At 41.1% G+C, this 71,546-nt stretch overlaps 2 protein-coding genes across 6 annotated transcripts; both read left to right on the top strand.

Annotated features, from left to right (window-relative positions):
• The first annotated feature begins 11,072 nt into the window (after window positions 1-11,072).
• NAP1L1 (nucleosome assembly protein 1 like 1) lies at window positions 11,073-43,545 on the top strand. 5 transcript variants are annotated; one of them, XM_030445587.1, is made up of 15 exons: window positions 11,073-11,269; window positions 24,650-24,684; window positions 25,408-25,496; window positions 28,782-28,884; window positions 30,908-31,049; window positions 31,515-31,595; window positions 31,858-31,986; window positions 32,449-32,520; window positions 33,170-33,309; window positions 36,012-36,157; window positions 36,253-36,272; window positions 37,434-37,556; window positions 38,546-38,578; window positions 38,993-39,043; window positions 40,797-43,545. In XM_030445587.1, exons 2-15 carry the CDS (start codon window positions 24,668-24,670, stop codon window positions 40,830-40,832), a joined length of 1,182 nt encoding a protein of 393 aa, XP_030301447.1. In that variant the 5' UTR covers window positions 11,073-11,269; window positions 24,650-24,667; the 3' UTR covers window positions 40,833-43,545. The 5 variants fall into 5 exon arrangements, with proteins under 5 accessions (XP_030301447.1, XP_030301459.1, XP_030301465.1 ...); XM_030445599.1 differs by lacking the exon at window positions 11,073-11,269 and adding an exon at window positions 11,367-11,465; XM_030445605.1 differs by lacking the exon at window positions 11,073-11,269 and adding an exon at window positions 11,503-11,628 and having other exon boundaries at window positions 31,861-31,986.
• Window positions 43,546-49,046: 5,501 nt separating this feature from the next.
• On the top strand, window positions 49,047-53,609 carry PHLDA1 (pleckstrin homology like domain family A member 1). The gene is made up of 2 exons (XM_030469416.1): window positions 49,047-49,696; window positions 49,905-53,609. Exon 1 carries the CDS (start codon window positions 49,224-49,226, stop codon window positions 49,689-49,691), a length of 468 nt encoding a protein of 155 aa, XP_030325276.1. The 5' UTR covers window positions 49,047-49,223; the 3' UTR covers window positions 49,692-49,696; window positions 49,905-53,609.
• The last annotated feature ends 17,937 nt before the right edge of the window (window positions 53,610-71,546 follow it).

The raw sequence follows: 71,546 nt of genomic DNA, 5'->3' as shown, positions 1-71,546 counted from the left end.
CTTTATGTAGGACATTTCACTTTTACAGAACAAATTTCATTATGCCTATCCCTTCCTAAATTGAAGGTAGGAATCATTTTTTAGTAGATCTGTATTACCAATGACAGCTAGTGCTTATAAATGGTTTGATTTTAAATCATATTATTTTCCATCATGCACTAGCAGTGAATTCATGACTGGCTGATCAGCTATTAAGAAGTAATCAGAGAATTAGTACTCAGATCTTTGTCACAAAGGGAAAGTTTCTTTCAGAATCCCTTCAATGATTTTGCAGAAAGCTGCTTTTTACCACTTCTGAGTTCCTTGCTATTTCATCCACTATTAGTTATTCCTTTGAAGCTGAAAAAAAAGCTATTCCAAAGTGATGCTTTTTCAAGAAGTTTTTATGTAACACATGCACATTTGGATTAACAAGTCTGTTTTCTGTCTTTTGTCTCTGCATAGCTTCACTGTTGGATCAGGTTGCCTCTTCACCTGTACAGCATCTTGACTGGATGCATTCCCCATGCATAAATGCTTCTTTATAATCAGATATTTTCAGGTCGCTGCAGATTTGTTCACCCATGGGACACACACTCACTATAGAGCTCTACCTTAGCATCTAGAACTTTCAGAAATCTTGCCAATATTTCCTGTCCTTCCAGCATTTGAAATAATACTGAAGATTGTCCCTTCCAGAGAGGGAACATTCATGAGAAAAGGTATCCTGAGGACACGGACCATTCCTGCTCCAAAACTGTGCTAATAGAAAAGAGGAACATATCTGCTAAGATTAATGCATCTGCCCACAACTACAGTTTTACAGCTACCATCAAATCCTAGCAAGTAATCACAGAGCATCTGAGGAAGAAAGGGCACAGGGGCAGCCAGGTGACCTTGGGAGGAGACCTTGAGACTTACAGTCCCAAACCCAAGCCAAAACCCAGACTGTATGTATACTCTCTGCATTTCAGTCCCTGACACCACTGTGGAAAACAGAAAAAAAAAACAAAACAGCACTAAACATGCAAAATTAATATGATGGACTATTTGTGTTCCAGGTGCTCTGGGGCACCAGCAGCTTTGGAAGGTACAAGCTGCCCAGACTAATTCTGCTGTTTAGCTTCCCTTTCTTCACTCTAGGTGTTCAAAATAGTGCTGAGGAATTTAGGTTGATTCAGTAAATGCATATACATACAGCTGAGTCCATCCTCCAAGCCTTGCACTGTCAGTAGACAGAAAGACACATTTCCAGGGCACAAGTAATCCCACCTCCAAGCCAACAATTAAAACAGACCAGGTGAATTACACTGTACAAGAACTTATCTTTCTCCACTATTAAGGAAACTCAGGAAATGAGAGATACTGAAACTGAGGACATCTGAAGTTAGGTGGAACTAATTCCACCCCTTATTTTTAAAGGCTTTGGTTTGTTACTGTAGCAAATCCCGCAGAACTCGTCCTCTCCTTTGCTCTTCTCTTCTCCCTTCCCTTTCAACTTCCTTTTATTTTTCTGCCAGGTTCTGCCTTTCATCCTTTTTCAGCTAATGTAGCAATACCACACAGTTCTTAAGAATGGCAGATCTGCTTAGTGCAGTCTGAGACAGAAAGATGAAAAGTAAAGACATCAAAATAAAGCAACAAAACAAAATGACAAGCAAAAGCTCCAAAGCAGTTTTATCACTACTATCAGCTTTTAAATACTGTTATATTTCATAAGAAAGCTGCCTAAATAAGGCTACAGGTATGGCATAAAACACACAGAGAATGTAATATGAAATGATACAGAAGCAGCCCGGTCTTCTGCAGAAACCTAAAATGCTGTATTTATAATAAGGACACAGAATGGCTTTATTATAAACACCAAAGATCATAGGCAACTTTCAGTTCCCCAAATATGAAGGCTTGATTTCCCCATGCAAATTTGTCATGCAAATCATGCAGAACAGTTTTGATCTGCCTTCTCCATGAACATTTTGGAATTAATCATATAGACCATATGAGTGTTGTGTATGCTAGACTTTCTGTGCTACTGTTTGGGAAGTTTTAAATTCATAGCTTTACATGGCATTTTTCATTATGAAGAATTTAGCTGAGATTTTTTCCACAGCTTTTCAATCTCACATCCCCAAGCATCAGATGTCAACCAAGCTTTTAAGTAAGTATCACAGAATAACATAATAGTTGAGGCTGGAAGGGACCTCTGGAGATCATCTAGTCAAAACGCTGCAGTAGGAATAACAGCAGTTGGTTGCTCAGTGCCATATCCAGCTGGAGTTTAAGTATCTCCAAGGATGGAGACTCCACAGTCCCTCTGGGCAACCTGTGCCAGTGTTTCAGCAAGCTCAGAATGAGGAATTTTTTTCATATGTTTCAAAAGAATTTACCATATTTCAATTTGCACCCATCACCCCTTGTCTTTTGCTGGGCACCACAGAAAAATGTATGGCTCTGTCTTCCTTGGTACTCCCCAGCCTGTGCTCATAAATATTGATGAGATGCCCCTAAGCCTTATCTTCCCAAGACTAAACAGTTCTGGCTCTCTCAGCCACTCATATGAGAGATTCATCAGTGCTTAATTATCTTGATGACTCTTTTCCAGACCCAATACATGTGTCCTTATCTCTTACTGGGAAGCACAGGTCTAGACCCAGGACTCCAGATATATCTCCCTAGGATGGAGCAGAGGGGAAGGATCTCCTCCCTCAACATGATGTAACTCAGGAGGCTGTTTGCCTTCCTTGAAGCAAAGCACATTGGCTTATGTTGGCTTATGTTCCACTTGTTGTTCACCAGGACCCCCAGGTCCCCTTCTGCAAAGCTGCTTTCCAGCATATTGTTCCCCAGATTGTCCTGGTGTCTGAGGATGTTCTTCCTCAGAGGCAGGACTTTACATCTCCCTTTGCTGAATTTCATGTGGTTCCTGTCAGTCCATTCCTCCACCCTCAGAAGGTCTTTCTGAACGGCAGTACAACCACCTGGTATATCAGCCAGTACTCCCACTTTTGTACCCACTTTTTGCAAACTTTCTGAAGCTGCATGCTGTCATAACATCCAGGTTATTAATATAGATGTTAAATAGTGCTGGCTCCTGTGTTGTTCCCAGAGGTATACCAGCAGTGACTGGCCTCCAGTGACTGGACTTTTTGCTGCCAATCACAATCCTTTGGCCCCTGCTACATGGCCCATTTTTAGTCCACCTCACTGCCTATTTGTTTAGTCATCAGTTTATCTACGAGGGTGTTATGGGAGACAGTATTGGAAGTGGACTTTCAGCAGATGTAAAAAAACGATATGCTGCCATCCCTTTGTCCTCCACACTACTTGTTTCATTGTAGGAGACTACTGGGAGGCTGTGGCACGATCTTCACTTTTAGTACTTCAGATCACCTTCTTGTCTTGCATGTATTTGGAAATGGTTCCCAGAAGGATTTGCTCCATCATCATCTTCCTGGGGATCAAGGTTAGGCTGGCCACCCTATAGTTCCCTGCATATTCCTTCTTGCCCTTCCTGAAGATAAGTGACATTTGCTTTCTTCCAGTCCATCTTCCAGCAGAACCTTCCTCCTGCGCTGTCCCTCCAGCAGAAACTAAGGTGTTTGAAGTTCCCTATGAGGATCAGGGCCTGTGACCATGAGGTTTCTTCCAGTTGTCTGAAGAAGGTACCTCATCTACTTCTTCCTACCCAGGTGGTCTACAGTAAACACCTACATTACCCTTGCTGGTCTGCCTTCAAATCCTCATGGGTAAACTCCCCACTGGTTTATCACCTCTTTCTAGGGAGAGCCCCACACATTCCTTTTGCACTCATGTAAAAGGAAACTCCCTTGCCTCTCTCTCCTTGAAGAAATCACAGTCACAGAATTACTGAGGCTGCAAAAGACCTCTGTCTGCATCAAGTCCAGCCTACACCACAACATGTGCATCCACATCCAGCCTTTCCTTAAACACCTCCAGAGACAGTGACTCCACCACTTCCCTGAGCAGTCCATTCCAATGCCTGATCACCCTCTCCGTGAGGAAGTGCTTCCTGATATCCAACCTAAACCTCCCCTGGCGCAGCTTCAGGCCATGCCCTCTCATCCTGTCACTAGTTGCATGGGAGAAGAGCCCAACTCCCACTTGATTACAACCTCCCTTCAGGTAGTTGTAGGGAGTGATAAGGTCTCTTTTCCAGGCAACAACCCCAGCTCCCTCAGCCCCTCCTTATAAGACTTTCCTCCTGCATTGGACACCCAATGCACCTGGGATCCCTCAGTAGCAGCACTCCAGCCAGGTGGGCTCTCTCCCTATGACTCTGAGATCCCAGTCTCAGGGCACACAGAGCTCAGATACCTCCTCTTTGCTTGCTGTGCTGCATGACAGCATACAGGCATTCCAGAGGTTGTGCCAATATCCTAGGAAAAGTGTGTGAGCTGCCCTCATAATGTTGTAATCCTGGCATTTCCTTATGGAGTGTATATGCTTGAGGTGCCCCTCAGTCCTGTACTGCGGCTTTCAAGGTCTCTCATGTCAACCCTGCATTTTTTGCTCACCAACCTGGTGTTCCACTTCTTCACTTGACTGTGGGTTGTCATTTCCCTCCCCATCACTCCCTGTTTCAGTCTCTATTTACCAGGTTGTCCAGCCTGCTGGCAAAGATGCTTTTGCCCTGCTTAGTCAGGTGGGATCCCATCTCTTCTCAATGGCCTTTGATCTTCAGAAATGACCCATGGTCATAAAAAAAAAAAAAATCCCATTCTCTGACACCAACTGTGCAACCAGATGTTTATCTGAAGGTTTCATCTAGTCCTTGGTCAAGCCCTTCCCCCTCACCAACAGGACCAAGGACAAAACCATTTGGGTCACCATGCTCCCTCCTCGCAGAGTCATGTAGTCATGGTCAGTATACTCCAGGTTCACAGCCTTCTGAAAAATCAGGCTGCAAGGAGCAACAGAACTAGCTCTCCTGGGCCAGGTCAGACTCTTTAACTAGAGCTGCTGAGGAAGTTTTTTTAAAGGGCAAGGTCAGAGAGTAAGTTAGCAACTGACAATTCATTGAAAATTAAATTGCTTACTCAAAAGGAGTAGCCTTAACAAATGTTTAAACTAAAAAAGAATGTGCGATAAAAAGTTCTAAGAATTTCAGGGTTTCATAATAAAATGCAAGATTTTAGATTTATCATTTTTAATTGGATTATTATAATTAATTCTTGTAAAGACACAGTGAAGTGGTAACGATAAAAAAACCCAACAACTGCAGATGATCTAAATTAATGTTTGGATTTGTTACAGCTGTGATTTTTTGGGGGGTAAAAGAGAGGGAAGGCTTACAGTCTGTGAGGATTGGTTATGGTTTTTTCATCCCCATTTGGGATGCTATTTTTAAATCTGGCTCAGAAACGTTCCCTACCCTGTTCTGGGACTGCATATATATCCTGCCCCTGCCAGAGCTGCTACTGTGGGCATTTTTAACATTTCTAGCAGTGGCTAGTACACCCTGCTACAGACAAAAAAAACCCAAACCAAATCAAATCAAATCAAACTCCATTAAAGAAACAGATTAGTTTAAGGAAGTGAGCATCCCCCTCACATGTATAAGGTAACTATGAGAAAACTGGGCAGCCTTTAGGCAATGCACTATGTACATCCTTATCAGACCACAGCAAAAAGCCTGACTATATCAAATTTCATGGAATTTTATTTATCATGTGAAGTGACAAATAATACTAGAAACAAGGGCCCCTTTGTATATAGTTTTATTGTCATGTAAGTTAGATACATTAGGACCAAGCAAAGGTACTACAAGTGATACATCTTCTTCTTCTATTTAATATCTTTTTTTTTCTTATAGCTTAACTAATTTATATGCATTATAAAAAGATTTCTTCTAATGTAATAATTTAATAATTTATCAGTTTCCACATGCAGCTTTTATAAAAAGTCTGTTCTACAGTGATATTTCAGTTAGCACAGTTGCTTCTTTCTGCTAGAATTACTTCACAGTAAGTAAAATATTTTAAAAAACCAAAACCAACTGCAGTGAGCTCTAGCCCCCAGCGATGACCCTAAAAACCACCAAGGGCACAATACTTGGTATTTTAACTTCTGAACTACCTCTGAAGGACATAACTTTCTTCACTGGTTTCAATACATCTCTATAATTTACTTTTTTCCCCAGTTTGTCACTGCTTGATGCATCCTTATTTTCTTTATCTCTCCCCTAGGCTGCTATTTTTTACATTTTTTTCCCCCTATTACTTTTGGTTTATACATTCTGTATCTATAAGCCACCCCTGTAAGACCAGTCACATTTTTGTCCCTGTGAAGTTAAAAACATTGAGAAATTAAATATGTCAATAAAGTATAGTATGCCAAAAAGTATATAATCACATTTCAGTATTTTCTTTGTCTTTTATTACAGAATCTCAGTTTACACATTCTGTATTTCTTTAGTTTTGCTGCTGCTCCAAACTGCAAATGTGTTCCCTGAGGGAACATTTGCTCTCATTTCACACAAGCAGAAGCAAATGCAAAACAAATCTGTGAGAGGTGTTCATTCAGCTCTGCATGGAGATTTGCATGATTTGCCATGTTATAGTTCAACAGAACTTTCTCTGCTGTTTGTGGTACTGTTTATAAACAATGACTTTCTTTCTGGGATGATGTGTTTTTCTTTAGAAAGCAAGAAGTTCCTCAAAAAGAAAACAATACATGGAAGTTCTAACAACAGCTCTGTGCTATATCGTTCATTGGCTAGCAACGTAATTTGGAATATCATTCAGAAGGAGTTGAAAGAATTGCTTTTGCCACAAGAAAGCAACTCAGCAATTTAAAAGGAATACTCTGGATTCACTGTTTTCTTTGTGCACTGGTAAGCCTAGTATTTCTGCACAGTATTTCATTGCAGTTTGAAACTGTACTGAGGAAAAGGCATCTCTTTGTGGCACTTGGGGAACCTTGGGCTTTTTACTCTGTAAATAGCTCAGTGAGAGTGTTCTCATTTTCAGTGACTGATGATAACTTCCATGGTGATTGTAACTCAGCCAGCTACCACAGACAGAAGCAGACAGGGAGCACTCATATAATTCCTTGTTGTAACTCAGTGCTCACATTAGGAGTGCTGCCAACAATTTCAGGAGACGGTAACCTTGGGCAATCAGTACTTTGGAAAACAGTCAGGGGTGAGCTGACTTGAAATCAGCTATGATCAGAGGCTTGTATTGCTGAGCAGTACCCCAGTCCTGTAAAACTAAGCCTTTGGAAGGTGACAAGCATGCATAGTATTCTGAAGAGGGGTCTAACTGTGCCTGCATTTAGATCCAGGTCAATACTAAGAACTTTCTGCATTTTTCCATTAGTACACATGGACTCAAACCAGTTTAAGTGTTCAATGGATCACCTGGCACAGAGCACTTGATCTAAAGTAAGCATACCAAGCTCCATGATATTTTCATACACTAAGACACTGTTGATGTAGTTTAGAATCATAGAATCATCATGGTTGGAAAAGACCTTCCATATCATCAAGTCAAACTGTCAGTCCTACACCATTTTAAGCATTAAATCATCTCCTGAACACCATATCCATTTTTTTTAGATACCCCCAGGGATGTCAACTCCACCACTTCCCTGGGCAACTGATTCCAATGCTTCACCACTCTTTCAGTGAAGAATTTTTTCCTAATATCTAATGTGAACCTTCTCTGGCACAACTTGAACCCATTTCCTCTTGTCCTGCCACTAGTCACTAGGGAGAAGAGGCCAACAGCTGTCTCACTGCAACCTCCTTTCAGATAGTTGTAGAGAGCAGTAACGTCTCCCCTCAACCTTCTCTTATCCAGGCTGAGCAGCCCTAGCCATGTTGGCTCTTAGCAAAGGAAAAATCAGAAAAGCACCCCACAGCAAACTTCAGAATGGCATGGTCTGGCTATGACCTCTTTGTTTTACCTAGGGTGGCATTTTTATCAGAAAACTAAATTCATCCCTCTAGTTTATCACAGAATCATAGAATGGTTTGGGTTGGAAGGGACCTTGAAGATCATCTATTTCCAGTCCCCCTGCATGGCCAGGGGCATCTCTCACTAGACCATCCAACTGGAACACTTCCAGGGAGGGGGCAGCCACAATTTCCTTGGCCAACCTGTTCCAGTGTCTCACCACCCTAACAGGAAAGAATTTCTTCTAATGCCTAACCTAAATCTTCCCTCTTCAAGTCTGAAACCATTTCCCCTTGTCCTCTCACTACACACCCATGTAAAAAGCTCTTCCCCAGCTTTCTTGTAGGCAGCTTATCTGTAGCCTGAATGCAGCTCAGGAACACAGGATCCATGCTGTGCTTACAGAGATTGAGCCTGCATGTAAATGCCAAACTCATTTGTTGCAGCAGACTGTCATAGAGTTGTTTAGCCTTCTGCAACAGCTTCAGTGCTTGACCTTCTTCAGCCTCTTCCAAGCACAAACTTTGGTCTGTGCTCTGGCACTAAGCATCCTCATGGCCTCTGCCTCCATACAGTCCCTGCCTGAGCCTCTCACTACAGACAACAAGTCAGTGATGCAGGCTGGGGGGGAAAGGACTCATTTTGAGTGTAGCTGATAAAGCCTGTGCACTCAAGGGAGAGGTCATATTCCCCGATATTTAATAGCTCCATGAATAAGACACTTAACTAGTATGTGAAAGATCCAGTTCAAACTGAGCTTCCTCTGATAGGGAGCAGCTGTTTGTCCCCAGGAGACCTGCCCCAGCTTCTATGCCATAGGGAAGTTCTCCTGGTATCTCTTACCAAGGCTCTTCCAGCTTAGAGAAAACACTCTATCTCTGGGCATTCAGCAACCACACCTGCATGTTTCTTTCACACACATCTTAAGGCTTTCAAAAAGCTTCCTTTCAAGATGCAGTATTTGGAAAATTAACACACTTTTATGCAGAAAATATACCTGTGCCAGTATCTAATACATTCTCAGAAGATTGGGTTCCCATTATTCACAGAGTGGTGCTTGCTTGACTTTCTATGCAACACCAAGGCAGTACTCCAACTATCCAACCAGATAGAAACTACGAGATGCAGAGCATGATCTAAACCGTAGGAAACATACAGGAAGGTGAAATTCAAAGCAGATAAAAATAAATGGACCATTAAAACTCAAGTAAAGTTATAATTTCAAAACAAGTCTAATGTTAGAGTTTCTTATTGTCACAACTGCACAAATGCTGGAACCCTTTGGACTGCAAAATAACCCAAACTAGACAGCTTTTTTTGTACATGGGTCATGGCAGGTGCCGTGTGGAAGCAGCAGTGGAGCCCCTATGTCCTTCCTCTTGTCCCTTCCTACTTAGTTGTTCACAGAAATTGCTTCTTATTGGAAAATGTTTCTGTGACTCTTGACCTTCAAAAACTGCTAAAAAGCTCTAGTACAAGGACTCTGGTTTTATTTTATCTCATAAGAAGGGATTGACCTATCTAATGCAAAAGCCCTAAGAGACATCTATGAAATTTGGATCAAATCGCCTTTCCTTCCATTACAGAAGTAAGTTTCCACTTTAGACCTGCTCAGATCTGTCTCCACTCCTTGGCCTCTGCTGAATGGCTTACTCTTGATTCCACACTGCTGGCTTCTGTGTCTCTTCTGTACATCACTCCTCTCTTGCTGTCACTGGGTCTCAGCTCAGGGTTCTGCATGTCACGAGGTGTCGGGCTGCAGAAGGACAAGCAAGGCCTGCTGCTGCCTTGTGAATCACTTGTTTACAGACCATTGCCATTTTAGCATTAAACACATTAAATAAAGTGAATGTCTGCAATGGCAGACAATTAGTGTTGCAATAAATACCAATCAGTTTCTCATTTTTATCAAATGCCTTCTGTACATATCTGCTCTTTTCATATTCCTAAGCATCAGACACCCCAGAGAAATTAAAAAATTAGCATCTAGTACAAGTTTAAAATCCAAGGATTGCAAGGAGATTACAGGTACTTTCATTTTAGAATTATGTAAGATTGCCATCCCTGTTTCTTCCCAATTCTTATAACTTGGACTATGCAGTGAAATCTTTGCCTGGATCTTTTTTTGCCTCCATAGACTTCCACAGTTTCTAACTATTTTAAATTACAAACTGTAAACAATCCTGCCTCCAGGAAAATCAATGTGCTGGGGAATAAGGCATCCTGAAGATGCCAGGTGTCTTGCAGGTGGGATTTATCACAGACATCTGCTTTTGGGGACTGAGGTTTTACTGGCATATACTGGAAAAAACACTGGTGTGGTAGTGTACAGTGAAGATGAAGATCCTTTATCTTTCACTTATTCTTAACTTAGTTTGCGTTGCAGATACTAGGCATATCCACTGCTGGTTTTATTTCATCTTTTGCTTTCTGCTGTCGTTTTCATTATTTAAATAGTTACATTTAGACTGCAGGCTGACTTGACAAATAGATGCAGGAATTTAGTAAAATGTAGAAAATACACATTAAATATCTGGTGCTTCCTCCTCACTAAACAGCTCTTACACCATCACACCATGTATCTGTCCACCCCACCACCTTCCTCTATTATGTTTGAACTCATTGGCATACTCCAGCCACTAGGACCTAAAGGTCTCAAAGATAATTTGTACACATTTCTGTAAGTTTAGTGTAGATAGCCAACCCCTTCACCAAATATTCTCCATGTTATTACTCAAGACCAAGTGCGTGGAAGAGAAGCCCTAGGAAGGAATCAAGCTTTAGGAAAGATTTCACCTGGAGTTTGCAGTCAGGCATGAGTGTCATTTATAGGAAACATGGCTGCTTAGGTCTCTGGAAGGAAAATACTGCAAGTTAAAATGGGAAGGTTGAAGCTGTTGCTGCTTCTGGCTGTCCATCCTGGCCAAGGCAGAAACGATGTAAACTGATGAAACAGCACTGGGACCACCACGGTTTTCAGCCTGGTCTCTTAAGGTGAGCTGGTGCTGGCTGTCATTCTGTGGTGCCCGTAGCCTTTGAGAACAGGGATTACCTGTTTGAGTAAGTCTACCTGCTCGACAGATTGCTGCTGTTTTGACTCCAGCGCTTTCAAAACTCCTCCCAGTTCAGGTTTAGAGCAGCACTGAAGCAGTCGGGGTGTAACGCTACACGTCCCGCCGGGAAGGAGGTGTTCCCAGCGCCACGCTGTGCCACAGCAACCGGGGCTCGCCAACACCTCTGGGTGCCACAGCTGAGTCCAAGCCGGGCGGCGGCAGCGCCCAGTAGGTTTGCGGGCAAGGTGCTACCCAAGCGGGGGGCACGGGCAGGCTGTTCCCCTCAGGCCCGCGGCGGGGACGAGGAACCAGCTGGAGGTACGTGAGGGGACACACGTCCCGGGGGATGACACGCCCGGGCCTTCCCTGTCCTGGGGGGGGAGCGGTGCGAGTGTCCCCGCCGGGCAGGCCCTGGAGCGCCTCGGCCAACGGCTAGCGCGCGACCGAGCCGGGCGGCGCGAAGGGCCGAGAGCGCGCGCGTTGCCAGGAGACCCAGGGCGCACGGGGCGTGTGTGTGAGTGTGGCGGGGGGGGGTGTGAGGGGGGGCGGTGTGTGTGTGTTACGTGGTGACGTTAATTCTATATGAGCGCGAGCGGCGGGAGCTCCGGTCCTTTTACCGCCAGCCGCGCGGCGCCTCCTCTCCGCTCCTGAGTCACCGCCGGTTCCGGCCCGCGCAGGTACCGGGCGGGGCCCCTGCGGCGAGCCGCCGCCACCACCGGGGCTACAGGGGAGAGGGGAGGAAGGGTGGGGGGGGGAGCGCGGCGGGCAGAGGGCGCGCCGGGCCCCGGCTCCCGCGCGAGGAAGTGGCGGGGGCCAGGTCCCTCGGGCCGCTGGGGCGCGGGGGCCGGCGGTGCCCGCTCTTGGCGGGGCGGCGGCTCAGGCTGCTTCCTGGCTCCTTGAGGGGAAGCGCTGCCCGCTCCCGCGCCCCTCTCCGCCGTGTTCCGCGGAGGTGCCGGGCAAGGCCGTGCCGCGCCGTTAGGGCCGGAGCTGAGAGGAGGGGAGGTGGGCCTGCCGAGCAGCACGTGGGGAGGGAGAGGGGCCAGCGGGGAACGCCTGACCCTGCCGGGGAGGGGGAGGAGGAGGAGGAGGCCGGCGAGGCCGGAAAGCCACGCGGGAAGGAGCGGGTGTGCGTGTGCGGGGAGGCGGCCGCGGTGAGGGAGGCGGAGGCCTGGGTGCCGGCTGGCGCGGGCAGTGGATGCGCACATGGCGGCGGGGGAGCAGCGGGGGCCGGCCTTGTTCTGTCTCCCGCGCCTTGTTCTGGCTGTGGTGTGGGAGCTGTGGCCGGGGCGTGCTATGCTGCTGGCTGCTGGCAGGGGGATCAAGAGATTCATCCGGAGGACTGCCAACTCTTGTATCCTGCTTCAGGAAAGGGGGTTTTTCGGTGTTCTGGAGTTCAACATGTCGTGTCTCTGGGTGCTCGCTAGCTGGTGTTGCCTTAAATGAGGCGCTTGCTTCTAGGCTGAGGGTAGATGTGTCTGCTGTCCATAGCAGGCACAGTTGTTGTGCCATGTCTGTGACCAAGGAAGGCTAAGAAACTACCAGAAAGTTTTAATAGCTACAAGTGGAGGTATTGACTTCTGTTTAACATTCGTACAGACTCATCTACATAAAAAATATATCCCATCTGCTCCATGTTGCATGTCCAGAGTGTCTTGTGTTCTTGAGTAAAAACTTCCCTCATTTGATTGCAGGGGAGAACACAAAGCTTTTCTCAGGTGACTGTGGTATAGCAATAATATATCAGCATCTTCCACAGTTTCTCTCTAAGGACGTTGCAGTTTTATGCATGTCCATTCGTGTTTGAAGCCCTATGGAGAAACACTTGCATTTCATGTTCTAATTCCTTTGAGTGTAAGAGCAATGGATACTGGATGTGCCAGGTATGACATGCCCACTCTTTCTGTTGGGTTTTTAAACTCTGCTGGTGGATGTTACCTTAATGAGACATGATTGTTTTAATTTAAGTCATGAAATAAAAATTGAGATAAGACCTAAGGCTGTGGGTAGGGTACTTTCTGACAAAAATATTAGTACCTTCTTAGTACCTTGCTAATACCTTTCCTACTGTGCCCAGTATACAGTGGTTCATGCTTTAAGGAATGAGAAAGCACTGTACTTGGGTTGAAACAAGAGAAATTATTTCTAGTATCTTGTAAATCTGAAATTGTCATCATTCTTAGAGCAAAATGCAATTTGAAATCTACATACATTGAAGTTTGAGTGACTTGAGTGCCTCGGTACAAGAGAAAAATTGAGTCTTCAGGTACCTGAAATGTTTTTGTAAGTGCTTAGAATAGGTCCCTGATGCCTGAAATAGTTTGTGTCTTCCGGTCACTCCTGTGGGAGTGCTAGGTAATGGCAGTCTCCTTTCCCTCTACTTTCTCTATATTTTGTGGCAGGTCTTGTGTATCCTGGTTTCTGAGAACAGGGGATTGTAAAATGAGGTTCTTGTGTACAGGTGGTAGGCCTGGTGTTTTCTGGAGACCCTAGTCCTTCTCTGTTGCTTAGAGGACTAGCAAATGAATGTTAGGACTTCTGGAAAGATGCTGAAGTGCTGTGTTGCATCTGTGTAGTCAGCCCAGTGGTATGGGAAGTGTCAAAAGCCCTGGCTCCACTGAAGCCCTGTTTGTGAACTGCACAGTAATATCTTGCCATCCTTGTGCTTCATCTTACTCCTGCCTCCCTCAACATCTGTTCCTCTGAGCACACAGGGGACTTGTTACAGTGATATGCTTCCTAAGCACACTGGAAATAGATGTTCTGTTTTTTTCTTACCTTCTTGCATAACTGACAATGGACATACATGTACAAGTGAAACTGAAAGCAAGGCATCGTGGGTATGTGTGTTATGAAACTTTGTTAACAGTTCTGGTAAATCTGACAGACATGTCTTCCAGGCTGAGAGAGTTCTGGGATACAGAAGGCCAAGGAAAACTTTGGCTTCCTGTGCTGTTAGTCGCATTGGTATAAATCTTTTTATTCACTTTAGCTCCTGAAAGTTGAAGTAATTGTAACATGGACAACTTACTGTGGCAGAGATTGTATTTCTTGGAGGAATGAAATAGCTTGAAGATTTGAATTTTAGTAGTGAAAAATCTTGAAGACAAGCATCTTAGTTTTGATTGAATTCTTCAGTGAAGCCAGCTAGTTCCAGTAGTAGATCAGTGGGTGTAACAAACATGTCCCATATCTATACCTGTTTGCTAATATGATTGTAACCAAATTTATCTTCAGGTTTTTGTGTTACAGCTGCAAGCATGCAGTATCTTGACCTTGAGGTCTGATTCTGATTCCTTTGGGAAACCTCGGGAATTGGACAGAGTGCAGAAAATGGAGATGCGTGTGTTTTTAAAATGCCTGTTCATTTTTCTGCATTTACATACACATTCAGTGGAACTTTAGCTTTGAATTTTTCCATGAACTAATAGTACCTTGGTATTTGCGTGGTACTAGTAGGCACTTCTACAGAAGACAATGCTTTGCAGATAGAAAAAAGATTTTAAAAAATATTAGTAGTGTTTTACCAGAGCTGAGGAGTCCTTTGAGTTACCTTTTGGTCAGGGCAACAGCATTGCGTCTGACTTCTCATTAGGAATACAGCTAGTAAATAATAGGGCAGAGCAGCATTGACCAAATGTGTTTAATCAAAAGAATGGTTGTGGTGGTGAATTTCATGCTTATGGGTCAGTTTTCACTCAAATTACTCTGCAAAAGTGATCAGAATTAAAGTTAATTCAGTATATCTGATCCTCACTCAGCTCTCAGAGGTTAGTGGTAGTTCCTCGTCACTTAAGGTGTTAATCTGGAGGGTAGGTCTGGCGTCATCATGTATTTGTCTAGAAAACTAGACATGCCTAGAAGGTGTTACAGAAGTTTCTAGGGGATTAATTTCAAGACCTGAAAAATGTAGCTACTTAGAAACAACACATGGGTTTTTGAGGGCTGCCTACATGCAGGCATTATTATCTTAGTTATAGATATGGCATATGTTTAGCAATAATTCTGAGCTTAATTTTTCAGGAAGATTACATATATTGTGGACTAAAACTTTAGTTACATTCAAAAATAGGAAACAAGACTGCCAATTTATTTTTAGTACTTTATATTTTGTTTTTAAATATAAATAATTTAATATTTGAATAAATTTAGATTCACCCTAAAGAGTAATCTTTGAGATTAATTTACATATTATGAAAACAATCTGCAGTTTAACTACTGTCAAGGGTTAAACTGAAGATCTTTCCTAGGTTAAAAGCTGCTTACATGTTAGCATTGGAAAATACAAATGCACTTTAGGGCTGAATGTGTGCTTAAGTGTACATCTGCAGACATAATTTGCAATGATGCTGTCTCAATTGAAATCTTAACTTGCAGTAGTGAGTAGACAATTGTTTTATCTGGTCTTTGTAGATTTTAGAGCAAAATACTACCAGTTTATCCTTAGAAGGTGAAAGCAGCTTTTCAGATATGAAAGCTTCAGTTTCTGGATGTACCTATAGCCTTGAAGTGTTAAGTTGCTGATTTGACATTTATTCTTAAAAAAACACCACCACCACCACCCCAGTTACAGCCAAACCAAATAACAAAGGAGCCCCAAAACTTGACAGATACTACAATTCTTATTTTTTAGTGTGGACATTCTGGTTAATAGATTTCAGTAAGCAGGTGCCTGAAATCTGGAATGTAACAAGCTTCCATCCAGGCTTCTAAGACTTTGGTTAGCATCATAAATACTTGTTGTCTTTTTTTATAATCTGTAGCTTTATTAGTTTAGTCCACTACTTTACCTAGATGTTTTTTAACATGTGATACTTCAAAGGAAGGAGGGATACTTCTGTCTTGTTTCCTATGGGATGACTTGCCTGTAAGGCAAAGTTTCCTTTTAGTTCTGTCTCTAGTTAAAAACCTGGTTTGAGCATTCAAAGGTTAAGTTGGGTGACACAGGAGTGGTCATAAACCAAAATAAGTAATTGTTTAAATCCAGACTAATTTTTAATCAATTCTTCTTGAACTTCCTCTAGGTATTTTTGTGTCACCTCTCATTGTTCAACTCTCAAATGCTATTAATCTTAGATTTGGACTGCTTCTGTTTCTTGCATACTCATCTTGCTAGGCCCTGAGCTGATCTACTTACTCTCCCCATCAATGTTCAGAAGTCAATACAGTATTTTTATTAAGGATACATTACTGAAGTGTGTAATGATCATATTTTGCATTGTGATTTTTGATCATCATACCTTCATTTCAGATGGTGAGAAGTCTTCAGTGGAATGCATGTGATTTTATTTGTGTTTTTGCACAGTAATTTTTTTATCTTTTGAATTCTAAATTGGCTTGAATTGTTTCTATTAATATATGCTACTTCAGGTTCTTGTACCCTTTATTCTGCCTTGCCTGGATCACCTTTTTAAGCATTTTCTAATTCTGTGATACTCCAGTTTTGGCAATTACTAATTTTGACTTTGGGTGGTGAAGTATGAGCTGATGTAATTACTTTATTTTCTTGTATGTGCAAGGTAACATCATCAGAAACGTGCTGTTATTTTTGAACTGGTGAGATATCCATAACACAGCCTCGATTCTTTCATCACCTGAATTGTCACACTTCTATCTGTGTGAAAAGCATGAATGAGCAAAATTAGCAAGAGAATGTTTATGAAAATCACTTTTGTAAATAAGGCTTATGTTCTTTTTTGGGGGTGTAATGTGTACAAATGCTTTTAAAACTCTGTACCTGTAGCCATTTGAAAGTGACTTTCTGAAGGTAGAATCGTGTGTATATTTCTATTGAGTCTTACTACCATCTGTATCATCTCATCCCCAACAGCCTCCAAAACATGTGAAAGTTAGATTGTTGTGTTCTTTTTCCAGTGAATGCTGGCTTATTGAAAAGTGGATGTTTTGAGGTTTGCAGTTGAGCAATGTCTTTATCTCCACATAAGAAATATTGAAGCTAAAAAAAAGTTGCTGAATATATTTTAGGAATCTCAGTGGCTTCTTGAGGAGAGATGAATCTGCAATGCTGTGTTCATCAGGTACTCTGGTAAAACCCCCCATGTACCTGTACACATTTCTCACGTTTTTTTTAACTTCTCTGATAAGGATGTTTGGATGCTTTTTAAGTCAAATTGGATAAAATCTATGTTACACTGCATGAGTGGAGCAGATAGCAGTGTAACTGTGAATGTGAATGTGGTTGTATTTGATTTTGTGGCAATCTCAGTAGTCAACTGATATTTTTCTTTGTTTGATGTTGTGGCATGTGCAAGTTGATCTTTCAGACTGTTAAAATGTGCCTGCTACATGAAGTGCTTTGTTAAAACAGAATTTTTGTATTACTTTGACACTTCCTAATAAACTGAAAACTTGTAACAACATGAACCTTATAGAGCAATGCTGATAGGAAATGTTTAATATCATTTTAGATATGGAGATTTTCATTTTAGCCCTTCAGGATGGCTGCTGTTATCCCCATTAACTGTGATGAAAAGAAAAAGTCTTTAACAAGTTGTACTAATTAGTTTGTTAAAAAAATGCTTGTTTAGGATTTTCAGATTTGAATTTAAATTCTGTATTAGTTTTCAAATAATGAAAGGTTGTTGTAAATAGAAATTGGTGGGTTTTGTGCTACTGAATCTGGCATCCACAGCAAAGGCCACATTGTGCGTTAATTATCCTATTTTTAGAATGTGATCAGGGAGCTCACATCAGTAGCAGAGACAAACATACAGTTATAATTCATTCCTGATTTTAAATTGCAATTCTGTTATCCATTTTCCTTACGTAGACTTTTTTACTGTAAGAGTAAAATGGCACTATCAAAAATACAATAAAATGCTATAAAAACAGGAGCTCAGGTTTCATTGGCTGAATCTTCATTTCATGATTTAAAAACTAGCTATGGGGAAAGGTCTGGAAAGCATTCCTGTATGAATGGAAGCAGGCCCTGTAGAAACTAGTAACTTAAATACATAAACATTCCATTTTGTTTTGGAAAATTTCTTTCCATCATGTACTTGGTTCTCTTGCAAGTTGTAGAGCACTTTAAAGTTAAAATGTGGAAAATCTGTGTGGTCATGTCATAATATGTAATAGTTGCATTGGCTAATGGCTGAAGTTTGATGTCATCAATTCAGGACTTACTAGGAAAAGCAAATTAATACTTCCTTGAATAGGAGTGAGCAGTTCAATTGTGTTGCATTACTTGATCCAGCATTATCATGACTTAGTGTTTTTATCCTCTACAGCCAGATTTTGAATTTTGCTATGGTATGGCAAGGCAAGGTCAACAACACCATGTAGCATATGGTTTGTGAGTAACTTCAAACTTGCCTAACTCTATTCATGAGCAAACACAAACAATAATAGTCTGTGGTGGCCTCTTGTCCCTGCTATTGCTCATGCAACTGCAGGTGTAGTTGACAAAGGAAAGAACTGTCACATCTTTTTAAAAAAATTACAGCTGCCCAGAGAGGGTATGCATAGGTCAGGAAGAACCATGATAAGCTTTTGCAGCAGCACTTGCCAATTGTATCTGCTTTAGTGGACTGCAAGATTGTTCAGGTGGGAAACTTGGTGTTCCCTTTTATGAAGGAGGCGTATCTGCCTTGTTGATATGAGTACATCCTATCTTGGTCAATTTAGCACATGGATGTAGCTAAAAGCTCTGAATATGCTTTGTGAAAAATCACTATTCATCTGAATTCTTTATCTTTCTTTACTTGGTCCAGAAGACCTCAGTCAGGCTTCTGCTGATGGTTTCCATATATTATCATGCCAGTTAGCATTTCTGCTCTTGGCTGCACATTGTATTTGTACCTGGTGGATGAGTTGGTGCTTGCACAATAAATTGCAATAAAACAGAGGAGTTTGAGTTACTTCAAGGGTCCAATGACATCTTGTTCCTGTATTAAGGAATCTGAATTCCTTGCTTCCACTGACCATTAGCTCCTTAGCCTCTTTATCAGGCCTTGATGCCTTTATATTAGTACTACCTTGTTTATCTTGTTTATTATCTCAGACTCTTGTTTTCTGTGCTTGTATCTTATTTATCTACTTGAGATCTGAAAAATTAATTTTGACTATTTTGATCTCCTACGTTAACAGAAATATTTTGTTAATAGAAGGAATTTGGGGCACTAATAAAAGGAAATTACCTCTTGAGAGTTCAGTATATGATTATCTTTCATCAATTAGATGTAGTATCTTGGTGTTCTATGATAGGACTACCCTGCACACTTGGGACTTTTTTTGACCTTAAGCTGTTCTAAGAGGGTGTATTTTTTTCCATAATATGAATGATATAATTTATTTGTAACGTGTTGCTTATCTGCTATGTTAATGATGGGTACAATATCCCCTTGTTTCATGACCAGTTTTCATGCTAATTATATGTTCATGAATTATAATAATTCATGTTTCATGAATTTGATCATACAAGGAAAAAGGAAACACTTGGTTTTCTGCTTGATACCTGTTTGAATGTCATTTTTAAATTGAGTACATTGTTCAGTTTCTTTTTGAAGGGGATGATCTTATCTGCTGGTTGGTACTGTAGCGTCTACTAACAGTTGTGAAACAGTTACATGTTTTTTGAGGTCTTGGCACCAAAATCTTTGAAGTGTGTAAATATACTATGTACTGTGCAGTTTTCAACAGTTTACATAGTTCTGATATGGATGAGAATGAAACTGCATTAGGCAGGGCATCTGAGATCTTTAAAGTTACAAACCTCTCAAGTGGTTTTGAGCAAACAACTCATTTTTTTAAAAATATGTACTGTCAAAGAACATGTTTTTACAGATTTCTACCCTACTATTTTAAGTGTGGTGTTTTGGTTTTTTTGTTTGTTTGGTTTGGGGTTTTTTTTGTGCTAATTATGTCAAGAAATGGTAGGCAGGAACATCAGTTGGAAGGAACTGTCAGTGAATGTATTACTCTGGAGTTCCCCAGTCTGTAGCGGAAGTTGAACTGGGGTAGAATGATGTAATTTGTCTGGCACCTTTGGTTTCTGCATGCATAGCAAATAGCTTACAGGATTTAATCCTTTTTTTTTTTTTTTTCCATAAATACAACTAGCTGTCCTCCAGGTGGACCTCTCTTTTTACTGACATCTGACTTAGTACACTTAGTTTATTGTTATGTTTCAGCTACTTAATACTGTGTAGGGCTCAATTGTTTCAGGTATTTTCTCTTAATCTATTCCTTTCAGTTGCCCAGGGATTGTCAGAGACAAAAGGAGGCTGATACACTGTTATATGGACAGGCTGACTTATTTGCAGTGTTCTGAAATATTGACTACTAAGAAAATTACCTTGGGTAAAAGGGTAGATTTCTTTTAAAGATTTCTTTTAAAGGCTGTAGCTTGGATCCAGTGTGCTCAAAAAGCCCATGTGTGTGTTCTTTGAACTGCCTGAGAAATTTCTTTTGCTTGCTGTTGCAAGCTAATTGTGTGAGCAGTTTTCTAGAGAAGGGGAAACGATGTTTCCTGTCAGGGAGGAAATGGGGCATAGTGCATGGTATCCACAGAGATGCTGAGATCTGCTAGCCTTAGGGCTTGTGCAAATAAAAAAGCTGTTGTTTTGCTGGAGGAACTGAGTCTCAAGAATGTCTTGCCTCCTCAGCTGACTCCTAATTCACCTCACTGAGACCTGCCTTCCTGAGGCCAAGCGGATGTCAGGGTAATCTAATACTGGCATGCTTACTTGGGACACTCAAAGCTGACCTTCAAAAAAAAAAAAAGAAAAGCATCTCACCAGAGCATTTGTCCTAGCTGTAATGTGGCTGGTGCTGCTGTACAAAGTCAGTCTGGTTTCTGTGTAGGTAGCCCTTTTTCTAGCATGAAATTCCTATGCATTCTCTTTAAAGCCCTGCAAAGATAACTTTTTTCCTGGCTTCTTCTAAAATGAGCAGCAAAAAATTGTAAGTGAAACTTCTGCACACCTCTGTATTTGACCATAATGCAGCACTGCTGGTGGTAGCTGTCTAAGTAACAGGGAACTAAACCATTATATAAATAAGGAGGTTATTTGCCTGCTGGCTTTTGAACAAGGGAGAAGGCTAGTCCTTATTGGTACCCCAGAGCCTTTTCTTTCCATCAGGAGGCCTAGATTTTATCTCAGCCCAAAGCAATCACCTCAGCACTGACTGAGTCTTGGAGTAACACACCAGCTGTAGGTGAGCTTTGTTATAATCCTGGACTGACAACTGGTAAAGTGGTTTCACCCAAGGACTACTTCAAGGAGTGATATTAATGAATGCTTCTTGCTGCTCCTTTGCCAAGGTGCAGCTGCTGTTCACAATCCTGAATGCACTTATGAAATAATCAGGGAAGGTTGGCTGCATCTTTCTTGTGTAAGCTGAGTGATGTGAGTACTATAGCCAGAGACTGAATTTTGAGAAAGCACTGCAGAATATGTATTACTACTGTGTACTGTGGTACATACTGTATCTGCAGCCCTGGATACTAGAATGAGACCTTAAAGTAGGCATTGTACAAAAATGGTGAAGGCTGTTTGCTCTTAAGGAATGTATTTTTCTTAAAGCTTTTCTGCCTCTACAGTTGGTTTTGGTTTTTTTCTTAACAGTAGAGCTCTGTTTGCAAGAGAACTTACAGCTGCTCAAGCAAACTACAATAAGCTAAATGTGGTGCAGCTATAAATCCATGCTAGTGGGCTGCACAGATTCATCTGAATGACTGCCAATGTAGGTCTGTTCCTATAGTGCCTTGTAGCCTCCTCACACAAGAAATGTTGCTTAGACTTGGCAGTTGCAAGTGTCATGACAAACAGCAGTATCTCCTCGGTTTGCAGAATTCTTCTAACCACAGGTGTTCTGATAGGGCTGTGTTGGAGGCAAGATTAAAGGATGAGAGAGTGGAAAAGACTGCAAAAACAGGAGATGTGAAAAAGACTGATGTGAGAACAGGAAAAATGGGATGAGGCAGATAAGAGCACAGTGGAGGGAGGCTCTGATGCTGACAGCTGCTTGATAAAGTCTGTTTAAATTAAAAATCTTTGAAGAATGTTATTGAGTCTTTGAGGGAACTGGGCCATAGTTGGAAAACATACAGTGCTTGTGTGGATTGTTTAAAAGCTGAGAAGCAGAGGGTGAGCAACTGCTCCTTGCAAATGGGGAGAGAGGCAGATGCTGGACTTCCACAGATCTTTGTAATGAGATGGGTACTTTTGACATGATCTTGGAAAGAGAGTTGAACAGTGAAAGGATGAAGGTTGCTGATGAAAGGTAGCTGTTAAGGATGGTGAAAACGCAGGCCTACTGGATCCCAGTAACACAGACTGCTGGTAAAACTTCCTTTGCCACCCTGTTGGCCAATGTAGGAGAATCTGACTTAGTTATGATCTATGAGCTGAGTGTTGCAACTAACACTTTGCTTTTAGCTCTTCTTTACTTAAGTAGTAACAGCTTATCTGCATGGTTTCAAGAAAGATGAGGACTAGTTTATGAAATAAGAATTTATTATGTTGTCAAATACCTGATGTTCCTGAAACTGCATTTTTTTTCCGAATGTGATTGAAAGCTAGAAGTTCTGGGGTTATTCTTGTCAGGTCATTGGTTTTTTTAACTAGGCATCTGCTAATAGCTAGTGCTGGAGATGGGAATGGATACTTTAAGTTTTTACAAATTATTTGATCATAGCCAATCTAATGTCCTCATTTAGAAAAGAAATGCTTAAATTAACTGTAAAAAAAATTGTTTCAGCAAACCTGTACTGAAGGTGTTTCAGATGCTGTTTCATTTAGCCTACAGGGCTGTTGATACCACAGGCTTTGTGTTGTCACTGTCCTTTGTTTGAAAGAATGACCTCTGGTTTGATGGAAAGTGAAGCTGTATGTAATAGGGAAATTAAGGAGAGGAAATGCTGGTCTCTGCAAGGAGCAGCAGTAGCTTATGAAGGTGATTGCTGTCTTTCTGTTTGCATAATAATGTGTGTACAGGTCAACTGTGCATTTTGTGATCTTTTTGCATAGTGAGGCTACCAGTCTCCTTGAAAAGGTTCTGCATGAAGAACAAGTTAAGAGGAAATGTGTAATGAAAAACTTACATATCTTGCATGGATAAAATCTTTTGCAAGTCAGAAAGAGTGCCAATTGTTACATCACACAAGAAGTATGGAAACAGCTAAATGTGAGTTATAAGTTTTCAGTTTCTGCTAGGTCTTTGGTCTGTGTTATCTTTTGGGAATGGTAAGCAAAGGAGTCTCTTTGGAATTGTTAAATAGGCAGCTTACATCCAGGTGTATACCTGAAGTCACAAGGCAGACAGTGATCTTGATCTGAATTTCAAGAAACTTAAAATGAGTCAAATGCTTCTGGAACTCCTCAGTTTCTTATTGAATTGTCCTTTGGATTACAGTAGTACTGCCATTCTATTTGACAGTAAATACTGAACTGTATTTCTGAAATAGTCTGACAAGCAGTTGGTTCTAGTTTTCCTGCCTAGCAGGGAATAGAACCTTTTTGTGTACCTACAGTCTCCTAAATACATTATTGGCACTGTAAAGCTGTGATACTAAATGAAGACATCAGATACTTCCTTCTCATACAGTTGTTGAGAAGTAGTTATGATACTAGGGAAATAAATTATTCTGTCTTAATAGAACATAGATGTTGAGTTCTAAAGTTTAGATTCTAGCATCTGTCTTCATATTGGTTATTAAAAATAATTTTGCTGGTGTTATTTTGGACAGACTGAATGCAGTGTTGTTTTTTTTCTGGAACACTCACCTCCAATGCTTGGACTAGAATTCTCATTGGCATGCATCATAAGGAGCTGAACTTACTGAAAGAAATTTGAATTTGTTTAGCTCACTGGACAGCAGCTAAAATTGGGACTCTAAAGCAGTGGATTTTATACTTCCTGTGACAGTGGATTTTTCTGGGTACTTGAGTGTCTTCTGAACCATTGCACCTAAAATAGCAGTAATGGGACTGTTTTCTTCTGTGTAGTATTGTCTCTGACTTTAAGCTACCCACAAGATCTCTTGGAAGACTAGACTTTTTGTTTTGCTGGTGGAATATGGTGCTCATCTTGTATTATGTTTGAGAACATAGATGCTTCATGTTTTGGAAGATCTGCAATACTTTCAACATATAATGCTTGTAATTACTGTGCTGGAATGCGTTTGTATTGAGACTGGGATAATTACTGGTCACTGGGGACGTGAAAATTAGTCATGTTATGTAGCTTGGCATCTGGTATAAACTTTTTTTTTTCCACAAAAATGCATCCTTAGTATTCAAGGAAACTGATTAAGATACAAGTATACTCTGCAATTACATGCTGTAATAAAGTAAATAGTTAGAAAAGGGTTCTAGCAGCATTTTTGTTTCAGTTTTTCTCAAGCTCTCTTGATTTTATACTTAGGACTACTTTTCAATCTGTAGTATTAATATAGTCCTATCCAAAATGCAGTATGGCATTTTGCTGGTATTCTTAATTTGTATGAGTAGATCTGTTGGTGTTAAATGAGAGCAAAGTTTTTTTGTATTTCTGTATGCTTTATAGTAAGGGCTCAAAAGGTGCATGGGAGATACTGTACTCCTGAGACTTTAGTATGTATTTATCCTGTTACAGATGACTGTTTGTGTTTTTTAGTATTTAGTATACACTTGTCTGTAAATCTTGTAAGTGAAGTCTAATGCTGCTCTTCTTAAATTTGTGGGTTTTTTCCTCCAGGGTTTGAAATCTAGAAGAATGGCAGACATAGACAAGTAAGTAAAATCTGCAGGTTACTGGGGTTCTCTGACTGTGTCCTATGCTGTACTTCAGACCACTGAACACTCCAGCAACTTGACAGACAGGGACTTGGTAGTGATCTTGGCACTGTGACAAAGTGCGAAGATATATAGCACGTGGGAGAAAAGCTTGAGTTCTTTATGCCTAATAGATTTGAGATCTTAATTGTAAGTAAAACTAAAACTGGGACAAGGCACCAGTCAGCTTACTATGTTAGCTAGTACTCTGGAGAGGAAAAACAGGTGGTACTGCCCATTACTATTGTTTCACTGTATGTGGTGGTTTTTTTCTCACTACTTCAAATGTTCTTATTTTGTGACATTCAAAGTATAATTTAGGTGAACCTACCCTCAGTTCTTGAAACCTGAACATCTTAACAAAGAGGGTGTGTAGAGCAGAAGGAAGCTTTGACTTGTTGATACGATCATGAGATGAAGGAATTCTTCTGTAAAAGGGACTCTTCAAAATTCAGGAACACTGCTAGTTCTTTAAATTGTTGTAATTGTCAAATGTAAAACCTGAATCCATGAAGACAAATTTGGTTTTGTTGGGCTAATTAAGACTTCTGGTTTGTCACAGATCAAAACTGACACAACAGATTGCCTTTATACATGTGATCTCAAAGTTGAGCTTTTTAAGCTGATTATAGTGTATTATAAAATTAACTTCTTGATCCTGTTATTGAATATTCCTAATAGCAAAGAACAGTCTGAACTTGATCAACAGGATATGGAAGATGTTGAAGAAGTAGAAGAAGAAGAAACTGGTGAAGATGCCAACAACAAAGGTAACCTTGAAAATAAGGATTTCTAAGCAGCTGCCTATGTACTTTCCAATTAATGTGCAAAATGGATTTTGCTGCTTAAAATAATGAAAAATGGTAAAGCATAACTGATTCACATCTGTATTTAAATTCTGAAGCAAGGATTTTTATTATTCAGTTGTGTGTTTTTTAAGTTGCCTGCATTCCCTCATTTCAGTGATGGTTAGTACCAGTTCAGGCAGCTCTGGCCACCCTATGAGTATGTGTAATTGGAAAAAGAAGGATTATTGTGGGTATGGGACTAGATTCTTTCAAAACCTACAATAGTTAAAAGCTTTTGAAATGTGAAGCTTTGGGTAGGAGAAATCATCAGGTGCATATATATATATGTGTGTGTGTCTCATTTTTAAATCAGTTGTGTCACGGTTTAACACTGACCCGGCAATTAAACCGAATAACAGACGCTCTCTATTAATCTCTCTCTCTCCTTGATAGAGAAAGGAGAGAGAATAAGGGAGAGAGACTTATGGGTTGGAAGCTAAACTACACACTTTAATGAAACAGTAATGATAAATAGGTAAAATTACTAAATATATACAAATGTACAGGAAAATGGAAACCACATTCCTCCCCCCTCTCCCCCAATAACTCTCACGTCACCACCGAGGCTGTAGGGCAGCCCTGAGAAAGTCCAGGCTGGACTCCTGGAGTCGGCAGCAGTCGGGAACCGGAGGCAGGAACACACAGATATGGGCTGGCACGGATCAGGAGCACAGGCAGACGAATGGACAGGATCCTTCCAGGATGCCGGGTGAAGGAAGGGAAGCAGGAAATCAGGAAAAGATCTGGAAAGATCTGGCTCGGCCCTTGTGATGCCTCCAATTTATACTGAGTGTGACGTATATGGGATGGAATACTCTGTTTGGTCAATTCTGGCATCTATCTTGTCTGTTCCTCCCTAAAGGAGGGTTCAGGTGGGACCTCTTTACTCCTTCTGGAGGGTAAAATGTTTTCCTTAGAGCTGATAAGAGTCCTTGGCTCTGCATACCAGTCTCTAGCAGTAACTATAAACATCAAGTGTTATCAGTCCTAAAAGCACACACACTGCATGAGAAACTTGCTGTTAATTTCAGCAAATGCAACTACTTACAAGGGACTTAGCTAAAAGCAAAAGTACAGAAACAGAAAAGCACCTTTTATCCTGGCCCAAACCAGGACAAGTTGCTTAGAAGTTTGCTACTGAGTCGTTTAAAACTGAACAGAAGTTCCATGCTTAGTGCTACCACTCTTTAAATTGAGAAATCTTTTTTTTTCTGCTTATCTGAAAAAACCTGAATGTGGATCAGACTACTGGTTTTGTTTGTGCTTAACAATCTTTTTCATGCTTTGTAGTTAAAGACTGGGGGCTCAGAATCTGAAAAGTAAGTAGAAGAGAAATAACTAAAAGTGATTTTGACTTCCAATAGTGTCACATTATGTATTTGCTGGAACAGAATAATCACACTAAAGAAAAAGTAGGATAATTTTGCTCAAGTGTTTTCAAAACTGGATTACAGAATTCTGGGGAGCACACTGGTCAGCTGAAGAGCAGTTTATGAAAATTAAATGGTAAATATTCAAATGTCCCAGATGAAATACAGATTAATAATCTGTATTTATAGTGACTAATTTTGGCTATTGCAGATGAGGATCTAAAGGGAAATTATACTGTAGGACTCTTGGAGAGAAATTTAACTTTATAAATCAAACATGTTTCAGTAGTAGGGAAACCCAACACAGCAGTTGCTTTGCATTTTTAATTCTTGCCTTGTTTTTCTAGTATTTTTTAATGTGTTTTTTTCATATGTTTTACTGATACACTTTTTAAACTCTAGATAATTCAGTTTTTAAATATATCAAAGGGACTTCTGTAACCACTAAGTAAAGCATTCATGCTTTTAGGTCAAAGCCATCTTTGAAGAAGTAGTGTTCATGTATCCAAGAATTTGAAAAACAGTGTGTTGTTGGATTTCAGTTTGAGGGGATGTGGCTCTTGGCAATTGCATACCCTGTGTATGGTGTGCATATGAATATGATACTAATAACTGGCAACTTAGTCATGTAGCAAAATTGGGTTGGGTTTTTAGTGTATAGGAAATCCTAATGAACAGTAAGACCAGAGAAAACTAGATACATAGATGCTAGGAGTAGTGTTTAATGATGTGAGGCAGTATGTTTAATTACAGTTTCTACTGCTAAAATATAAATTATTGCAATCACTATGGAGAAACAAAAGTGCTTTTTTGAACACCACTTGAAGCTTCAGCATGTAATTTCAGAGTTGGGATAGTGGAAGAGAATAGTCACGTGTGGTTACTGTAGTCAAGGGCATAGTAATAAAAAATTGTATGCTATTTCCAAAAGCTTTGCATATTAGGGAGGATTTAAAAGCTTCACTCTCATTTGAAGTTGCCTGAAGAATGATATAGAAACCTAATATTAATTAAAAGGAATGTAAAGTACTTGTCTGCCTGCCTATCTGTAGATTTCAGGGTAAGAGGATAAGGGAGCAAAGCAGCACGATAAACGATCATAAATTCTTACTAAAAATTATGGTGTCAGCAGGTGGAGTCAGATTTTGAGGAGAAGTAAAAAGGTTGATACTAATACAGGTAGTGAGAACACGGGCTAGAAATTTGTGGAGTTTTGTTATAAAAGTGCTTCTATTTTTGTTTGTAACAGGTTTCCCATTTAGACAGAATGCAGAGGGGTAGATGATTGACTTCAAGGATCTAGAACTGATACTTTGTGTCAGACTAGTCTAATGAATAATTTTTTTCTTTTGCAGGAAAAATTAGGTAAGCATAGATTTTTAAAGCAGTTTTAATTCCAGGTCTGAAAGGGTCTTGTTTCTTTCCATTTAATGTAAAATGGAATGAAAATCCCAATTTGAGTTTTTATTCACCTATTAAAAAGTGTGAGTTCTTCTGCCTTTTTCTTCTGGTTTTTCTTTAATTCAGAATAAAACATGTCAAGGTAAGTCTGATGCTTTTAGGGGCATTGTATAAAACATTGCCTTTTAACAAAAGAGCTCAGCTTGCTTGAATAGTGACTGCTTAAGTCCAGGTGGTGCTTCCATTTTCACTTTAGAATGGATTTGATCTATGCTTCCAAAATGGAGAAGTTTTGATATATTTATTTGCCTGTTTTGCTTTACAAGTGTATATATAGTAAACTTACTGCTCTTTTGTAGTATTAAGGCAATTATTTTTTTCAAGATTAGTCAAAAAGATGCACTTTGCACTTATGTAATTTTCTTTTTAAATTTAGCTCGACAGTTGACTGTGCAGATGATGCAAAATCCTCAGATTCTTGCAGCCCTTCAGGAAAGACTTGATGGTCTTGTAGGAACATCTACAGGGTATATTGAAAGGTATAGTATTTGTTCAGTATGAGCAGAGTGGTATAAATGGTTCTTTTGGTTTCTGAACAGTATTATCTGTAAGATGAATAGTCATAAATCCCTGCATTGCCCCTATAGCAGAAAGACTAATACAGTCTCTGAAGTGCATTGCAGAAGTGAGGAGTTTTCATTTGGGCTTTCATGAAGAAGAGTTCTAAAATATTTACAGTTTCTAATGCTGTCCCCTACAGTTACAATATGGTACACTTTTAAAAGGTACTTTCCTGCTGTTTGGAATGTCATTTGTAGCTTTGCCTTAATCATGAAGTGTGGACAAATTGTTGGAGACCTAATGTCTCTAGTATAGTCATTTCTTGGTTTGAGTGTAACCAGGAGTTAATAAAATCAGGATGTTGTATCAGTACTTCATGTGGTTTCCATGTTCTCAAAACCATCACTTGCTAAAATTCTCTTTGCTTAACAGGTAGAATTTTCTGGTTCTTTTATGTAATTTCTGACGATATATGAACGTTTCACTACATCTACAGGAACTGTAAAGCATACATCTGCCTTGCTGTGACAGGGACCTACATTGCTGTTGTCTTGAACTGGGGCAGCTACTAAGTGATAGGCATTGCCTCTGCTGCTACTCCTGCTTATATCACTCTCCTGTTATAGATGATAGCATGGAGGAAAAGCTCATTTAACTCTCAGCCTTCCCTAATAAATACTGGCCCAAGAAGGAACATGGAGTTAAAAAAGAGTACGCAGGTGCTTTCTCTTCAAGGCACTGCACACACTACAAGCTTTCTATACCAAATATTTTTCTTCTGTTTCTCAATAGATGTTAATTAACCTCTACTAATCTTCCAGGAACCAAAGTGGTAACAGTGATTTACATGGCATCCTTCTAGTCAGCTGCTTTCTAGGATACTATACCATCAATTCCAAGTACTCTTGTGCATTCTCTTATAACAAAAGTATTGCAACATTGCCATTGTTACCAAATGCTTCCTAACTTGCACTACAAATATAGTTGGAAAATGTATGCAACTGGTCTGTACTTTATCAACATATGCATTCTGACTTAGCCATGCTTTACAGGTGCCTCTTGGGCATCTTCCCAGGTATTACTTTGAACTGATTTATCCACAGAGCCTAGACACTGAGATGGCAGAAGCAGGAACTGGGGATCTTAAAAGCTTTATATGTATGGGCTGCTAAGGAGTAAGCTGGTCGGAAACTAAACAGGTTCCAGGAAACACCCACTATCATTATAAACAATCTTTTAAGAAAGAAGTTTCATGAAAGAGATGGCTTTTCCAAAGTAAATCCAAAATGGAGAAGCAGACCAAGAAGTATGAACTGGACTGCACAAATACAACAACAAGTAAAACCTGTTGCTCAGAATACAACCCCCTAGCAAATGTTACAATTACAGAATAATAACAACCCTTCCACAAGCACCTGAGGGAAATTTTACTCTACAAAATAAGTTTCATTAAAATTACTGTAACCAGGCACAGGTGAAAAGGCAAGTTTTTGGACAGGTGCCAGGCAATTAGCAGATTCTAAATCTGAGTAGACAGATGTTTCCTGGAACCTGTTTAGTTTCCTAGCAGCTTATGCATCTTATTCCTTAGTAGCCCATACATATAAAGGTTTTAAGATCCCCAATTCCTGCTTCTGTGCCAATCCAGCTAGTAATTAGACATTTCTTGATTCTGCTCAATTGTATGAATTTATGCTGCTTATTAATAATATAAAACTCCCTTTTAATATAATGTTTTATTGCACAAATTTGTCTCATGATTGATCCAGGGGATGAAGTACTCTGGGTCTCAATCAGGTTAAGCCTTAGTTTAAAAAACTTGTGCTAAGTTTCTGTGTGTGGTACAATGGGTCATAGTTGATTTGTTGAGCTTTCTAAAGCTTGAAGTGGAGTGTAAAGTCTGGTTTGATGCAATGTGGTTGGTAAGAGGTCTGATTAAGGAGAGGTCAGCATGTCCTTAGCATGCAGTATCAGTAACAGTTTTGTCATTGAATTTTTCAGCTTGCCTGAAGTTGTTAAAAGACGTGTGAATGCTCTCAAGAACCTTCAAGTTCAGTGTGCAAAGATAGAAGCAAAGTTCTATGAGGAAGTTCATGAGCTGGAAAGAAAATATGCTGCTCTCTATCAGCCATTATTTGACAAGGTATTTTGATGCTAACATGATTTGTACTTAAAAGCTTTAGCTAAAGCACTTGGGAATATAAACTGAAAGCTTATTCATGTTCTTAATTATTTTGGTCTAGCATGTGCCAATTCAATTCAATTGACACCATTTTACCATCCAGTGAATGTCAATGAAGATTAAGGGGGAGAAAGGGTATGTCTGCTCCCAAATTCACTTCAATATACCAGGCCTCATCATGTTAACTGAATAGATGTCAGATGGAACCTACCTGACCTTTTGGAATTCTGGCAATTATTTTAGTGTGTTGAAAAAGCTCAGAACTGGTGTGTCACCTCCTCTGGCACCCTAGGGCCAGAAGAAAAAAGTTTTCATAGACAATTTATATACTAATTGTGTAATTTCAGGATTAAGAACTTATTTGTTAGGGTGTTGCTGGTTGCAGTGTCTAGGAAATGTGAAAATATTCCTGGTTTCCTCTTCCAGCGAAGTGAAATCATCAATGCAATTTATGAACCTACAGAGGAAGAATGTGAATGGAAAGCAGATGTTGAAGAAGAAATTTCAGTGAGTATCACAGTTGTTTCTCATCAATATCTCAAGCTTTAGCATTAAGCAAGATGCAGTGCAGTAACTAGAGTTTAAAAAAAAAAGGGTACATAATTATTACTTGCTTATAGTAATGGTAATGATTTTAATGATCACTTAAAGGGGGTGTGTATGAAATTTAATCTGTACTGTTTATTCATGCTTATGAACATAAAACTTTACAGAACCTTGTTGGTGCACTTCTAAAATGAAGAAAAACTAACATTTTTACTCTATTAAGGAGGAAATGAATGAGAAAGCCAAGCTTGAAGAGGAAAAAAAAGATGAAGAAAAAGAAGACCCAAAAGGAATTCCTGAATTTTGGCTGACAGTATTCAAGAATGTGGACTTGCTCAGCGATATGGTTCAGGTAGGTGGTGGTCCAGGGTTGTTTAAAGTTGTGTTAATATGTATGCTAAGTGCCTTTAAGAAAGCAGTAGAAAACAGTACATTACCTGATGTCTGAGAGTGGAACTGAAACAAATACTTGGGTATCACCTCTGGTACTGTATTCAACATGAAAGCACAGAGGTCTCTGAAATACCTTATTATTGTGTTATTTGTTGAACTTATTTTACCTTAGCAATAGATTTTGTGCTTATAGGAGTGTGTCTGAGATTTTAGATAACTGCTACAAACTACTAAGTGGTAAGTTGTGTACTGCAGTGGAAACTATACAACCATTGTTGCCATCTGCTGGTCATGTTCACGAAAATGTTCAGTGCTATAACAAGGTTCTTCTACGTCAAACTCATTCTAAATATGTCTTTATCTCTGCAGGGTATTGAAATCTGTGTACAGTTCAATGTAACAAAAACTGTTTTCTTTACAGGAACATGATGAACCTATCCTGAAACACTTAAAAGATATAAAAGTGAAATTTTCAGAAGTTGGACAGCCTATGGTTAGTTTAACCTATTTAATAAGATTACTTTTGTGTTATCATATAACTTGTATTTGTATATTAGTAGTGTGGTCTTTGATAGACAATTGTCTTATGGCAATCATGAGAAATATATAGCTGCTGCTTCTGAAAAACAGTTCAAGGACTAATACTAGTCTTGCAGTGTCAAATGAACAAATTAATACTTTATTTAACCTTCCAATTTTGGTGATTTACTAACTTGGCCTTAATACCTGATGACTTAGTTTTGCCTTTGAATTCTCATGCATTCGGGTTAGTTTTTCTAATAACTGCTATAAATGGATATAATTTCCTTGTCAAAAACCAGATAACTTCCTAAGTTTTAATATTTTAATTTTAGCAGTTATTTCTGTATGTTAGCACCAGGAAAGCTGTACGCTGGGAGATCTTGTATCACCACTGCAAACAGTTTATTAAGTACTAAGCAGACAATCAACATGGTAAATAAACATTTGAAAAGTTACTGTACAACTTGGGCAACAAACTCCAGAATAAGTTAGGTGTGTGCACCGTTTCACTATTGATAGAGATGGGTGTGTTCCATTTTGGTTGGGGATTTTAGGTACTTAGAAGTTAAAGATATGTATTGCTACATTGCTAAAGTTATCACTCTGCAATTGTTTTTAAGAGTTTCACCTTAGAATTTCATTTTGAGCCAAATGACTACTTCACAAATGAAGTGTTGACAAAGACGTATAGAATGAGGTCAGAGCCAGATGATTCTGATCCCTTCTCCTTTGATGGGCCGGAAATCATGGGTTGTACAGGGTAAGTGCTAATAAATAACTTTTTAAGGCAATGTAAGAGTTTCTTCCTTAGCATTCATTATCCAGCTGTAGACAAAGCATTTTGGGAAGGTGCTGGAAAAGTTACTGCTACCTAGTAAGTTGTAAACAGAAGGGCTTGATTTGAGGTTGATTTTTTTTTTTTTAATATTCAACTGGTGTTACTGAAATACGTAATAAGACCCTATGTTTTCAAATAGAATGGGTTGAGTTGGAAGGAGCCTTTAAAGATCATCTAAACCAATCCATCTGCAGTGAGCAGGGACCTCTTCTACTAGACTAAGTTGCTCAGAACACTACCCAACTGGACCTGAAACTTTTCCAGGCACAGGGCATTTACAGCCTCTATGGGCAACGTATTCCAGTGTTTCACCACCCTCACTGTAAAAAATGTTTTCCTTATATCTAGGCTAAATCTGCCTTCTTTCAGTTTAAAATCAGTACCCCTTGTCCTGTCGCTACAGGCCTTGTTAAAATATGTCCCCATCTTTCTTACAAGTCCTAAGTACTGGAAGGACACAATAAGGTCTCCCTCCTCAGAGCTTTCTCTTCAGGCTAAACAGCCCCAGCTCTCCCAGCCTTTCTCATCCTTTTTATGTCCTTCCTCTGAACATGCTCCAGCAAGTCTGTGTCTTTCATGGACTGTGAGGACTCCAGAGCTGGATGTGATAGCCTGTTGTCCATCACACCAGAGCAGAGTAAAGGGGTAGAATTGCCTCCCTTGACCTGCTGGCCATGCTTCTTTTGATGCAGCCCAGCATACAGTTGGCTTTCTGGGCTGTTAGTGCATGTTGCTTGCTTGTGACTTCTCATCCACAAGTACCCCCAAGTGCTTCTCTGCAGTGCTGCTCTCAATTCCTTCATCCCTCAGGCTGTATTTATACTGGGAATTGCCTTGACCCACGTGCAGGACCTTGCATTTGGCATCCTTATCCACCAAATATCCATCCAGCAAATTTGTATCTCCAGTTTATGTGGGTTATCTATAAAAACAGGCAACAACATTGTTGAGTACCTCAGCTGCCTTCTTGTCTCTTGTTATGAGAGACAAGAGACAGGTATATTCTCCTTGATCTCTGTTTCTGATTGACATCCCTGTAGAAGCTCTTCTTCTACAGCATTGTTTGCATTCCTTGTTAAGTTCAACATCACCTGTGCTTTGGCCTTCTTGACTCCATTCTTCCACAACTGGCCAGTGTCTCAGAACTCTTCCCAGGATATCTTTTCCTGCTTCTAGTGTCTGTGCAGCTACTTGCCCTTCAGTTTAACCAGCAGGTCTTGACTCAACTATGCCAGTCTTTTGCCTTCTTTTCCTCATTTCTTACACATGGTCATTGAGAGCTCTTGCCCTCTATGGAAAGTGTCCTTGAGGTATATCTAGTGTATATATATGTTATATATGCACATAAATTTTTAAAAATCTAATTACTATTTATTTATCTTAAGTACTGTTCTGCAACCACTAAAGCTGAATTTTTAGATGGATGGTGTTACTGTTCTGTACACCTTGGCAGCTTCTTTCAAAATATGTTAGATCAATTCTTTTAATCCTTTTGTATTTCTGACATGCAGCATTTTGGGAAATCTGTTACAGTTCTACTTTTTGTATAATGTGGTTGTCCACTTTGTTTTAGAATTGTTGAATATTTGCCTTTGAGTGTGTTTCAGTTAATCTGTTTGGGAAAGGAAGAACAGCCATCTGTTAACTCCAGATTCCTCATTAATTTAAAGATCTATTGTACTTCTTTCTCTGTGATGTCTCCTATTCTAAATTGGATGTTATTCTGCAGACTACATAATACTTATGTGTGACTTTTCTTGTGTACAAAAAGCTGAGAGAAATTTGGCTTGTATATTGTTAGTCTTATGGGTACATCAGGATTCTTTGCATCATGACCTTTTCAGTTGCATTCATCTTTCTCTTGTTCTGAGTGATAACTAACTCACATCTTATCACTGTGTAGTCAGGGTTATTTTTACCTATACAGTACTGTGTAGTTACTGACTTCTGTTTACCAGTGTATGTCCCAGTCACTTAATGGGACATATATTAAGTAAGACAGCCTGTTCTTATCCCAAAACAATTTGCCTCCTTTGAGTCTTCAAAGGAATCGAATGACAAACTTCAGCACATGTGAACAGGTGGTCTTACTGGTGTTAGTTCTTCATTTACATCTCCCTAGAAATTTTTAGGCATGTCCGACAAGCCTGTGGGCATGATTTTGCAGGGTGAAGTTAAAAAGCCACAAACTGAAAATGCAAAAAACCCAAGCAATAACTACACCCCTGCCTGATGCATTATTTTAAAGGCTTATTCATTACAATGATAGGTGTGGTAAACTTGGGCATATTACTAGTATGACTGAATATGACAACTTCATAATGGATAGGTAGCACTAAAAGTTATATGAAGCCATCCTTTTATAGGACACTAGGTAAAACTTGGTAGCAGATGAAAATTGGTATTTCTGAGAGAGTGGGAAAGGAAAGACTTTTGGATGAAAAAAACTTCAATCCTAAAATAAGCCTGTTACTTTTGTGCTCAGAAGTATAAACCAATGAAAAGATATCACTGAATAAATACTACCTTAATGTTTTATATTTACTGTGTCCCTTTCAGTTGTGATATTCTCAGTAGGTACTTGTGATAAGCTACAGCTGTTGTTTTTTTCTTTTCCTCTCCAGCTGCCAAATAGACTGGAAAAAAGGAAAAAATGTTACCTTAAAAACCATTAAGAAGAAACAGAAACATAAGGGTCGTGGAACAGTTAGAACAGTGACAAAAACTGTTTCCAATGATTCTTTCTTCAACTTCTTTAGTCCTCCTGAAGGTAAAACATTAGTTTATCTACGTTACTACATTACTACATTAATTTTAAGTGTAGTGTGTACTTGTTTCTCACTTGTTTCTTCTCTTTTTCAACAGTTCCTGAAAGTGGAGACTTGGTAAGTTGTCTTATACAAAATAAGGTGGAGAGGAAACCCCAGTAGAATAAAGCATGCCTCTGTATACCAAGTTTTTGTTGAAATTGTTCGGGAATTTCTTAAAACAGCTTCAGCTTTAACTGTTTCTGTCTATAACTGGGAATACTTGTGATGTAATAGTATGTAATTGAGTATTCTTTATTAGAAGGAGTATTTGTTGAGCTGGATGGTAGAGTTCAATTTATTAAACTTCAGCAATCTATGAAAGTTGCTTTGGGTCTCCATTCTGGCGTTGTTTGGATTATATTCTCTAATGATTGGATGTGATTAATTTGTGGTTTATGCTGTTAGAAAATTCCCAAACTATTAACTCTTGGATAAAGTAATGAAACAGGAATAGGAAATTGCAAGAGCCCACTCTTCTCTGTGCTCACTAGTAGAAAACTCTGTGGCAATAAGCCATGTTTTTGTTAAGGAGGAAGCACATCAGAGTGGTGAATACATTATGCAGCTTGAGTGAGAAGTCAAACCTCCAGAAGCATGCTGTTAGAACTCCAGTTGGCATCTATACCAAAAATCATATGTTCATAACAGTAAATTAAAAAAAAAAAAGTCAAGCTTTTGAATTGAATTTCATAGGTGACAGCAGGACACTTGGTGTGTAAACAAAAGGAACAAAAACCTGGGATTGGATAGAAGAGCATTTTTAGGTGTTCAGGTGCTTTGCAGCAGCTTGTTTAATGGCAATCATGGAGGTGATGTACTGTAGGAATCAGAAGTAGATTATAAAACATTTAATTAGGCTCATCTGGCTAGTGTTCAGTTAAGAGGGTTGTGCATACAGACTGAATGTATGTAGGATGTAATGTCTATAGGGAGGTACTAACAGTTTTTCTGCTTACAACAAAAGCAAAGTGGTAGGTGGGGGAAGAATAAAACTTAAACTCTAGAATTTTGTCTAATTAAGCTTTCTGAAGAAACAGCCCCCCACTGCATAATGCAGGTAGGCTTTTAAAGTGTCACACTTGACTCCACAACTTCAATACTATAAAGCATGTCCTGAACCAAAAAGGTCAGCACGTGGGTTTTGAATTAACGATGACATCAAAAACTGCAACTTGTGCTTTTGTGTAAAGAGTAGTTGTCGGCTTATGTTTCAGAAAATGGTGTTGTTTCATGCAGGATGATGATGCTGAAGCAATCCTTGCTGCAGATTTTGAAATAGGGCATTTCTTGCGTGAGCGTATAGTCCCCCGGTCAGTATTGTACTTCACAGGAGAAGCTATTGAAGATGATGACGATGATGTAAGTATAATGTTCTTTTGAAATGCCAAAAACTTTGAAATAATGTTGCTTTTGAAGACTTGGGGTAATTTGTAATTTTTATAGTGTTGGTAGCCTTAGAATGGGATGCATCAGCATTACTTTCAGATGAACTTCCTTCCTAGAGTGTTCAGTGAGGAGCAGCATGAAAGTAATTCATGTTTGAAGTAGTGACTTCATAGTTTTATGGCAACAGTAGTAGTAGAAGATAAATGCTTAGACTATGTCAGAGTTTAATATTGTGGATAGGGCATTCCTGGGGTGTGTCATACCAAGTACTTGGGTAGGAGAGCTTCCACAGGACAAGTCTATTTATCTACCTGCTCAGCCTATTACTTGAAGCACAAGTGACACCAGGCTACTGAGTTCCTTCAGATTCAAGCTTATTCCTTTCAGGAGAGCACTCTTCTTAAAAAGCTATAGAAAAGCATGTTCAAAGCATGCCAAGATACTCAAAGCAAGGTCTTCAAAAGCTTTTGTTAAGTGCTTTAAAGGAGCTGAGCTTGAAAAGCAAACCATCCTAGAACTTGATGTGGGTAAAATACTCTTTCCCATACAAACAGGGATGGTTTGAGAGTTTGATTTAGCTAAGTCTTCCTGCCTTAAAAATTAATTCTTAGATTGTAAAATGGTAGCCTGTAGTCCAAAACCTTGGCCTCAAGGAGATGGATGAGAAAAGTGACCTTAGGCTTCAAGACACCCTACTGAGCAGAAGTGTTACCAGCCTAATAAGCCCTTCCAGTGTTGCATGTAAGAAAATTAAGGTGTAGAGTTGTCTCTGCCGGAGAGAGCATAGCTAAGAGGCTGAACATAATTCATGCTGTTGCATAAATAATTTTTAAATCTGTCTCATAGAGGAAGTTCTCTTAAAGCACAATAGAGTGGCATGTACTTGAATTATCTGCCTGGACTTCTGAGCCATTTATGGCTGCATTTTTCACATGATTAAAACCATTTCTTTTCTTTCCTAGTATGATGAAGAAGGTGAAGAGGCAGATGATGAGGTAAGTTGGCAGATGGCCTTGATTGAAGTGGTTTCCTTTTTGTAATTTGCTATGTGGAGTAAGAGTTCCTTTAATTTTTGAATGCTCTGGACACTAAAGTATAACTTAGGAAGGGAAGATACAACACACAGTTTTGTGACTCTAGGCTGAATATTTAAAAAAAAAAAAAAAGAACATAACAAACCAATTAATAAAACCTAAACAAAGGCAACAGTGAGGTTTCTTACAATGCAAGTTGAAACTGATGTCAAAAGATGCTAAGCTTTATAGAGAGTAAACTAATACAGTATGCGTAACTTCAAGTGGTAATTAATGTATTTAAGAGTAGATTTTAATCTTAATTTTCTTGAAAATGGGTCAGCATGCTAAATGTGGAAAAATACAGAAATACAAACAAGTGTTTTTTTCTTTCAGGAGGGGGAAGAAGAAGCAGATGAAGAAAATGATCCTGATTATGACCCAAAAGTAAGGAAGTAAAAAGAATGTTTGAAGTTTGTGTATGCATACACACACGTAAAATTTTATGTAAGTTAAATCCTGATATTTAGTTCAAGTATTAGATTAATAGTTTTTATGGTGAGTATGTTTTGACTGACACTATTGTGATCACAATTCTGACAGAGTAATATCATTAGAGCAACTTTTTAGAAGTTCTTCCTCCAAGAATCATTTTGTAAAAGTAGCTTCTGACTAGGAGCTCTGAAATTAATCAGGCTTTGGTTTTCTATAAATTTGTCTTACAGCAAGTTGCTTGTAATGATGAACATGTTCTATAACGGTTGTAAGAGCATGTAGAGAAGCACATAATCCAGGTTCAGTTTTTGGGAACTTGTCAGAAGCTGACTCCTACGCAGATTTTCTTTTTCAGGGGAGATAATAGCAAGTCTTTCATTGTTTTGAGATAGCAGTCAAGGTTCAGCATGTATCTACAGCCAAGAACAGCTGGCAGCTTTCTTATTCCATGGGAAGAGCAAATGACTAATCAGGTGCAGTTTGCTGGAAAAGTGATTATAAACCACTCACTCAGTGCATAACTTTTTCCTAGATAAAGGAAAAGTAAATTTTGCCACATGAAAACATCTTGGTGGTAGGTGAAAGCTGCTGTCATGAAATGAAGTCTTTGTGAAATAGAAATGACTGCAAAATATACTTCCAATTTTGAGGCAGCATATTGTTCAGGAGGAAGGGTTTGAACTACAAAGTACTATTGAAAGAACTATATAATCTTAACATTGTACCTAGGAAGGGTACAATGTTTTGTAGGGTACAAAAATGTTGTTCAAAATTTATGGCCTGTTGCTGATGTTTCATCTGTTATGCTGTTTTCAAACTGCTTCCTATTCAAGAAAATTCTGAAATAAAAGTGAAACAGCCTCAGGATGGGCTTCCCATTTCCACCCTTTCAGGTTGGTTTTCTAGGCTAAAAAGAACTGAGAAAGGGCAAGACTGTATGCATGGTTTCAGAGAAAAAAAGAAGGGGACTAGAAATAGTAGTTTTACTATAGTGTATTGACATAACACTAAATAGTTGTAAGCTGATCAGACTGAAAGCCAGCTGAATTTATTACAGCATTGTGACCCTAGAATATCTGTCCAAACAAGGTTGTGGACTAAAACTTGCAACTGAACTCTGTTCCCAAAAAGCCTTTTCCTTAAATTGCTGTATTACTGAGAAATATTGTTGGCTGTCTTTCAATATAACAGAAGTAATTTTCACATAAGAATTTTCTAATCTTCTGACTGGATTTTATTGAAAAAGATCTCTCCAGAGCATTAAGAATGTACCATGATTTGGTGTTTCCATGCACTGCCCTACATGGCTTCTGAAGTGAGGCCATGTCCTTGTTACTGACCACAGGAAGGTTCTTGTGTCTCAAACTGTTTATAAGTCCTGGGTGCTTTTTTGAGCCAGGTTGGTTGTTACTGCACCTAGATTTTTCCTATTTTAGGGTCTTTCGGAGTACCCTGCCACACTTAGTTTTCAAGAGCTTTTTGTTTTGTGTTTTGGGTTATATGCCCACACAGTAACAAAGCCAAAATGCTTTCTGGGTATTGCTGTGTCCCAAGACAGCAGTATTACTAATACTAGGCAATTAATTTAATGGAAAAGACAAAAGAAGGGCTTGAATACTGGAACAATAGAAAGTATGCTGAGTGATATTAATAGTTCCTTTTAAACACTGATATTTCTAAACTCATTTCCTTTTTTTCTCAACAGAAGGATCAAAACCCAGCAGAATGCAAGCAACAGTGAAGCAGTGTGTGTGTGGCCTTGAGGATTACCTGCACTGTAATAGCCTAAACCACAACTATTAGTTACTTACAGCCTTATGTTTTGTATCTTGGTAGGATTATGTAACCAATTTGTTAAAAAAAAAAAAAAAATGAAATTCAAACACGTAAGAACCAGTTTAAAATGTAGGTTCAATCTGCCTAGCATTTTAACAGTGTAATTTTCTGCCAATATGTAGAATGCAGTAAATTCCCTAAAGCATGAATGTTAATTCATTGCTACATAGTTTTGTTCTTGTGAAGTCTTTGTCATGTAGCTATTAGACTGCAGCTGTGAAGATTATCAGAACCGTTAACTGAGACCAATATTTGTTTAGAGAACTTTCCTGAAGAACCAACCAAAGTATTTTTCAGCCTAGTAGTCTGAACGGGTTTAAGTCTGCTTGCACTAGCTGTGCCTTCATTACTTTGTTATAGAAATGGCAGTGACTTGTACTAACTAGGAGATGATGCGTTTTGAATTTGACTACTTGAGAAGACTAATATAACATGTTTAATGTTCAACAAGACCACGTTAAATATTCAAAACTGTCAGCTTGTTTATGCGATGGGTTTTATATTTTATGTGAGAGTGATCTACAGAAGAAACCTAGTCATCATATTAAGGTTATTGTTTACCACTGGGGTGTGAATAAAACCTAGTATTTTCAGAAGCTAGTCTTGTTTCATTATGATGTGTGTATCTGCATGTGTAAACTAGCAAGGCTTATCTTTCATGCTGCAGTTGAAAACCAAACACAATATTATGGAAAGTTTGATCCACTTGTAGTTTAATTATTGTGAATCTGAGCTAGATTTTTCAGTGATTAAGACTGCCATTTTGGAGAAAACAAGTTTTTAGAAGTGAGGCTAGATCTGATAAAGGACTTCAGTATTGCTGTGCCTGACCCTGAGGCATTGGTTATTAGTGTGAATCTAGAACCGAGAAAGGTGCCTTGGATCTTCCAGCCTGTGAAGATAGAATTAGGTTCTCCTGAACAAAATCTGCCCTGTAGCCTAAGGGAGCATGAGAACACTGCTGTATTCTGATTTGTGCTCACTGTATCAAGCCTCTATAGGGGAAGAAACAAAAACCCCAAGAAATTCCTCTCTTCTCTCTTAGGTTCTATTCATTATGCTTATGTTTGCACTTTCTGATTCATACTTCATCCATATTGGATGTTCATTGTCGGTTGAAACACACGGTCTGGAAGATCTTTCTCATAATAATCTTGCCTCTAGCCTAACACTGGAGATGTGCAAGATGTAGACTTGAATGCACTCAGCTTGAAGTGACTGAACTGATGTCTTCCATTTGAGTTTTCCCAGTCAATAAGATGCTACTGTACTCTGTGCAGCCTTGTCCTTTACATAACTGTAGAAGTTCTGATCTAAGCAAGTATCTGGGTAATTTTTTGAGGGACAGGAAGGGCCTCACAGGGCAGGGTTGGAAGGCAATGTCTTGGTAGCCATGGTTCAACTTTGACAGCAGAAATTTTGGGTTTTTTTTCATGCCACTGATATACTGACTTAGGCATAAAGTGAAAGTCTTGAAAAGAAGAGGCTAAGCAGAAGGCAACAGCCACATGAGGATGGGGTTGGTAGAAGAGCATGTCTCTTGGTTGGAGGTTAAGTTATACAGAGTGAAGCTTTTCCCAAGTGCCTCTGAATCCTCAGCCATTCTGAGAGGAAGAAAGTCTGGTGTGCTCTGACTAAATGATGTGTTGTGTTCTTTTGTTTTTTTTTAATTTCTTGAAGGCTTAAACACCACACTGTTCCATTTCAGAATCTCTGTCAGGCTTCATCTCTCTTCAGGTATTTAAGGATTTGGGAGAAGCAACTCTTGTTATCTGTAGCAGTATATAAAACAGTACTGTTGAACTCAGGTGTTTTTTAGGTAACCTGTAGATCATAGCATAGAAAAAGACAGTAATGAAGGATTAACATCACACTCTGACAGCTGCATCTTAAAGCAGATATAGTTATGTTCTTGTGATAACATAAATCCTGACAGAATATGCTCATCCTTTGAGACACTAGCTGGTCAGGTGTTTTGGTATCTCTTGGTCTCTTCCCTGAATGTCTCATGGGATAAATAATTTTACACTTCAGGGCATGTGGGCACCAAAGTAATGGTATGTTGTGAGCTTGAGCAGTCATCAGTACGGGGCCTTGAGGTTCATACTTTTGGACATGAGAAGTACCCGAAGTCCTTACTTAGATCTAGCCCATTTTTACTAACAGCATCTGGCAACTGTATCTTAAAAAGCACTGCTAAAAGTTGTCCAGTGAATTTCAGAAGTTACTGTTCTTAAGAAATTTGGATTGTATTTCAATTGCTTTCTCATTTAATATCTTCATATCACACAATGGGATATAGTATTTGAAAAAGGGAGCTGGTAGATGCCAAAGCTCACCTGCAGCCTGCAAGATCCAGAGCCACAAACCCATCTGTCGACAGATTTTGGTAAGCTTCTCCCTGGTTTGACTTGCTACTTTTAAATCAACAGTTCTTGTGCTCTGCAGACTGCAGCAAAAGGAAGGATATAATCATAGAGATTGAGGTGCCAGTTCTTATGGCATCAGTTAAATAAAAACTGTTGGTGTTTAAAGTAGTTCTGTGATCAACGACAACGATCTTGTTTAGCAGTTCTGAAATGCAGTATGTAGCAGGAACATTAAACTTTGAACACTGATTGGAGTATTGTGACTCATTCTTTTCACTTCTCACAGTTTTATATCAGCTGTAGAGAAAACAGTTGAGTCGGTGTTTGAGGCAGGTAAGTTACCTTGTGAACAAGTTCAAGCTAGCAGAATGTGTCACTGAGATACAGTTTATTGGTCAGTTGTTGCAGTACTGCACTAAATTTAAGATTTGTGTAAATTAGGTCTTCTATCCAGTTTTGGTTGCTGTAATTAAGGGAGAATTATCTCAAGGGAAAAATAGGGGTGTTGGTCAGGAAAGGTAGGAGAATCAACTGAGACTTCAGGTAAGAGGGAAGGGTGCTCAGAGCTTATGCTTGGTGGCAGGGGATGCTTCTTACTAGCTTCCAGCATTACCATGGAAGATTTTTCCTGTCTGCTATAAATTGTTAATTGAAAAAACAAGCAAACAAACAAAACCAACAACAAAAAAGCCAAACATGAAAATAAAACCACAAACTCCAACAAGCCAAACCCCCAAAAAACAGTATCATGGTCTAATCATAAATTAGTAGACCATATTTAGCTTGGCACTCTTAAATTTGACATTCTGGAGATGGTTGATGTCAGGTTTGGTTAGAAATGTTACCTTGGTAACATTGCCAGGTTAAATACCTGGCATAGCAACACTGCTTATCAGTGTCTCCTTCAGCTGACGGGCTTGGTAAGCTCTGAATCTTAGTTTAATTCTTGGAACTGGTGTTTAGCTATATAGCAAATAAAATAGATAGAAAAATAGTAATTTGGCATGGTTTCAGCTGTTAAATGAAAAAAAAAAAAGCCAAACAATTGAGTATAGAAATTTGCAGGAAATTAAGGTATTCATCTCATCTTTACCTTCAAGCTGGTACTTAAACTTTCCCTATTTTTTAAGGTCCATGTTTATAAACCTGGTTCAGAAACAGACAGGGAACTTACATAAATGGATTATTAGCTTGTTTGCCAGAGCTTTCCTCTTTCCCAAGGACTCTGCAGCCATTGCTTCTCAGATTCCTTGAGCTGGGGATGATGGTTGTACTCACATACTCGGGGGTTTAAAGGAAGCAAAAGGCTAAACTCTGATAGGAAGGGGGCAGTCTGATTGTGAAGGCATTTCTGTATGTGATGGCCTGCTGGGCTGGGGCAAGACCCACAACAGGCACCTCCTTCATTCTGTGCAGATGTAGCCCTCTCCAAGACTTAATCATAGAGGTCAAAGAAGTTGCTGCTGTCTCACTTTCAGTTGTTTCTTAAATGCTTGGTGTTGTTAGAAATGTATTGGTTTCCTGCAAATTTAAAAGAGGGTGTTGAAGTTATGACTTTTAATTATGAAGGCTTACCTAAAATGATGTAAATCCAGCTACTGGAATCAGTCTTACTTCTGTACACACTCAAGAAGAGTTGGAAGTTTGTCCAGCTGACACGTTGGACACAATTTCTCATCACTCTTCAAATCTTTCTGTTACACTTCTGCTCAGACCTAGTTGTCTTCCACATATTGCCTGTGTCTGAGATTTTGGAGGAAACTTGGAGCAAGTGAGGCAGACAGAACAGAGCACACCAAGCAGAAGATAAGCTGTTCTACCTTTGGGTCTACTTGGTGTGTACCAGAAGTGAGTGCACAATAATTGTGGGGGTGTAGCAGAAAGTCTTCTGTTTTCACAGGTATCTAAAGTGCTGAGTTGGCAGAAAAAGTCTCTGCAGATGTAGCTTAGCTTCTGAATTTTGCCGTTGTGAGCTATGCTTCTATATGCTCAAGTGTTGCAAGTATCTGCCCAAACCAATGTCTGTGCTGCAGTTTATGAGAAGCAGTCAGTATGTCTTGAACTTGCAGCATTGTTTTACTTGGTACAAGGTGATCAAAGAAACAGTGGGTCATTGAAACCATCTTGCAGGTTGGCTTTGCTCTCTAGTGTGTGCTCAAATGCTTTGTAATAGTTGAGAAGCTCTCTCTGAAGTGCCAGGGACTTGGGAAAAGCCAGGCTGAAGCAGCTGCCATGTGAACAGTATGTGTATTGCATACAGTTTCTTCACAAGGGTGACAAGAAATGCTGATGCCTGGGGGAAATGTTTTATAGTTACGGTAAATATTCCATCTATTTATGCCTTATTTACTGTAGAGTATTTGTGAGATGGTGTTCACAAAAGGAAAGGTTTGCCCCCCAGATCTCATGCTTCTTGCTTCAGTGTTTTGTCACCAGTAAGTTCCAGTGAAATTACTGGGAAGCAGTAAAGGTCAAGAAAACACTAACCATTACTGTCTAGTAACTTGGAGCACATATTTCAACACATCTATTTGTGACATGTTTCTCAGCCCTTGACTGGGTTTTTTTGCCCCCTCATTTTCATTCTGTCTAGCAATGAGCAGCTCCTATTTTCTTTAGGTTTCCCCTTTAGTTTTAGTAACTTCTCAGTACTGAAAGAAACGATGTTGAAGGGTAGTTGCTCAACACAGGTGTAGCATCCCTTTGAAACTTTTAGTTGTTGTCAAGCTGCTGTCTGCAGGTTCCTTACCCAGGAGAACACTAAAATAATTATGAGCTTTGTCTTTCATGGTGGCTTCCTAAAACTTGCCTCAAGGTTTTAAAAATTACTCGAATTAAGGCTACACATACAAAATTTCTCCCTAAGTTAGGGAGCTTATGATATAAGAGAGCAGTTTGTTTAACAATCAAGCTTTTCTGTGACAAATAACAACTTTGATCATGGAAAAGGATAAATTCGGTAAGAAATAAATGGATCTTAGATGTCAAGACTTCAAATGGACAGATTCAGTGTTTTTTCAGATTGTAGTACTGCAGATTTGACAGTAGGAGGCATCTGCACAGCAGATACTGCATGAGGAACAGGTTCAGCACCTGTCAGTATTTACTGAAACTTCAATAGAAGTAGTAGACATGGAACATTTAATGTAATTTCATTGGTTAAAAAATATGTATCTAAAGAAAAGTAAAGTAAAATCTCAGCAGGATAAAGTATTATGTGCTTAACTATGTTGAATGTGTTGTTTCAAAATACTAATATAAGGAACATTTCCAGAAGCTCAGTTTTGACTTCCATCTAGGAAAATAGTTTGTTATCCTTTACTGGCAAATTTTTCACAATTAAGTTAGGATATTTTATTTTTGTGTGAAACTGTCAGTATTTCATCTTACCCCATTCTCCTAGATTTTGACTGATCTGGAGTTTTTGGTCAAATCTAATAATGTGTTTTAAACAGCTGTTCATATTTGCTTGTTTGTGGTGTACAGGTTTCAATGAATGTTCTACATGTTTACAGCTGAAAACATGCTTAGGTGAATTTCACCAGGAATAAACAGTTGTGGTGAGTCTATACATTAGCAGAGTATGTCCAGGAGTGTTTGGAGTTGGGCTAGAAATCTGCCATTTGAGGCCAAAGTAGAATTAATTCAGTGCTTTTCTTGTTTATATTTGATGAAAATCTTTGGCTTTGCACACTAGTCTCATTCTCTTCCTTTAAATGTTGCAATGTGGTGTTTTGGGGCAAAAAAAGAAAAAATTTGAATGTTTCGTATAGAAATAACATCTGGTACTCCAAAGTCTAAGGCTTTTTTCCACACTACTGGTTAGCACACTTACTTGGAATAAAATGGTTATTGTTTTACTGTGGTGGACCAGCAACCAAAACTCTGCGGGTGGATTGTTTAGAAATGAATCTTCTGCAGGTTTAGTTCAGTGTCCTTTGGCTTCCATAATTAAAATACTGAGTTTAAATCGTGTGGTATACATTATAATATGTTTTAACTGCTTATGGTTTAGTCTGACAATTTCAAAATAAGATCTGTTCATGTGACACTTAGGAATAAAGAAGTAGATGCAAAGCACCAGATGTGAAGGCAGGAGATTTCTCTTCTGGTGAGCCAGGAGTGAGGCTCCTTGTGTGTGCATCAGCAGCTGAAGATGGAGAAGTTTGTGCTGGGGAATTCGGATTCAAATAGCAAGGAACTGTGGATTGAGTCATTGTAAATGGTGTTTAGATCTTCTGAAAACTAGCATGTGTCTTTTAAAATAGGCATAAGGTAGTTGTGAGAGTGAACTTCTAGTGTACAACTATTGTATCTTACAGTGTATATATTAAACTCTAATGAGAAGCAGCTATTTTTCAGATAAATGGATGTTAAAGATACTTTGTTCGGTGTGTGGCTAGCACATTGCCTTTACTGGTTTCAGAGTCTTCCAGTTACCTTGGGAAAGGTAAAACAGCTAAATTATTTTAATTGCCTGTATTATCTTAATTGTTGATCTCTTAGCAATTTATCAAATGTTGAAATTCAAGAGGAAAAGATTGAGGAAATCCTTTAAAACATTTTTTTCAAAGAGAAACTCTATTAATGCTATAATTAATCCTAGTATTTTTTAAATTTTTTCTTTCTTCCTAATATGCTCCTGCTGACCTGTGCTACTGCATGACCTGCTTCCTAGCTCCAAAGATGACTCTGAGGAGGATTTTTTTTTTTCCTATGGGCATGTTAAATACGTGTTTAAGAAAACAGTGCTCTCAAACATGAAACTTCAAGTATTCAATTTACAGTGGCATTGTCAGACAGATTCAGTTCTTTGGGTTTTTGGTTTACATTGAATGCATCGAAAGATTTAAATAGTTTAATAGTAGCCCTAGGTCACTTTTCTACTCAAATTAATTCGAAAGCAAAGCTCTGGGGAGAATCCAATTAGCAAATGTGTTGCAACAAAGCATAAAGCAAGAAAAATAGTCCTCAGCTGTTTGCTGTATCTTTTTAACCCCACTCTCCTTTGAAAATCTACAAGTACTGAAAAGGTTTTCATGTTTCATTTGGGAAGTGGTTATGGCTACTCGCTGTCATGAGGTATTGCTCAAACTGCGGCAGAGAGTCAAGATGTAGGGAAGAAGCTGCTTCCTCCCAGCATGGGCGAGGACAAAGCTAGAAGCGCAGGGATAACGTGGTTGTACGAGGCTGTACATGCGGCCGTCTCCTTTGTATAGTGGAGCGATGGTGGTGTGAATATCAGGGTGTTGCTGCAAATTGGCAACGCTTTTCTTGGTCTTGAATCAAAAACTCACGGAAAAGGGTGCGCTTTCCTGCTGAGCACCACGGGGGAAGGCTGAGGAAATTTATTCCCAACAAACACTTCTGGAATACCTCGGTGAAAGCGAACGAGGGCTGCACAAGCGGCTGAATTCTTGCGTTAATCCCTGTGTTAGCCCTGTGGCTAGCGGAGCACGGGGGGGGAACCCCCCGCCACCTCGGCGCTCTCTCTCTCATTGCTACCGCTCTGCGGGAGAAGGGGCGGGGGGCGGCCGGGGAGCTCAACCCCCAACCCCGGGCTGGGGCGGGCGGGGCAGACGCTCCGCTCTAGGCAGCAGCACCGGGCTTCCCCGCTTCTGGGCGGCAGGAGTGGCCGGCTCTCCCTCGGGGTGTCACTGCAGGGTGGGGAAGTAGCGTTCAAAAGCCAGGGGGAGGGAAAAGCCGCCGCCGAGAGCCGTCCCCCTCCCTCCCGTCGACAGCTCCCCCCGCAGCCCGCCACGCCGCGGCACGGGCGGCAGCCGCTCCGCTCGCTGCGGGCTGGGGCTATCCCGGCCCTCTGCTTCGGAGCCGGTGCGGGGCGGCGAGTCCTCGGCTGGTGCCGGCTGCCCCCCGAGCCCAGCCCCTGCGGGCGGAGGCCGCTGGCCCTGCCGGCCCATGCAAGGAAGATGCTGGAAAGCGGCTGCAAGGCGGTAAAGGAAGGCGTGCTGGAGAAGAGGAGCGACGGGCTCCTTCAGCTCTGGAAGAAGAAGCGCTGCATCCTCACCGAGGAGGGGCTGCTCCTCATCCCCCCCAAGCAGCAGCCGCCGCCTCCGCAGCAGCAGCAGCAGCAGGAGCCGCCAGTGCCGGCCGAGCCGGCGGCCAAGATAAAGGAGCTGCACTTCTCCAACATGAAGACGGTGGACTGTGTGGAGCGGAAGGGCAAGTACGTGTACTTCACGGTGGTGATGGCCGAGGGGAAGGAGATAGACTTTCGGTGCGCGCAGGAGCAGGGCTGGAACGCGGCGATCACGCTGCAGATGGTGCAGTACAAGAACCGGCAGGCCATCCTGGCCGTGCGCTCTACCCGGCAGAAGCAGCAGCACCTCGGGCAGCCCCACGGCCCGCGCCTCCGCACCGCCTCCAACTCCACATAGGGCAGGTAGGGGCTGCCGCTCTCCTCTGCTCCCGACCCGGGCTCCCACTCCTGCCGCCGGAACCCGCGTCCAGTTCCGTCCCCGGGGCGGGCGAGCCGCGCTGCCCCCGCCGACTTCATCCCCGTAAGCGCGGCTCCCGGCGGGGAGAAGCCACTGCGGGCACCGGGGCTGCCTCCGCTCAGCGAGCGAGTGTCTGTGTCTGTCTCATTGCAGGTGAAGTCAAGGGAGCCATTTGTGGAAGCGGGACTGAGCGTGTTTGTTGCGGACTTGGTTCTGTTGGTCAAACCCGGGACAAACGCCAGAGATACAGGTAGACTTGGGAACTGCGGCTCAACAACCTGGATCCCTACCTAGCTGCTGCCCCTGCTGCTGCTTTGCCGCTCTCCGTGCCAAGAAGCATTTCAGATCTGTTATTTATGAACCTTGGAAAGGATCCTTTGGCGCGATGGGACTTCTGGAGACATGATATACTGTAACTTTTATTTTAATGTATTTTATTTTATTTTATTTATTAGGGTTGGTTTCGGTTCTAGTTTTTTTCTTTGTGGGTTGTTTTGTTTTGTTCTGTTTCAAAAAAAGGCTTGTTTGCAAGACATTTCTGAATGTAGGCCGTATCCAAAAGCAAGGGAAGAAACAGTGTGTACATTAGCTCCCGAAAGAAAATGAAATCTACTGGATACTTCGGTTGTGTGCAATTTCACAAAAGAGTTTTTAATTTTTACCCGAAATACACTGTATTACACCAACAGAGAAAAATGTGATGTGTTGTCTGGAATTTTGCTTGAAGCCTCTACAGCATATGAAGACTTTTTAAAAATGAGAATATCAATTACAATCTGGGTTTTAAATTATTTCCCTTTAAAATTCAAATGGTGTAAGGTGATAAAATCTTACAATCTCTTGGTTCAAAAAAGTAATGTTGATTGTTATGCTGAGATTAAAACCTGCATGTTTAACCTATGATCAGAGGGTTATCTGCCCAGCTTATTTTACAATGTGGGAATTGCAGCTGGATTCCAGTTCCCCCGTTAATGTGCTTGCTCCTGGGCTGGAGGGTCAGAGCTGAGAAGCATTTATGAATGTTTGTTAGTGTCCAAGTTCAGGACTCCCTCTGCATGGTTGGTTTCTAAGTGGTCTGAGCTCTCAACCTTTCTTGAATTTTCACTGGCAGATTTTAAATGTCTCACATTAAAGTATACCCTAGTTTAAAATCCATTTTATCTTCATCTTAGTGTGTGAACGGATTATTTTGGTTCTAGATTTCATAAACTGAAATTTGCTGTCTAGCTGAGATAATCTAGATTAATTTTGGTGTTCAGTGCTGCCAGACGTTGAGAGAGGTATGTGATCTTGCCTCTAAAAATGTTGAGGAAGCCGTGAAGTTGGAAAACAAAGGCTTTTCCCTTGCAACCGTGTTGCAACAAAGGTTTGCACAGTTGATGCGTCCTCCTCTGCCTCTTCGCAGTCAGTGGGAGTTCAGGTGTGGGTGCTGGCAAGAGCAGGTTGGAGCAGTTTGCCCCAGTGCTGGCAAGGGAGCCTGGCAGAGACAGCTCAGTGTGGTCTCTGGGTCAGAGCTCTTCGTGTGATGGGTGATTTCATGTTGTGATTTCATGCCTCTAGAGCCTGGGCTAAGTGGGGAGGTTGTAAGGAAGATGGAGCGATGTGGCCCATTATTTCTGGTTCAAGGCAAAAAGCTTCATCCATGAAGCTATTAATTTTAACTAGCATGGTAAGGAAAATGGCTTTTCCTCCCTTTGCTAGTTATCTGAATGTAAATTTGATCTTTTAAAGCCTTACATCCAGGAGTTTTCTGTTTGTGTAACTGAGGTGCAGCCTGACCGTGTAAAGCCCCACATCCTTGGTGCGAGCTGTTTCTGTGTTTAAAGCAAAAGCCTGAAGTGACACTCAAAGGAAAATCTCAGAATTGGCTGCTGCATGTCCCTTCCTCTGCACCCTGAGCTTAAGCTCAGAAATAAATTGAGATATCTTTTAGCCCTCTTCTTCTATTCCTTGTCCCCAGGTGCTGGGGTCATGTATGTAGGTGTGCTAAACATGTCATGGTGCAGAATTAAAGCCTGGACCTCAGCAGTCCTCTGTGTCTACTCCCAAGAACTTCTTTCCTGTCTGGCTCATGCCAAGGTTGTGTGACAAGCTTTGGGTGATAGATTACAGCAGTCCTAACAAAGTTATTTCTTTAGGGCTCATTGAAACTGAAGGTGCCCTGCATCTTCAAGAATTAGATTCACAGTCTTGGCAATCGTAATAGCCAATTTCCATATTTCTATACATGTGCCATTATCATTCTGCTAATTTTAGAGCTGCAAGGGGATTCTCTAGTGAACTTGTGAAAGACTCACAAAATAGACTGTAATTTGTAATTTGGCTCTTTTCTTCGGAGTCATTAATTACAGTTTACTGAGTAACTAATCCACCTTTTCAGATACACAGATGTATTGCTCACCTACTAACATACATTTTAGTCAACTGAAAGATAAATGTAACTGTTGAAAATTTATTCTTATGTGATCAGAAACACATGTAATTCTCTAGGAGAGGCAGATATTCCTGTCCTCTGTGGATGCAAAACTCTGAGCGACACAAAAGTCCATGAATCTAGTGTAAAGCTGAAATTTTGCTGCTCTTCTGGAAGTATTTGTACTTCAAAAATGAAAGGTGGTAATTTTAGTGATAGAATTGACATTAAGGTTTGAGATAACAGTTTTCATTTTGAATTTGAATTTGATGGTCTTTTTCAGTAGTTCAAGGTTGCCATCCCGTTTTCACCTGTTGTTTCTCATTTTAAGTTGGTCTGAAGGATGCTTTAAAAAACATTTGGACTGATACAGTTCTCCAACAAACTGTTGCCAGTTGTCATTGCCTGTTGTGTTAATTTTTAAAAAACTCTTAAAGTGAGAGATTGTCACATCACAAAATCCACCCTGAGCAGATTCCTGTGCCTGCAGTCTGAGTTGGTGGCGTGAGTGTGAAACCTCACCTTTGGGCCTCCAGGCTCATCTCCTGAAAACAAATTTGCTGGGTTTCCCTGGGGACAGCCAGACTGTGTGGCTCATGCCATGTATAAATAAGGCTAAATTGTCTGACATTGAGAATCCAGCAACTTTCTCATGCCCCAAATTCCACAGTTTGTTTGGTTTTTATTTTTTGGGTTGTTTGTTTGTTTTTTTTTTTTGACTGGTAGTAATTTTAGAGAAAGAAGTTGTTTGATGTTACAAATGAGGTAGTTCTGGGCTTTTTTTGGCATGTGCCTCTACCGCTGCATGCTCTTTGTTTGAGCTATTTGATAGATACCGTCACCACCTTTTAAGCAATGGCTATCGAAGTAGGTTCAGCAGATGACGGTGCATCTAATTGGAGCTTTGAATGTTGTCCTTCCCCTTACAACAGCTACAAAACCAAACCAAACCAAAAAAGTTTTGAATTTTCTTTTTTGTTTGAAGTAAAGTCGAGACTAAACAAAAACTGCCAGTAAAGCACAGCCTCATAAATGCATGGTGTAAGTAGTGAAAGTGTGAACAGCCGGTTAGTTCATAAAGAGGTGAAGATTATGTGTCCTAAAAAAGAAATTAAAGAAATTAAGAGGCAGATTCAGCAAGAGAATTCAAGCTGTGGTGGCCAAGAAAACTTAACTGGGGGAAAAAGAAGATCAAGGAGATGTTGCCTGGGTGACATCCTGAAGTAATTCCTCATTTTTAAGGTTCATGACATGCAAGTGCCAGTTTCTGAATTCTAGCTGCAGTGATGTACTAAGTGTTTCCTAGCATATCCTATTGTGTTGTCAAGAAAACAAGTGTGTAAATATGACTCATAAATGATTTCTGAGAAGTGTGATTTATTTTTCATATTTTTCAAGATGCATTCCATTTCAAATAAAGAGTTATCTATTGAAAGAGCTCTTGATATGCTGGGGGAATGGTTGTTTGCTGGTCTCTCTGGTATGATTAAAGCTTGAGCTAAGCTTTTCCAGTGTCTTATGCTCAATGTAAGGGCCTAAGAGGAACACTCTGAACCTGTGTAGAAAACTTCCAATGGAAAGACTCACTTAGGTGCTCTGATTAATTTTAATATGTAGTTCAATTATGAGGCCTCAGTTTTGCTTCATGATGTATGAGCACACACTAAGTCCTGCTGATTTCAGTAATACTTTGCTTGGTGCCATGGTACGTGTACAGCAGATCTTTGGGACACAGGCTTCAGGCTCATAATGTTAACCTGTGAATGCTTTGCTCTGTGTGAAATTAGGAGTCTAAAATGAAGCATTAGATGTGTTTCTTGCTCTTCTTTTATGTATCTGAAGCACTGTGGTTGAATTACATGTATCGTCGAAGCAGTTCAGAAAGAACACTTCCACCATTTGGTGTATACTCTGAGTTGTTCTCTTCTAGCTTTGTGGGAAGGGAAATGATGTGTGACAACAAAAATGCACAGTGACTTCTGCTGCTTTGGGGTCTCCACAGAACTTTAGCTATTCAGATGCCTTAGTCTCCCCTGAGGTGTATTTGTATGGCAGCAGGTCTTAATTTTTAAGCATTTTCCAAAAGTCTGTTAACTTCAGTGACACAGTGTGCATTGACCTGGACTTACTGGGGCTGTTTGCCTTTGCTGGGGAGATGTCAGTAACCTTTTCCATAAGAAGGCTATTGCTGTAATAAGTACAAGTTCTCTTTTCACTAGCAAACAACCAAAATGTAGGCATTCAAACTTATTATTTGATATACAAAAAATAGCTTAAAGAGCTGACCTTTCACAAGAGCTGGTGTTTTGGCAGCCTTGAAAAGCCTATTAGGCATCTGTGTATTTGTTGTCTATTCCAGGTCCCACCTTTGTTTGCAGCTTTTATGTCCCTTGCTAAGCCTTTAATGTAAGTTATAAAGAAGTTTCTCCGTAAGGGCATAAATATAGCAGCAGAAGAATTTGATAATTTCTCATTGCTATTGCTCCTGCACTAATGGTATCTTCATAAAAGTGCATTCAAAATGTGTTTCTCTGCTCCAAGTTTTGTTTAAAGTGGATACAAAACAAGGCTACTCACGTATTCATAGTGCATAAGACATGATCCTGGGAACAGGGTCATTTTTTTCCTAGTGGGGAATATTGTCTTAATAGGGTTTTCTTAAAAGTATTTGATCCAAAGAGGAACAGGAAGAATGCTGAAGCTCAGGGGTCAGTGCAAGGTACAGAGATAAAATCCGTGCCTGATTCAAAATCTGTTGGAATCAATGGGGATTTTTCCAGAGTAAGACAGATTTTGTCCTTTTGCAAAAATGATGGCAGCTTCTCTTTTTTTTTTCTGTTTAGAAAATTCAGGAATGCAGCCCTCTTTGCCCATAATTTGTGCTGGTAGTGATAGTGTGTGATTAAGACATTCTGGTCTTTTTATCTTTTCCAATGAAATGAAGGGGGAGAGGAATAAGAAGATGGAATAATTCCTATGTTTTCTGAGCAAAATACAAAAGAAGACCAATCCAAATGTCTTCTTTCCCCTCTGAAATGAAATCTAGACCAGAACAGTTTCTTGTAGCTTTTTTTGGATTCACAGCACAGCTGAAATGGAATAATTTTCTTTGCAACTGAACACAAATCAGAACTAAATCCCAAAGCCTTTACTTTGACTGCCTCTTTCTAAGAAGGAGCACTCAGTCCTCATTAGAAGGTGCCTAAGTGACTTTCCTTGCTTATTCCATGTGTTCTTTTAAATCGGCTGCTGTGAAGATTGTCACTGGAGTCTTTAAAAAAACCCACAAAACAAAAAACTTATGTCAGATTTATAGTTACAGACATTATGGATGTTCTTGATAATGTTTTTTCTGTTTTTCCTCTAAGAGTTTTGATGTGTGAAGTAAGAACACTAGAAACACCATGCAGCTGTTAATACTCACAACATCTCTGTGCTTCCCGTGCTGTAGATGGGAAGAGCAGCAAATGGTGACTTTGGTCCTGACAGGAGCTGAGCCACCCTCAGGGTGTCCTGGCACACAAAGGACTTAGGAGCTGCTAGGGACCTCATGATGGGGTTCTGTTATCTATGGGGTCTTGGCTTAATGCTGAACACTGAATTTACAAGGGAAGCAGCATTAGTTCCTGGGTGAGACACTGGGAGATGAGGTCATATTGCTACTTGGCATTCCCATGAAGCTTATGCTTGTGTCAACAGCCTGGTTTGACTGCAGCACTGACAAGTTTTCCTTAAGGAGACTTGTAAAGAAAGCCAGAGGTGATGCTTCTGTGCTTAAGTGTTTGGGACTTCTTTTGGTTTGTTTGGGTTTTAGAAAAACATCAAAGCAAAGACATTTACCCCAGCATAGACTCTCCACAGACACTTCAAACTTGTCATTTTTGCAGCCCTTCCAAGTCATTTGGCTAGGTGATTCTAAGCAATGCTAGCTGCCAGTGCAGGGGAAAGGGTTGTTCAGATGGGGAGTTGATTTACCTCTTGTGTAACATTGTACTATGACAACAGTGGATTTCACATAAACAAATTTTTTATTGACCCTAACCTCATAATCTTCGTCTTCCAATACTTTGTAACCAGCCACAGTAGATTAACAGAACCAGTAAATAGGTATAGAATAGCTAACCATTACAGTGAAGCGTACAGTGCTCTGTGGTCAGCAGTATACTTTATATGAGACAGTTTACCCCACATTTGACAGGACTTCAAGAGAGCTGAGGAAAAATCACAGCTTTTGTTTTTAAGATCTTGTCAGTGTTTTGTAAATATTTCTGATATTTATGACTGTACATATGGGTTTGATTATAACTTGCAGGAGGCTCAAGAATTGGGTCACATTAGGTCACTCCTGCTCCAGTTTAGGAGGAGATTATTTAATTAACTAATTTTTGTTGGGTTTTGTTGATCAGCCTTCAGGATTTTTTGTACCTAGTGCCATTTACAAAAGTAAAAGTACCACATTTAGTAACAAGAGTGAAGTTGCAACTCAGAGAACAAATCCAGTCTGTTCTTGGCTTGGGTTCCAGAGCCAGGGTCCTCTGAGGGAACGGCTCCCCTTCATGTTGCTCTGTGCTTTGGGCACAGGCCTGGGAATGATAACTCCCTGTATCAGCAATAGCACCTCTCTGCAAGGCTCTCAGCCTACTTGTATATCATATCTCTGTTTTGGAGAAGAGGAAACTCGGGACCGGAGGCTCTGTGTGGCACGTCCAAGGTCGTGCCTTGTGAGATGGAGAGCAGCATCCGCTCAGAGGCAGGGCCCCTGTCCCTGTGTGAGAAATGCTGCCTCTGCCAGCAGAGACTACTTCATTTTCTGGGCTTGGTAGGGACCTTCCTTGGAGCCAATTGCAAATGTGTTGTCCAAGTTAATGCCACAGATCCTTGGATGAGGACCCAAATGAGTGACTACCCTGCCATATAAATTCCACTGTTAGAAAAATTGTCGCTAGGTAGCTATTTGTCCAGTGGAGATAAGAGCAAGACAAACCACTTAGATTTCATATGGGATTTAGCAAAGTGTTTGGATGACTTCAGATTATTAAATCAGCTTCTGGTTATTCCCAGCAGTAGTCATTGTGCAAACAGCATACAAGGAGTAAAGGGATCTGCAAGTCATTGCCCATTTCCGGAGAAACTGAGCTCCTCTATTTACTGTGGATTACAAGGACAAAGAGAGGTTATCATTCCTGTAGTAACTTGAAAGGACTCTATAGATAATGAATCCAGTGCTAATGCAGCATTTCCAGCCCTCTAGCTGCCTTAACTAAAATGTACTGAAAAGCAATAGACAATTTTCACCCTTCTATTCCAATGTCACTTGACCATTTCATTCAGAAAAGAGGAGCTGTGAGAGAAATGCTCTTAGCCAGAAACACTTATCCACCAGAAAAAAATTGATTGATGCACAAGGCTGTAGTTGCTCTTATGCAGCTTATCCTAACCCACTGCTGGAAGCTGACAGAACTGTGTGAATCTATCTTTGTGGGCTTTTGCAACAGCCCCTTAAAACTCCTTGTGGAGCTGAAAACTCTTCCATGCCCTTTCCTGTGCAAGCAGTGACTGCAATATGCAGATGACCTTGCTAGGGGCTTTTCTTGTATGCAGATGATCATGAGAGAAATTACTGAATTCTTTTAAAAGTTAGCCTTGAAGTGGAAAACCATTTTATTAATTGGCTTCTCTGGGGGGCTGTTGCTGCTCTTAACCAGCTATGGAGTGCCTCCAACCTAGTTAGACTTGCTCTGGCCCCTTTTTTCATTTTTATCACAGATTGTTAATACTTCCTGTTCCACTAAGCCACGTTTCTTGTTCCCAGTGCTTGGCTTCTAAACAAAGTCACAGCTCTTGTCACAAGGCAACAACAGAGCTGCATATTTACCCTTAGTGCAAGTGATGACTGAGGGCTCAGCAGTAGGGAAGTAACGCTGACAGCTTTGCTCCGAGAAGGCACATTGTCAGCATTCCTCACCCGGCCACCCAGCCAGTCTGGGAAAAGGCTGCTGTTTTGGAGGGGGGCATTCTAAAATAGACTGTTCTTTCAGAGCTGAGGAAGTTGAAGAGAAGTGGTTGTCCACAGTCAGTCTCTTTCTGAGCAGAGATGGAGTCAGACCTATGAAGCTTCAGAGCTCAAAGTGAGGTTGGGGTCTGTCCCTTCTCTCAAGTAACAAGCAATAGGACAAGAGGAAATGGCCTCAGGTTGTGCCAGGTGAGGTTTACATTCGAAACTTCTTCCCTGAAAAGGTGATTAAACACTGGAACCGGCTTCACAGGCAGGTGATAGACTCACCATCCCTGGAGGTGTTTGAAGGAAGTGTAGATGTGGTGCTTAGGGACATGGTGTAGCACTGGACTTGGCAGAATTAGGTTAATAGTTGAACTTGAGAATCTTGAAGCTCCTGTCCAGCCAAAACCGTTACAGGATCCTGTGACTGCTACAACTCTGCAGGCACAAGCTGAGTGGTTTTGTGTGAAGAGAGAGAGGCATTAGATGGCCGATGGAGCGATAAAACGTAAAAATTATAACAATAAGTCATTCCCCTGCCCATTCTTCTTGTTGGAGGAAAGAGAGTAGTCTGCATAACAGGTAGGATGGTGGCTCACTGGGAGGCATGGGGTCTAGGAGGAAACAAAGATCACTTCAGCAGCTAATCCATGGTCACACCCCTGTCTTTAAGAATTAGCTCAGAGACATTTGAGAGCAGCAGCTGCAAAGGAGCATTTAGCTGCTGCCCCAGAGAAGCTGCTACAATTGTTCCCTAACAATCTGGAAATTGTTCCTCTCTATTTTCCTGAGGGTTTAAGCAGTTTGCGGTCACGGCCTGCAGACATCTCACGTTGTGAAACTGCAGCTGTGGGGACATCAGCTCCCTGCCACCTCCCTTCTTGTCCCTGCTCATCGAGGGAGAGGCTGAGGAAGGGCTCTCTGGGCAGGAGGTGCCTCCTAGGGAGGACGAGGAGGCAGGAAGCCTGGAGTGCTCAGCCCTTGCCTCTCTCCTGCTGGTGCTGGCCATGGCTGGTTGGAGAACTCTTCCTGGGTGACTCCTGCTCCAAAGCCTCTGCACGTGGAAGTAGAAAGGACTTGATCATAAATGATCTTGAAGGCATCTGCAGGCCCTCCACAGATGGGTCATGCTCCTGCCTTGCTGGCATCTTCACCATCACTGAGGGCAATCAGCTGGAGAAAGGCTTCTCCAAAAAGCCTAATGGGTCTCCCCATCACCTTCAGCCCTGTGCTCTGCTGTTAATAAACTCAGGAGCAGCTCCACTGACCTGTCTTGAACTGGGGCTGGGGCAAGGGGATCTGAACTGAATATGCAAGATAAATGTATCTTGAGAACAGAGGTCCCCTTGCCCTGGTGAGCAGGGTGCCAGCCAGGCAGAACGTGGGAGTGTAATACACATGCTTGGCATCTTGATTTGCAGGCTAGGGAATCTTTTTTCTTCCTAGGTTTTCTCTAATTCTCTGTGTTTCTGCTACAGAGCCACCAACCCAAAGGTACTTCCTTTCCCCAAAGGTATTTCTAAGCAATTTGGTCATTTTCCTGTTAGCTGAAAATGTACTTGCAGCAAATCCCTTGCTGCTGAAGCTCAGTGAGCAGGGGTAAGTGCTTGAATAGGTAGCCTTAATGTAGTGTTTAATTGTTGTTCTGGACAATTGCAAGGCTCTAACACAATTCAAAGCTTGCATAAAAGGAAAGATTTTGTGTATCTGTAAAGTCTGCCCAGCTACAATGATAAATTTCCTGGCTTCAATTTCCTAATGTTTCAATTTAACTGAATCTGAGCATATTTAATAGTTAATTTTCAGAACATTCACTTAAGGATTTTTTTTTTTCCAAAATGAAGTCAAAACCTTAAATCCAGATGAATTTTTGAGAAGTAATTCAGCTTTGCTGAGCTCTGGACATGCTTAATCTTTCTCCAGCCCTTTTTTCCCCTCCTCATCTGAGATTTACAAACCATGATGCCAGCAGCTGCTCCTCCATCCATTTTGTGTGCCTCCCTGATGAGAAGGAGGCCTAGTAAAGGTATGGTAGCCCTTGAGCAGCCATAGGTATGCCCTCTGCTCAGCCTGTACACAACCATCATCTGTTCGATTTGCCCTTGTAAAATGAAACTCCAGCATAGCTGGGGCTTGCTCTTGATTCAGCTGTCACAGCCTGCCCTGAACTGTCCCAGGGATACTTGGTAGGCAAAGCCCTGCCATGGCAACCTTGCACTCATGTCCATCAGGGATGTCTTTTTTTCAGTACTACACCTTTGCTGCCATGAGTGAAATGCATTTGCAGACATTGAGAAGATGGCATTTTGCTTCCCCTCGCAGAACTGCTAACATTGCTTCCCACGTGTGATTGATTAAGGCGAAATCTGCTTTTCCTTTGCCACTATCATTGCAGTCTTTCTGCTGCAGGCAGGAGATGAGGCGCACTGAAAGCAAGGATGGCTCTAAAACCAAGGATGTATTTAAAAGCACAGTCCATTTGTGTGCTACTTTTCTCAGGTCTTACAGTTCTGTGCCTTGTGACCTGTCTTTTGCTTTGACCTTGTGCATTTGCTGTAAAATCCTATAGCTCCCTGATCAGCAGCCTGGGAGAGGTGGGCTCAGAATGGCAAGGTTTGTATGTACCATATGAAAAAGAAAAAAATATTTTTATAATCTAAAGAATTTCCAGTTCATGAAGAAATGCACGCCAGAGGGTCAGGACCTTGTTCAAGGTGATTTTTTTGCACAGGTGCCTAATTTCTAATAGTATGACTTTCTCTGGAGCTGGCAGGTTTAGCCCAGATTTATGGCCCCCCGAGGGGGCATGGAAGCAGAGGGTACAGCTGTGGTAAGCTCCCAGATTTTGAGTATGTGACACTAAAAAGCTGTATCTGCTCTTTATGGCTTTATGGCCATTGGTCTATTTAATAGTATTGCCATGGATGCTACAGTACATAGATGTCAGTAGGTTAAATAGCTCAGAATTGCAGTCAGCTATTTTAATTGCTGCCCACTCCCAGCCCTTAAAAATCCTCAGCTTTTCCAAATCCTGGTGGTGTTCTTCCTTCACATCCTCTAATGATTTTTTGAAGATGAAAGCTCAAATGTACTTCCCCTCTGTCCTTAAAGAAACCTTGTTCTTAACTTGTCAGTAGCTCCAAAGAGATCTCCAGCCCCCAGGGCTGCACCACACCTACTCAGCGTGTTCAGATCCTTCCAGGATTGAAGAAAAATTTGTGGGACATCCACAGATATCCAGTAACTACCCACCCTTGAGAAGTTGTTATATCCTTATGTCTTGCAGCTCAGGACCCAGGGAACATTTTTCACTACAATTTTTTATATTTGAGGATTGCAAAGCTCTGTGGTCTGCTTTGCTACTGAAACTACATCCTGTGTGCAGGGAGGTGTGCACAGAAGTGGAAGTGTATGCACCCCAAGGTAGGTCATGTGGGTCATGGGACCCCAGGGTGGGTCATTGAGGGCTCCCTGGCAGGCACCAGTGTCCATGTGCCCATGGAGAAGGTGAGTCCCTGATGGAGATGTTGAGAAACTGCTCAGATTCCTCCTCTGTGGTCCCCTGGCACCCTGCAAGGCTTTTCTGTGGATGGATTTGCTGTTGGCAGGTATTATGCATGTTGTTGGGAAGCAAACAATGGAAATGGCTGCATATTCCATGAAATAAGGCAAACCATGCCTTAACATTTGCTCTTCAGCCTGAGCATTACCCGGGGGCACATAGAGAGCCTCAGTCCTTCAGTGGGAGCAATGCACTACTGAAATGGCTTCAGGAGCATGGTAACCTCAGGAGCAGCAACTCTACATAAAGAGCTTGAGGATATGACACACCAGGGCCTCTCCCTGCCTGTCCCTGGCCTTATAATCACATACTGTGCCTAGATCTGAGAGAGTCTTTCTAGTAGACTTCAAAACATCCTGGTGGAAGTTTTAGACCAGACCTGGCTTTCCTTAGCTGAATAGCACCCAACCTCACGGAGATACCTTCTACCCAGAGTGAATACACTTGTGGTACAGCTGCCTTTCCTGCAATAATACCACTGATTAAATATATATATATATATATATATATATATAAATTAGAAGGAACAGCTAAAGTAAACAGCATATTCAGGAAAATAAAAAGTAAAACTTGAGGTGAAACAATGGCACTGCTGAACTCTAAGACAAAATATTATTGACTTCAGTGAAGGACTTGTCCATTTAAAAAGTCTGGCATCAATTGTCTATATGAAAAACAGATTTAAAAATGAGCCAGTTGCATTTGTCGTAATGTGTTTTAACCACTCGGTTACTGGGAGGAGAGACAGGCACCAAAATGGAAAAACATAGTTTCAGGTATTCAGTAGGATGATTTCTGACAAGCAAGGCTTCTAGATCCAAGAAGAAACTCCACTGCTTGTTTACATGTTGAAGACAGACCTTTTTTTCAACACCTGCTCCCAAGCTGTGTACAACTGAAGGAACATCTTGCTTGGGCCAGAGTCTGTAGCACCCATTTCAACACAGTTCCTCTTCTCTGATTGTCTTCGGGAATTCAAAATCAGTTCAGTGGTAACGAAGTAGGTGTAGCTCATTAATTCTGCCATCTTTTGCATTACTTAAATTGTCTGCAGAAGGAATAGTTATTGGCTTCTCAACAACACAGAAATGTCAGAGTTCTATGAGCTGTTTCTCACGCTACTCATATTAAAAATGAGAAAAACAAGTGTGGCACCATCCTACCAGAGGACATATAATGAAGGGGGAACATGGTCTGTGACAGCAGAGACAGGCTGCTTCTGCTGAAGTGAAACTTGTGCAAATCCTGATGTGCAAAACCTGTGCAGAATTTGTCCCAAGGGTGGGAATCAGCTCCCCATCCTCAATACCATGATGTAGGTTTGGTGATCCTGTTTGTTTTCACATTGCAAAGCTGCAAGAAACAAGCACAGCAGCAGGCATGAAGGAACAAAAGTAAGGGCTGCCTCTGTCAGCCCCTTGGAGAAAGGTACCCATGGCTTCCCCCGGGGCCAAAGGCACCCATGGCTGCCCAAAAGAGCCCTTTTGTCCTCACTTGGGCTTCCCAGGATGCCAGTGCCCCAGCTCCAGCACGTCTGGCCTTCCTCACCCTGCAGGCAAAGATGGGGCTAAGATACTGCTCTGCTAGCAGGATGCTGCATTTGGGAATGTGTTTCTCAAGAGCAGCAGAGGGGAAGTAAACCTCTGTCGTGCTGGATGGCATCAAGTAGCTAAAACACTGCTGCTGGTTGCTGGTTCCCCAGAGCTGCTCTTCAAGTGCAAAGCCTGGCTTATCTTTGTAGCTCCAATTGCTTGCCAATAGCTGACTAGTAAGTCTTTCTCTGCACAGTATAAATAATTATTGAGCTGTCTTCTCCAACATTACTCACCCTGCCTCTGAGCCAGCCCCTGCTGCCAGGGTCGTGTTTATGCTGTCTCTCCCCAGGCATTCCTGCATGCCCAGAAGTGCTGTCCCACGTAGCCTGTCAGGAGAGCAGTTGCTTCCCAGGGAGTGTGCCCATGGAGGAGGTGGCAGTGTAGCCCCCTGGGGATGCTCTGGCAGGCAGCTGCCTGCACCTGGGCAGCCAGCACCCACTTAGGGTGATTTCACAGTCTGTGGCAGGCAACCTGCCATGCCAGGAGCCCCACTGCCCCACTGCAGGCTGGCCACAGCTGTGTGATGGAGGTGAGGCCAGCCCTAATGTTTGGGCTTGAAGAAAATTAACACCTATGAAGACTGATGCTTTGCCTACATATGCATATTGGCTGAAATAACTATCATCAGCAATCACTGTGTCCAAAGACAGAGGGTCCATTATATTTGGCATATTGAGAGCAACTTATACCTGGACATATAGTCATTAGAGGCAGCTCTCACTGAAGGACAGTGAACAGCTTTCCATTGCTGTCTTACTCTGTGGCAGCTCCTCATGAGCTCCTCGTAGAAGTATGGATTTAAAACCAAGCATCACATCTCATTTGCCAGATCCCAGTGACATTCCTGATAATTTCCTTAGTCTTTTCTGGCTATAGCTGTATGAGGCATGCTACCTAGGGAATAGTGTTTCACTGGACAGGGGTCAAGTCTAACAGGGCATGATAAAGAAATAGAAACCCTGGTTCACTTTGGTTTTCTTTGTATTCAGAACAAAACCAATTCTTGGATGCTTACACTGGGAATTTTCAATGAGAGCCCTGGCTGGAAAGCAGTAAGGACCTCCTTGATTGTGATGCTGGTTCACAAGGAGACAAAAAGGAATCTTTTCTTCGCTCTCATGTTTGCCTCCCATCCACTGCATCCACCCTTGGAGCCAGGAGTGCAGGCTGAGAGAGCAACTTGGGTCACAACCCCTCATCACCTTGTGTCCTAACCCTAACCTATGCCTCTAGGATGTTGCAAATAATAACCAAGCAATATTAATCTTTAATGACTGGTGATCTGCCACCATGAATCCCACAGAATGAGTTTGGTATGAAAGGTATCAGTTTTTTTAACTCTTCAGTGTGTCTGTTTTTCTATGAGACATTGATTTCATAGTATCTTCAAATAGGAGAACAGAGAATTTCATCCAGCTCTGACACTTCCCTCTCAGCCTCCCCTGTTCTGACTCAGCTACTCATTGTCTAAATGTTCTGGTTTGTCCCAAATCTGTTCTTCAGTGTATGTGCCTGGCTCACAGTAAACTTCTCCAGCGTTAGTAGAGGCCAGGAAGTGATTGCGTGATGTTGCTGTCAGAGGATGGTTTATCTAGTTTTAATTCCCATGGCTCCAGCTCTGCAAGTGCTTATACACAGACCTCATTTTGCAGGGGTGGCAAGGGGAAAGGTCAGTATTTATAAATCATTTCCTCCTGGCTGTGGCAATGAAGTTGCTTTGCAGAGTGAGTCATGGAAGAGCAGCGTGGAGCAGAAACAATATCCAAGCAAAACACCTTCAGCTCTTATGTGACCCTAAGACTCTGCAGCCAACTGGCCATCATCATTTCACATCCCTGGTCACAAAGATCATTGATTACTTTTAACTAATAAGTTCTGTAGATTTTGTATACTACGTATGTGAGAAACCCTGCTTCTCCTGGAACTATTGCAAGGACTCTCATGTGTGACTGCTTGGATGGCAAATGAAGTATCACACAGCAAAAAGATAGAGGGAAGTCTCACGTGCCTTCCTCTGTTATCAAGATGGGCTTGGGTTTGAAATGCCTGTTTGCTATGGAAAGGAAAAGATTTTCCAAAGGGAAGTAATTGGATAAAACAGAGTATTTGTGGCTGGACTAATCATCCCTTGGAATGAAATTTCCACATGAATACAGAAGTGATAATTCCACAAGGTTTCATCTATATTTTTAACATCAAGGAGTCAATACGGTACCACTGTGTTACAAGCTGCAAAAAAATGGAGTAAGCCGATCCCCACAGTGTAGAGCAAAAAAACCTGAAAAGACTAAGATGCTGACAGCCTCAACACTTTCAAAATAGTATCATCAAATTTCCACCCAAAGGATGCATCCTCTCACTCAAGAGATCCCGTTTTAGTTCGGGCTTTCAGGGAAAACATTTAATTCCTTGTATTAAAATGTTTTCCAGAAATGCTGCCCAGCTGCAAGCCCTAAAATATTCAAAACTTTCTCTAAAACAGAGCCATTTATTTCTGCTACCCTGTTTCCCCCAAGCTCTCTATTGCTACCACTAGATCTAGTAGGGTCTGCAGGGGAGAGTTAGGCTTCTTCTTCATCAGAATGCTCCAAGGTTTCCATCCTTTCCCTTTGTCCTGGTATGCATGTGGCCAGAAGCACTGGGACAGGTGGAGAGAGCTGTATCAGGCTTCCCTTGGCAGTGTCTGGACACATTTAGCAGGGCAGACCCCAAGAGTCTGCAGAGCTGCTCATGCCGTGGATGCGTGGTCACTCTTCACTGTCACACATCTGCATGGAAAGCTTGCCCATCCCCACCCCACCCTGGTGTGGGAGTGCTCCCACAGAAGCTGGGGTCAAATATCTCCCTGCTTGTAGAGACAGAGGGCAGAGGTTTGAGGGACTAAAAATAGAAGGGGAGCGTGTTGGCTTATGGTAGTTCCTGGCTGAGTTGTTTCCAAATAATACTCTCAGCTGTTTCCCTGACAGGACATCCATCTGAGCATTGTCCCAGAGCTGCACAGGGCTTTCTGCTTAGCCTTTCACATCAAGTGCTAGAGTGGTAATTGTCAGCATAAGACAGGAAATCGAACAAAAAGGGAGATGAGCTACAAGGGAATAACATATGGTGCACTCACTTTCAGCAGACAGAAAAGTCAGGCAAGGGGAGGGCTTGCTTTGGGGACTTCCTCAGAGGCATAGGAGGTCTGAGATTTTTCAGATCTCCTGTCAGGGTGGCTTCTGAGCATGCTGGGCTTGCTGCAGTGAGTATAGTGTGAACCTCTCTCATGGCAGAGGTAGTGAGAGGCTGAACTGTGCTCTGCCTCTGGCAATGTGCATGTCTGGCTGCCCTTGAGAAATTGCATCATGTTACACCCTGAAGGAATAATTTATCTTTGGTCAAAATGGTTCCAGTTACAGTGACCCTGTGAGAGCTGTTGAGCAAGGGGAAGACCAGCAACAGAGGGTCTTCTTTGCTACTGAGGGGATGCTGCCTGCTGAGCCTGCCTGGGGATCCCACAGCCTGGCAGATGGAGATGCTGGGAGCTGCCCAGGGAAGTGGAATGACCTCACCACTGTAACAGGGCTTTGCTGGGCTCAGAGCAGAAGTGTCTTCTGGGGCATGAGCTGGCAACATGCATTTTCAGCCTAGAAAGCCAGCTGTATCCTGGCCTGCATCAGAAGAAGCATGGCCAGCAGATCAAAGGAGGTGATTCTTTCCTTCTACTCCATTCTCATGAGACCTTGAGGACTGTGTCCAGTTTTGGAGCCCCCAACACAAGAAGCACATAGATGTGCTGGAGTGAGTCTAGAGAAGGGCCACAAAGATGATGAGAGGGCTGGAACACCTTCTCTGAGGGCAGGATGAGAAAGTTGGAGTTGTTCAGCCTAGAGAAGGCTCTGAGGAGACCTTATAGTGGCCTTCCAATTCCTGAAGGGACTACAAGAAAGCTGGGGAGGGAGTTTTCATGAGGGTGTGTAGTGACAGGACATGCAATAGGACATAGGGTAATGGCCATAAACTGGAAGAGGGTACGTTTAGGTTGGGTATTAAGACATTCTTTAGTGTGAAGGTGGTGAGACAGTGGCACAGGTTGCCCTTGGAAGTTGTGGGTGCCCCCTACTTGGAAATGCTCAAGGCCAGGTTGGATGGGGCCTTGAGCAACCTGATCTAGTGGGAGGTGTCCCTGCCCATGCAGGGGAGTTGGAACGAGATGATCTTTAAGGTCCCTTCCAACCCAAACCATTCTATGATTCTATGATTATACATCCCTGCTTGGGGATGATTCTCACCAATGCAGCAGAGCTGTGGAGAGAGCTTGCCTGCTGGCCTGTGTCTGTGACCAGAGAGCCCAACCACATAGCATGGAGAGGAGGCTTTATTTGAGAATGGATAAGAGCCACCTGTGGGCAGTTTCTCAAGCAGAGAAGTTCTCTGTGCTGCCCTGCTGGTGGCAACTGACACCTCCTGCTTTTTAAAGTAATTGTCAGGATGAAGTCTCAGCTTTTTACACATCTGAAGGCCTGATTGTTTCCTCTGAAAGTAATCCATAAACATGTCCAATCAGAAGGCCAAAGGTTGTCTTAATAATTTACCTTCCTGTTCTGGATGCTTCCAGTGCTGATGGCTACATCACAGTTAGCAAAGAGGCACCCTGAATTGCAAATAGCAGTTTTCATGTGTGAGGGAAAATCATCCTGCGGGTACCGTTGCTCTGTGGCAGAGTATTAACAAATATAATCTCTTCATTTGCTTTAAGACTTTCTCATGTATCTTCATAACAGCTATTTGTAATTCACAGGAAAAGCTCGAATATGAAACATTTCAGCAAAGTTTTGAATCCTCACAGTCAACATTTCTCTGGAGACACTTCTTTTTATTTCCCTCTTGAGTTTATTGATACTGCAGTTCATGCATGCAATAACTCTTGGATGTTTTGCATCCTTTCTGCCTTCTAAGAAATTTTGTCTTACTGAGCAGATCAGTAATAAGTGAGAAGGGATGTAAGATAATTTTGAAACTGCACAATGATCACCCAGCTTGGACCATACCTGGTTTCTTAATACTCCAATTTTCCTCTGGTTGTCCATAATTCAGAAACATGAAATGACTGTACTTTAAAAATCCTTCCACATTTTCATTTTTTCCCCCTTGTCGTAGAAGTTTGGCATGCTTTTCTTTGCCATCAGTTGATAGTGAGCCCCCTGATTTTAACCCAGTGTTCAAGACTTTGCACTTTGAATAGGTTAACAGCATTAAGGACACACATATTTATGGTCATAGTCATACTCATCACTGGCTTGTATTTTATGTATAACTCCCTGGATCAACAATCTTGTGTTTAAGCCAGCAAGGATTATTTTTTTTTATCTTTCCTTCTCATCTTGTCTTCTTTCTTTACCTGAAACCTCTTGCCATAAATCTCTTTGGAGAAGGCAGAGTGAAACGCTCCATCTGTTTTTAAAACCACACAGCTCTTGAGGGAGCATGGTCCCATTTCTGAGTGTGAATTGAGCCAATTCAAGGACTTTGATGTTTGCTGTAGGGGGAGGCAGGAGATGGGGTGATTTGGTCAGAGTGGAAATTCTATTTGCAAAGGGGTTTTAACCTTCAAATCTGGCTTGTTTTAAGTGTGAAGAGCAGCACCCTGCTTCCAGAATTCAGGTGTCATTTTCAGGACTGTGCATTTTCCCTAAGAAAATACTGGTTTTCTCTCTGTCCCCACTTTCTGCCTCCCAACACATTGTTAGAATAAAACATGCAGATAAGTGCTCAGGCATTTCCTGAACTCATAAGCCTGCCTCCTGAAGGATGGTTAATCTGATCCAGTAGAGAGCTTGAGTAGGGAGTGTCAATGTATCTCTTATATATGTACTGTGTGCATTTTTGAATGCCTCTGTACTGCACCAAATAAAGCATTTAAAGTGTTCCTTTCAATGCAACTGCTGGCAGCAGGAGCATTTTTGCTGTAATATGATATATCACCTATCTAAATACAATAACATTCTACATTAGATATAGAGTCTGTGTACTCTGTATATGTGTATACTGTATACACAAGAGCATGTATTTCCGAATTATTAGTAGCTGTTTTCATCTTTTGGGGCTGTGAGGAGCTCACATCAGTGATGAGGCTTGTTTAGCTGCAGCAATGGTTTCAAACTTGTGATCTAGCAGTAATTGAAAGGGTTTCAAAAAGGGGCTACAGGAAAAAGAAGCAACAAAAGCCAGCAGGCTGAAAAATGTCTACCCAGGGCTCTGCACTGGACTGGAAAAATCTTATAGGACTGCAAGATGCATGAGGCTGAAAAGCATTAGTTTGTGGACTCGTTTCTGGTACTTTGTAAGTATCCTTGGATTTTTCAGTGAAATGCCAGCAGGCCAACTGGTGTGCATATGTTTTAAGATTTGTCCCAGTTATTGTCCTTCTACTAAGTCTTGTCCCAGGGCTGTCACTCCTTTATGTATTGTCTGCCTGACTAATTTCACCCATCTAGTTCTTTGGAAGCTATTCATGTTTCCTGTAAGAGAAAAATAAAAGTTTAGCTCTTAAGATGAAGTTGCTCCAAGTATAATCTCGAGGTATCAAATGTTTTCTTCTTCTATTAATTTGATTTTTTTTTTATCCCAGCCCAGTATATTATTTCATTGCATGGAGAAAAATGTTAGCACAGTGGGTTGGTAAAACACCTGTTGAGTAAATCTTGGTGATTTTTACAATGTGAACTCCTGTTGGCAGAGGCAGCTGTGTCTCACATTTAAACACAGAGTATAAGATAGCCAAGGAGGAAGAGGGAAAAAAAAAGGCTTAACATAAGAAAACCATACATCAGGGGCCAGAATCTGTTGTCAAGATTTATAAGCAAAGTGAGTTACAGTTGAAGTGGATATTAAAAGAAAACCATTCTGTTACTAGACGACCATGTGTGTTTTCTCATGAGTATTTCCAAAGGACTTGGCATTTCTGACAACAGGGAGAGCAGGCAGCCAGTCCACATAAAAATGTACATGCTATTAACCTATCCCTAGCATTACATCTAAAGAATATTTAACAAACAGGGACATTGTTGAGGAATAGAGGAAAAATTTGTGTGGCTGCCTTGCACAGCACCAAATTCTTTTAACTTGCTATGCAAGGTCCTCAGCTTGTTGGTTCAGCAAAATCATTGGCACAAGAAAGAAAAACAAGGACTGTTGCCTTCATCAGCAGAACTTTGCAAAACTTGTTGTGTTTTTTTTCCATTGCAGTTCTGCCTCCTCCTTCAACCCACCACAAATGCCAGTGCCCTGATGGCAGGGGAAGAGCCACCAAGCCAGATGTCTGCTGATTCCCCAGACATCCCCATTCTGCCTGCATTATCTCCTCAGCGAGGGTGCGTGTGATGGCAGGACCTCATCCCCAGCAATGGGTGCTTGAGGATGCTGGTGTTGAGCACATATTGGTCCCCTGTAGCAGAAGCAGGACACAAAGGCTCTCTTCACACATGTTGGTTCATACGTTCCAAAGCCATGGACTGCCATCTCACTGTGAGGGTCCATGAGTAAGTTTGGCTTAAACATCACCAGCTTAGGGGATTTTTTGAAAAAGACTTTGCGGAGTTGTGTGCCAGAACACTGGTAACCTCAAAGAAACATCGAGATGTTCACCCCACTCCACTCCAACCCAACCACAAAGGAGCAGCTCCTTCCTCAGAAAGTCCTGCTTTCTGCAAAAACACCCCAAAAAGTGACTATGAAGTAGGTCTCCTGGAAGAGCAGGAGACATGGACTTTAAAAGACAAATGTTCACCACCAGACTTAACAGCTTCCCCACTGGGGATCTGCCAATGGGATGCCATTGAATCATGTGGGTGATATGCTATCCATCACCCTCTTTCTTTCCTACTTTGTTTTCCTTCACTCTTCTCTCCCCTCCCTGCAAAGTTGTTGGTGCACGAATAAAGGGCCTTTTTGGATGCCAAGTGACATCTGGCCCCATTTGTGTCTTAATTTCAACTCGGAGTAGTCCAGGAGTCCGCAGTCACACAGGGAAGTGAATTGGACACTTGCCTGGACTCTGAGTTAGAGATAAGGATGAGACTTCTCAGCTCTGTTGAAGAGTAGGGTGTTTTTGGCACTGCCCGCAGCAGTATGGTGTAAACCTCACAGGACATCTAAAACTGAGGTACAAAATTTAAGTTGAAAGAGTTAGCACAGTGAGCTGCTGTCAGAAACAAACACATTGTAGTAAAAAATCAACTCTCTGGGC

Source organism: Calypte anna, chromosome 1 (genome assembly GCF_003957555.1).
Source record: "Calypte anna isolate BGI_N300 chromosome 1, bCalAnn1_v1.p, whole genome shotgun sequence".
NCBI lineage: Eukaryota > Metazoa > Chordata > Aves > Apodiformes > Trochilidae > Calypte > Calypte anna.
The sequence above is the reverse complement of the archived record's forward strand: the minus strand, read 5'-3'. Positions and strand labels throughout refer to the sequence as shown.

Coding starts and splice junctions, on each gene's coding strand:
- PHLDA1 (XM_030469416.1), top strand. CDS start 49,224: ATGCTGGAAAGCGGCTGCAAGGCGGTAAAGGAAGGCGTGCTGGAGAAG.
- NAP1L1 (XM_030445587.1), top strand. Junction 25,497..28,781: donor TGAAGATGCCAACAACAAAG/GTAACCTTGAAA, acceptor TTTTAAATTTAG/CTCGACAGTTGACTGTGCAG. Junction 36,158..36,252: donor CTTCTTTAGTCCTCCTGAAG/GTAAAACATTAG, acceptor CTTTTTCAACAG/TTCCTGAAAGTGGAGACTTG.